Raw genomic sequence first — 72089 nt, 5'->3', positions numbered from 1 at the left:
ACCTCAAGGGGGAGAATGACTTAAAGGACAATCAAATGTATGAAATGACAGTAATTACTTTGTGACCAAAGTGAGTGTAAGAAAAAAGCAATTACATTTTAAATGTAAAATACATTTTAAAAACATCTAAACTATAATCAATTTTTAGGTTCCACAAAGGGGTGAACAATTTGATAAACAGTTTACATGACAGGTTTCATGTGCAATTTGTAGGAAGAAATCTTTCGAGTACTTCTGGTTGGGTTGTTATAAATGGATATATTTTTCAATATGTATTGAGGCTGGATAGTATTTGTAGATGGGGAAGAGGAAGGAAAGACTATGTTATGGGAGGATGATGATATGGACAAAAGCAATGAGCTAGAATACCTCAAAATTCCTTTAGGGAATGATGACTAAACCAAGGCTGGTGCACATGGATGAAAGTCTAAAGATAGGACAGAATTAGCTGTCAGTTGAGTGAAAATTATTAAAACGGAGCAGGACTCTCTGTTCCTTCCACCCCACCCCCCAACGCTGAAGTCTTCTGCCTGCCTTTTGCCTGTAGAAAAACTTTAGCCAAAGAATAAGTTTAATCAGAGAAGTGAGAAAATGCAGAAACAAAGGAAAGCAAACAGGACAAAACAATAATAGTATAGTCATTAAGCCGATTCAAGGACCTTTAGTTCCTCCTCAAGGCCTATAGATCACATTCTGAGCCATATCCTATGAGCTGTCTTGTAGATACTGAAATCCCCACCAGGTGGAAGAAGTTAACTACGTGTTGACCAGACTGTAGCCATGACATAAGCTGCCACAATTCTGAGAAATGGCCTCAAAGAAATGGGAAAAAAACCGACCCTGGCACTGAAGACTAAGTGTACTTAAAATAATCAAGATGACACTGGTCAGACCACTGCAGGACCAATTTCAAGATGACGGTCAGAGCTGACTGTGCTGTTTCTGCATGTAGCCCCCTCCCTCTGCCTGTAAAAGCTCTTGCCCACTGATTGTCGGGGCGGGTATAGTGGGTGGGTCGGCCTTTGGACAGGAGTCCCCTCCCCCCATACCAGGTTGCCGGCCTCTGAAATAAACCAAACTTTCCTTTCCGCCAGCCTTGCCTCGTTATTGGCTTTAGAGCGGCGAGCAGCCAGAACCCCACTGCAGTCAGTCTTTTGGCGTCCAACGTGAGGCTGCTGCGCTCTCGCGACATCTGGCTCCCGGGGTTTTCCGAGAGCAGAGCCGCGGCCATGAAAACTCGCAGGCGTGGCTGTGAGGAGCTGTTGCTCCTGGCTTGTAGTCCCCAAGAGGGGATTTTGGGGGGACGTTCCTAGCAGCTGCCAAAACCATTTGTTTGGGGGAATCCTCCCTGTTTCTCCCCTGCTGGGCACTGGCTGCCGAATTACGCTTATTCCTCAGTGGAACAGAAATATGCATCTGGACGACCTGACGAGCTCCGAGACCGAGTAAGTCCACCGGTGTTGCCCGGGCAAACTTCCCTTTTGAGCACGAAGTGCTATTTGGGCATTTTGCCAGGTGGTTCTGACATTTGTCTGGCTTTGAGGACCGTATGTGAGCACTGAGTGTCATTTGGGCATTTTGTCAGTTGGTTCTGACGTGTGCCTTACATTGAGGGCCATTTCTGTTGGGGAAGTGTTTGTTTGGGACTCCATATCAACAACCATAAAATTAATATCTTTGGGCTTCCCTGGTGGCGCAGTGGTTGAGAGTCCGCCTGCCGATGCAGGGGACACGGGTTCGTGCCCCGGTCCGGGAAGACCCCACATGCCGTGGAGCGGCTGGGCCCGTGAGCCATGGCTGCTGAGCCTGCGGCCGCTCCGCAATGGGAGAGGCCACAACAGTGAGAGGCCCGCGTACCTCAGGGGGGAAAAAAAAAAAAAAAAAAAAAAATTAACATCTTTATGCATTTCAAGCAATCTTTATTCCATCAGTAATGTTCACGTTATTACAAGTTTGGGAATGTATCTTGCATAAAACTTTTATCCTATCTGTGTTACTATATTAACGTGAGTGTTGTTTAAGACATTTTGGTACACATGCATTCTCCCTTTGGTTAGATGATTTCTATATTATCCTAGTGCAGTCTTTCTCAAAGTATCGTCTCCAGACTGACAGCATCAGTGTTATCTGGAAATTTCTTTTAAATGCACAGTTTGAGAACCCCTATATTAACCCTGTCAGGTGACTCTAAGAATTGCCAGAGCAGAATTATTGATTTCTTTACTTTGTATCTCCTTTATGACCTCAGGTGTTATTGTCAAAGGAGTATATGCTAAATAGCTGTAAAGAAGTTTTGTTTTTTTTTTTCATATTTTTGATGATTTTACTTCCCATAAGAGGGAGACACTTAGTCAATCGGAGCATACCTGACTGGCCCATCTGTCCTCTGATCCCCAAACCCCAAGAATCCATGATAGTTTAGTTTTATGGCTTTAGCAGACTCCTAAGCTACAATTAACCAAAAGTATATAATAAATAGATTTTGTATTTTTAAATTTTTATTATAATAAAAGATACGGACATTTGAATAGGCATTTTTGAGAAAAGTTCAGAGATCTCCTTCAGCAGCAGTGATTCCTTTCAGAACAGCCCTGTATGGTTGTTCAGGCTGTGAACTGCACAACTTCTGGGAGTGCCATTCACTTAGCCAGAAGTATAAATGATGCTTCTTGGAATTGCACTATACAGAGGCCCTGATTCCTATGTTTAGGCAGGAACAATGGACTGTAATAAGAAATATGGGTAGTCTAATTTTCTAAAGAAGTGACTAATGTTTATCCTTGATAATCTCTATCTTCATTTCAAATTGGCTGTTTATTTGAGGCTATAGCGAGAGCTTAAATAAGGTGTTTTGTCATAAAAATTTTTAAAACTTGAGTAAATACAGATTCGTTATCATAAAAATGGCTGCCATTTAATTTTGCACAACTAATAGGAGTGTAATTGTTGAATGAACTAATTTAACAAAGGATCATTTAGACATTTTAGAAGAAAACAACTAAAATAATCCTTTCCTTTGGAGTTATTCTGAAATATGTTGTTTTTCAAGTCTTCCTGTTAAAAATTAGGTAACTTCAGAAATTTATGCTAAATAGATGGTTAGTGTTATATTCCTCTGTGTGTGTGTTTATTTGCATAATATATTCCTAATATACACATGTGAAAGCATCAAGTCAGTGTTTCCATGTAGACATTTCTAGGTATGTTCTATATAGTATGGCAAAGCAATACAATTTCTGTCTTCTATAATAACAGTATAATTTCTCCTAAAACTGTATTCTTCATGAACAAATGACACATTGACAGAGTGTACAGGAGTTTATTTATATCAGTCAAATCTGGACTGGAAACACCTTCCACATTTCCTTTGTGATCTTAGTCTAGTCTTCATAACAATTCCAACATTGAGATGGAATCACCTACAGTAGTAGGTTAAGGTAGGGAGGCTTTCAAATATCAAATCTTCCAGTAGAACTAGTGGTTCCAGATGTTTTAGCATCTGTTTGTTGTCTGGGCATAAAGTTTTCACATGAGGACTCAAAATGAAAAGAAAAATCTTATTATGAAGATAAAGATATTTGCTGTGTTTCTAGCTCTGGGTTTGGTCTCAAAGACAAAAGTAAGGGTTAATTTATATTCGTTTACTTATACACTTTTTTTAAATCCCACAAAGGAGTTTTGGAGGTTTACAGAATTGCATACAAGAAACAGAAAAACTACAACTAAATTCCTGCAGCAAAGAAATGTAAACTGGAGGCCAGTGTTACAGGCACTGGGTAGAATGCCATGGTTAATGTTCTTAAGGAGTATTTGGACAATTCTGAGTAACTAAACAAGATTTCCAGGGTTAATATATAGTGCCATAATTGCAGGTTAAACCTAACAGATTTGAGTCCCCCAAATGAAGTGTTTTCAGTATATATAATAAAAGCATGACCATAAAGGCACTAGTGGAATTTCTTGGTTAATTTAGTAGCGGATAGAGTCTCATTGTTATTCCTACTCATTTGGGTTTAGCTTTAATCAGTGATACTCTTGCTACTCAGATCACGTGCATGGTGAGAACAGTGACAGCTCAGGTAGTAAGCAATAGGACTGGCTGGCATTTTATACCTAAACTTGACCATAACAGTGGCTATAAGGCGAAAGGTCACTCAACATACAGTGAAAGGTCATTACTAATAAGTGATTTCTAGTCACTGGAATGGAGATGCTGAGTGTTCCTTAACATTTTGGAAAGTTTCTTTTTAGTAGGTGATAAAGTGTCTCAACTATGGCTAACTTTCGTGATAGGAGAACCAGGTAAAAATTGACTAGCCTCAGGAAGGCTTGAAGTTCTTACTATGTTGTTGAAGTCAGTACATCACTTTCTCTCCTATGTGCAATCACCATTCACCCAAATGCCCAACTTTGGAAAGATGTATTTAGATTTGACATCTCCCTCTGTCTCATCCCATGTATTCAGCAGCCATTTCTATCAATTCTACCCTATAAACGTCTTCCAGTTCCTTCAAAGATAAATTTGTCATTCAGTCTCATTAAACATTAATTTATTAATCATAGTCAACAAAACAAGTTGGAATGTAAACAACTACAATTTACACCCACTGCCATGGCCCCGTTTTTCTGTCTTTCAGAATCCAGTGGGATGATTCATCAATGGCAGATCTCTGGGCACTATGACTAATTAGGTTAGGCAAGCAACATGGGAAGCAGTGAATGTTATATTTTTGTTTTTTGTTTTTTCGTTTGTTTGTTTAGTAGCATGAGTAGAGGATTTGGAGCTTCTATAGAGATATTTGCATAGTATTTACATGAAATTCATTTATACTGTATCATAGGTTCCCTCCAGTTGCTTTCTAAGATAACAAGTGTTTGGATTCCTCTCACCCACTGTACCTCCATCTGCCTTTAAGGCAACTTTAGTGCTTTCTTGAAATCCTATGGACTGCAAGTCAGACAAACTGTTTTATTCCCTAGAATTGTGTGTTTATGGTTCCTCCCTCAGAGCATCCCACTAACTGTAGTGTGGCCCTGAGCAGTGAAATCTGGAACTGTCAGATCTGGAGGTCATTAAAATATGCCGGAAAGCAGAACGGAGGCCTCTCAATTCTTTCCTGGTATCATCTATTTCTGATAATAATGGAAAAAAACTGATCCTACATGAATTCTTCCACAGATGATTTGGTGAAGGACCAAAATTAGGGCTCCTCTCTTGCACCATTTCACTCCTCCAACCCATGCTATTTCTTGCCAAACTAGAAGAAAATTAAGCCCCTAGAAGTTAAATTTCATAAAAACACAAAATAGAACCATGTCTTACATGTTTTCACACATATAACTATGTAAGAAAGGAGGGAGGTGGACAATTACGTGTTCAGAACTGTTCTAGTACCTGGGAAAGTCATAGGTGGAAAGGAACCTGGGCACTATAGACAGGCAAACCAGGCATATTTAATCTACCCCACAAGTCTAAGGCATATCTGAATCACTGTAGTTGAGGACCACTTCACAGGAGACAGGCTACAATATTTTCAGAACTAAATTAGTGAAGATCTATAGGGACCAAGTAAAAATGCATCATAATAAGAATGTAGACCTTTGGAGTCATTGCTGTGATAATTATGATATTCACTTTGTTTGCTTAAGAATTGTGCAATTCACTTTGTTCACTTTGTAAGCTGTAAAATAAAAGTAACAGCTCTACCCAGAAGTGTTTTTAAGGAGGTTGGCTGCTCCTGTTATCAGTGGCATCTATGTTGAGCCCAACAAATATACAGAAGTAATAAATAATATTTAAAGCAAGAATTTTTGACTTTTAAACTCTTCTAATAATTAGGCAAATAGTTCTTTCTTAATTTCTGTGACTTTGTTCTTCTGAGGGCAACAGGAAAGTTCACAGGAAATAAAAGCATGTATTGCATGATGATTGAAGAATACCTACGTAAAATTCTTTTAATTCTGAACTATTTTAAGATTTGGAGGTATTTACAGCAAGTATTCATTACATTAAAACCCAAAATGAAGTATGTAAAAGAGTCTGGTTTATTTTTTCCATACTAATTAAAAGAAGATCTTTGCTTTTAATTTTAGCAGAATACTATTTATTTTCATTATGCGCAATAGATTGCATAACAGAGACTCATAGAAGTTGGGAGGCTAAAAATTTTCAGCCTGATGTTGGCTGATTGTACAAATAAATGGATTTATTATTGCTTAAAAATGGCTCTGCAGTAAAGGAATTGTTTCCAACGCTCGTGTATAAAACTCTGGATAAGAGTCCAGAAAAGATAGTCAGTCTACAACATTTACAGGAAAGAAGCAGACATGAGCTATGGGATGCTATAAATCCTAGTTATTATTTTATTACTCCCCCTCAGTGGTCTCTAGATTTTGAAATATGTTATCCTGACTGAAATTTTGAACACTTTGTGATTATCTTGTTTTCCCTTTAGGATGGGATTTTATGACCTGTCCCTAAATCCCACTTCTGTGGTTCTCTCCAATAAAGTGATTCTTTAGCAGACGTCAGGTTTGGGAGAATGAGAGAAAATAAATATATGAACTTCTCTCCTGGGATTCAAATAGCACATTTTTTTTGTTTGTTTGTGTTTGGATGCTGGGAGGAACAAACCTCTGAGTCCAGATTAATTACTTTTCTCTGTTTTTCTTTTTAACTAATAATTATAGTAAGAATATGCTTGATTCAACTTTTATTCTATTATACTTTTCCCCCATATTTAGTTATTTTTCATTATTCAGTTATCTCCTTAACTTATTCTTATAAGCAATGCTAATAGGAAGAACAGAGGAATTATTTTGGAAACTATATGTGACCACTAAATTTTATAAAAATTGCATATATTTTGTTTTATGGAATACATTTATGTTATGCTTAAGCACTACTATCTTTAAAATCTGAGATGCTGACGAAAGCAAAGGGATTGATGTTCAGTACACAGGACAATCATTTGTTCATTCACCAATTATTTCTGAAGTACTAGTAAACAGTAAAGTATGATCCAATCTAGGGTTAATTAGAAGTATTTAATGTAGATTATATCATAATTTTGCTATATGAACTTAGCATTTCAGATATAGTTTATACTATTTATCAATACCACACATTTAGTCATATCATGAAGTGCTTCTTTAAAAAAAATTTATTTTTTAAATTGAAGTATAGTTGATTTACAATACTGTGTTAGTTTTAGGAGAACACCAAAGTGATTCAGTTTTATATACATTTTTTCAGATTCTTTTCTGTTATAGGTTATTATAAGATGTTGAATATAGTTCCCTGTACTATTCAGTAAATCCTTGTTGCTTATCTATTTTGTATATAATAGTTTGTATCTGTTAATTCCATACTCCTAATTTATGAGTGCTTTTATAAATAAAGCAAGAAAAATATGTATAATTTCTAACCTTTAAAAAAATTCATCTTATTTCATTTGTTTTGTGTCAAATTCTTGTTACTTTCCATACTTCCTGCCCATAGGTTTGAACTTTTTGCGGTTTCTTTCTGAAAGAGAAAGCTACTCAACTGTGAATGATACTCTCCCTACAGATTTAAGTACCTGGAGAGAAGAATATGTTTCCTATCCCAAAGTCATAACTCAAAGAATAACAAAAACAACTCTTCCTTTACAAAAAGTACTAAATCTAAGCAGAAATGTTATCAGATGAGCAATAAGTTATTTCTAGCGAAATCAGTCCTGGCACACTGAAGAGTACAGAGTCTTTGGCCTGCCAAGAATTTCTTTCCAGCCAATGAATCTGTGACAGGAAGTGAGATTTAAGGAAAGTCTTTTCTCACTCTGGAATTTTACCATTAGCCCACAAGGCTGAAGGCTTAACATTTTTCATCTCATTTGAAAAAAAATTACAGTTGTATTATATTGTATAGTTTTTAAGAGCCATTAATACTCTCTTTGTTGATTGGACTAATTAGACAATTACCAAAATATCCTGAGTATTCAAACATCGTAAAATGGCATTAAAACTGCAAGACATAAAGTATTGCCCGATAATATAATAACCATGCAAGAGGAAAAATTCAGAATAGAAAATGAAGTCTGTCACTTGGCTGTCCCCCTGGACTAGGCTGACTTTTTTGAAAAAGATATTTTACAGCTCCCTGAAGAGCTATGAATCCTGAATCTGCCAAAATAGATTAAGCAGTTGGTTCACAAGATAAGAGCTCTACAGGGAAAACATTTAGGGTCCAATTAAGTTTGGATGTCGGCAAAACTAACTGGGAAGAAGTTCTATGATGCCAGTTGATTGGGTAGGATTTACAGTGGCTGAAGATTTCTTGATAAGTGCTAAAATTGCAGGTCATCTCTGAGATGGCTTTATCTCTGAGCTGAGTAGCCATTCAATTGCCCTTTAAGTGTCACAGAGTTATTTTCATGGACTCTTAGAGTCCTACCAGGTCAACTTGCTGTCTTTCTAACAAGTGCTGGAATGCCTTCTAAATATCCCTGACAAAGGCTAACCAGTCTTTGTTTAAACTCTTGCAAGTAATGGGGAGCTCACTACTTCACAAGGCAAGTAATCTTTTTCAATCAGCCTTTTGAAAATTCTGCTTTATACTGAACTTAGTTTACTTATGCCTCTCACCAAACTGGTTGTATCTTAGAGTTCTAATTAAACCTCTTCAGACACAATTTAAGGCAATACATACATATGCACATAGAAACCTTCAATGCACATAGAAACCCTCAAATATTTGAAGACATTCTGGGGTTTGAATTTTGGCTCTGCTGCTTACTAGCTGTGTGAAGTTGGGTAATTTTTAAAAAATTACTCTGACTCTAATTTCCTCACTTCTAAAATAGGTATAATAAGAGTACTTCTTTTATTGAGCCAGTTAGAGGATTAAATGCCTGACACATAGTAAATGCTCAGCTAATGTATGTTCCATCTACATAATCAGTCTGTCACTAGCCGCCTCCTGGTACCTGGTGCTGGAGAAACAAACTTTAGCTAATGGAGTTTTCTTTGTAATGAAGAAGACAACAAAACCTTAAGTATGCAATATCAATAAAGAGTTCCGGGTTCTCTGAGAGAAGACACACAGTGCTGGGGGTAGGGGGGATGATTGACAGGGCAATGGGCAGTTCACATGGGGGTCTAGGAGCAGTTCCTGGCAGAAAGGATGTTTACCGTGAGATTGGGTAGATAGTGAATTGACCAAGTGAAGAAGATGAAATTATGAGAGTCCCAAGTAGATGGAAAAACATGGAAAATAAACTAAGAGGTAAAGAGGAGAATAAAGGTTGTAGAAATTAAGGCTGTTTAGTATGGATTGAGTAGAGTATGTCAAGCTGTGGGTAATAATAATAATAATATTAATAAATCCTAGGATTTAGGGAGGGGCCTTGTAAGCCATGTTAACTACTGGGATAATGAGAAACTATTGAAAGATTTTAAAGAAAGCAGTAACATGGTTGATTTGTAGTAAGGGAATAATGTGAGCATTTTTCAGATGGACCAATCAATTGTGACAGAAATTTTCAAAGTTCACAGTCCCAGTGAGGCCCAACTGGGAGGGGTGCACACCTTGGGACGTTTCAGGGACATCATATATAAACTATTATCGTTTAAAAAAAATCACCTAGCCCTTATATCCCAATTTTTTTAGGACACTCCCAGTTTACACCTGTAGTCGAAGATTAACTATCCTTAGCATCCTCTCCCTGTTTCAGAATTGTCCCAGATTAAATGAAAAAGGCATGGTCATTGTGCATAATACCCATAAACATGGAATCTTAAGTTATCTCCCATTCTTTGAGAGCGCTTGCTCTAGAAAGCCTATGTTTCTAAGCAGGCTTAAACTTAACCTGGTAAGTGTAAGAAGTTGTTGCTGTTTTGAATTTCCTGTTTAAGGGACAGTATAATGGTATAATTATGCTACTCCTTTAATCTCTTCCCAGTAAGTTACTGGGTAGAAGGGAAAAGCTTTCTATGTTCTAGTAACCCTTTATTGGACAATTAGATTTTCTTTCTTCCAAAGAAAGAAACATCTGTTCTATTGTGCCAAAGTTATTTTTCTTTTCATGTTTGATGCTAAGCATTCCACAGTGGAAGTAATCACTGACTTGGGAGATGTGGCTGTACTAGGTAATGACTGGGTTCAGGTGAGTGCAGATGTGGCCGTAGGAGAGAGTGGCCACAGCAAATGCAAGAGATCATTGTTGAAGACCCTAAGCATTGGATAGACATTGGACAGTCTTGGGATAATGATAGTCTTTAGGGTAGAAGGGAAACCAGAGTCCAGTACCAAAGTCTTTAAAAATCAGGAATATTGCCCAAAGTCTTCAAATTGTAGCAGTCAAAAGGGATGGGGGACCGTGGATCAAAGATGTGTACTGAAAAGGAGCAGGGAATTTTACATGAGGATTGAGGAGACATGATCTGGAAATGGAGGCAGAAAGGGAGAAATCCTTAAGCCAGACCTTCAGATATATATAAATATATATATATATATATATATATATATAAAATCTCCCTTTGCAGAGAGGATGGAAAGGAATGTATTGAATGTAGTGAAGATTCCATGTAACACAGGAGAAGAAAAGCTGGAAAGGGAGAAGAATAGTGGAGGTTTGAGTGAATTGAGGAGAAACACACAACACAGTGGAGATAATAATTTGAGATTGGGCAGAGGATCCTGGGTTGCTGCCTTATGTACTGGGCCAGAGTACAAAGATGCTGGCATGCTGTACTTAACACTCTTAAAGATATACCCAATCACATCAAGTCCCTGGGAGACTGGAACTGTAGAAATAGCCCTCAAGTTTTGTAGGGGACAGTGAGGCTTCCTGGCGTAGGGTTGACCTCTGCACAAATTCAAGTCTCTCAGCATGGAGTGACTTCTCCTGTGGAGGTAGTCAGCTATTGTCTGGCTTTAACGGGCTGGGGGATGTCTCAAGAAAACTGTCCAAGGTTCAAGGATACAGGCAAACAGGTCAGTGAGAGTATGCCAGGTTCACAGTGGATGTGAGAGACATGTTTGGGGGCAGTTGAAGGCCATGGTCTCTGAAGTCAAATCTGACTGTGATACTTCTCTTCAAGGGTTCTTGTGATTATTAAATCTGTAAAAACAGAGAATACAGATAAGAGTTCATGACACATAGTGAGTGCTGAATAAATGCTAGCTACTATTGCTCATATGGGAGGACCAGTACCCGCTGTGAGCTTCTTCTCAGATTGGATGTAGCTCAGGGAAATATTCATCCACTTCTCAGGTGTGGCTGTACAGTCTGTGTGAGGCTCCCTGAGGTGGGCGAGAAGCGAGTCAGGAAGCAGTGAGATCTTCCTGAAATGAACAGAAGGGCTAGTAAATGGGGACGCAACATCTTCTTGTCACTAGGGAGTGAATGTGACTTCAAACCCTGTGCTAGTTTCATTATGATTACATTCTGTACATAGAAACAGTGGTAGCATTTCAGATCCATTTCAGCTTTCCCATGACATCCAATGCACAGCATCTCCCCATGGATGGCTTACCCTGGCACTCCATGAGGCAGCTTTTCAATGATCCCTGCTCGTGTGGCACCTCAGGGAACTTCTCTGCCACCCATAGGGCCACAGCTGCACCCTCTTGAAGAAGGTCTGTATCTCAGTCCAGGGGCAACAAGGAAGGCAGGGGGAGGGGTTCTCATAGATGTGTTCCTTCCGGTCTTAGGTAATTTGTTGGAGCCCCAGAGATAATGACTGCTCCCTATATGTGTTATTCCCGTATTCTTCGGATTTTTCTTTATGCCTTAGATAATATTTCTTTTTTTACTATATTATTTATATATATTTAATATATATAATATTATTATTGTATTTCTTTATACTTAATATTTCTTTATACTAAACTTTTCCTTTTCAGATAATAAGCAGTCTCTGTCTCCTGTTTGGACCCTGACTACTGAAAGGGTCCAGCTAAGATGCTTCCACTTCCAGAATCCACAGCTGGATGCATTCCTGCTTCCTCTGTATACCTGTAACACTTTGCTAATAGCTGTCATGCATCTTAAGAGAAATATGGTTATTACTATTATTATTATTACTCTTGTTGTTATTTGTAATGCCTACCTTACCCACTGCATGAAGAGCTTAAGAAATAGACTGTTTCTATTTGTCTTCAATTTTTTCCTCTCCATCCTAACACAGAGCTGCTTTCACAATGATACCCTCAAAGATATATGTCAACACAATAAAGTAGTCCCACCAATGCACATGGTTAAATTGTCAATTGACCATTTGTCAAAATAGTCAAATTGATAACATCCATGAAAACTGAACATACCATTGCTAGTGTTGAGACATAAGTTCAGTACTTAACCATTCTGACTTCATACACACCATATTATACTGGCTCTACACATATCCAAGGCTTAATTCCCTTCACACCTGTTTCCCCACAATGTCTTCTGTTAATAGTACAGAAATCGAGGAACACTTACACATACAAAATCCATTCTATGCTTGATTGAGCACATGAAATGTTCCCAGCTGACTGCTGGAAAATGCCTGGTTGCCCCATGGAGTCATCTGACCCTGACTTCCAAATGGTCAGGAGTTAATTTAATGAAAGCAGAAATTCACCACCTAAACATATGTTTCAACAGACCTGAGAAGGAAGGGGAGTTTGCTGACAAAATAAGGGATACACTTTTTGACTGCTATAGTTTGGATAATGCCAGATTTCCAGAGTTTGCGATTTTGCCTCCAGGAAATTCCCAAGAATTATTTGCAGAGTAAGAATCATGAGCCTGGAAAAATGAACACAAGTGACTCCCTTTTGCATAGGGAACCTCTTAACTTCAAACACAAGACTCTTACGGTGTCTGCCTGTCTTTTCACTACTCAACAGCTTATCAAGGAGTAGAGCTTTGAATACTTCCTCTTCATTTAATCCGTTTTAAGAAAATTGAATATATAATGATTCTTTCCAAGGTACTCGTGATCATATGTAGAAACTATTTGTAGAAACTTTAAAGGTACTTGGAGTTGGGAATAAAGCCCGTTTTTTTTTTTTTACCTTGACTGATCTGCACATATTCACCCTAACCTGTTTTATTGTCGCATGGAACTATCTGCTTTGGTTTAAATTTGGACTGTGTATTTGGTTAACTCCATGCTCACAGATTGCATAAATTGACTCATGCATCTATACAGTAAGGATCTTTCATATTCATGGATCTAAGTTTGAAGAGTCAGCCACCAATTGGCAAAGAGATGCTATAGGTTGATGAATGTCTCTGATATCTGCCCTCTACTTCCATCCTCATTCCCACTACATACTAGTAGATTGTTTAGCTGTCGTGGTTAGGGACTGTGTTGCAATCTACTGTCGTCAGCAACTAGAATGGTGCATGTCACATAACATGTACTCCATTAGCTATGTGTTGGATGGGTTACCTCATCCACTCTTTAGTTATGTATTGTTCTTAACAGCATAGGGCATCTTTCAGGTAACAGAAAGGGAGGGGTCAAACCCTAAAACAACCAATTCAATTATTTGTGCACAATACCTTCACCTTTAATATGAAGATTAACCTCTTTCCTCTTAACCCTTCTGGAAATAACTGTTAAAATGTCAAGTTTTGAATAAGATGGGCTGCACACAAAGTGGGATTTTCCCACTGGGCTAACTAGAAGCCATCTTTGAAGGTATGTAGCTTTTTAAAATGTTCTTTAGAGGAAATACCTTTCTATAGCTCTGACTCTAACTTCTTCCTGCAGGTATCTGCTTAAGAATATTTTCCCCCTGATATATCAGCTCATATTTTCCAAGTTGGACCTCATTAGTTATATCCTGCCTATTTTCCAATTCTCTGTGGTCCTTAAAAGAATTATTATTTTGCCTTAGTTCTGACTGGGGTTTATAACACCTTCCTCTCATATATTATCTGCAGATGTTATTGATATTTGGCTTCTACACACTGTTGGATCATTTGAAAATATATCACATTCTAGAAGACCTCACACCAAACTTTACAGTCCCTCTGGTCCCTCCCCACTTGAAATGATGTCATGTCATTTATAATGTTTGTTTATCCTAAACGCCTTGCCAATTCTAGACTCATGAAGCAAGGATCATACCTAAACACATGTGAACTCTAAATACTTCAATACTGTCAAGACACCAGATCCTCCTTAAATTATAATAATAAAATATCATCTGCTCAGTATCCCTCCCCATGACCCTACTCTGACATCATTAAGTTCTTATCTTTTTACTTGGAAACAAAATTCCTTGCATGAACCCAGATTGCTGACTGTCAGAATTTTTTTTTTCTTTTTTAAGTTGCAGAATAATATACATGGTGGAAGGTTTTTCTTTGTTTCTTTTTTATATATAAGATTGAGGTTGGACTAACTAGCCAGTGAGTTTATGGATTATTGCTTTTGTGCTTTCTGAATACCAGAAATAAAATCGCTTCTATTTTTTGTGTAGTCCTTCAACATATCACCTTCCCAATTCTGGAAGACTTCTCAAAAACAATTGCTGGTGTTCCAGTAACTTCATTAGTTAATCCCTTAACACCCTAGGGTATGTCATCCAGAGCTACAGAAATGATACAATTCAGTAATTTTTTAAAATTTGTTTTTTTTAAAAATAAATTTATATTTTATTTATTTATTTTTGGCTGCATTGGGTCTTCATTGCTGCACGCAGGCTTTGTCTAGTTGCAGAGAGCGGGGGCTACTCTTCGTTGTGGTGCACAGGCTTCTCATTGCGGTGGCTTCTGTTGTTATGGAGCACGGGCTTCAGTAGTTGTGGCATGCGGGCTCAGTAGTTGTGGCTCACAGGCTCTAGAGTGCAGGCTTAGCAGCTGTGGCACACGGGCTTGGTTGCTCTGCGGTATGTGGGATCTTCCCGAACCAGGGATCAAACCCGTGTCCCCTGCACTGGCAAGCGGATTCTTAACCACTGCTGCACCAGGGAAGAACCAATTCAGTAATTTGAGAGGAAATTGGGGTCAGGTTCTTTGTAGCATCTTAGACTTTTTTTTTTTTTTTTGCTTTCTTTACTATTTTTATCAAGTTCTAGTATTCTTCCACTTTATTTTCTACTCCTTTGCATACCAGATTTCTCATACTTTGATTTTTCCCTCAAAAGGATGTGTTTTCTCAGGCTTTCAACACTTTTTGGACTTACGTCTAACACCTCTGTTTCTTCCACTAATTAAGTAAACAGCTTCACTTTTTCAGTCACTAACATGTTATCAGTAAAGAGGATATGTTGATGTGTCAAGTTATCTTGAAAAAATTCTGCCCTTTTGGTCAATAGTATAGCTTAAATTTTCGCTGGATGAGAAATGAAATGGATTCTTTATTTTCAGTATTAGACAATGTAAATATCATGGGATTTCTCAGGTGGTAACCTTTTAAATACTACTCTAAAAGTAATATTTCTTTGCTGGCATACTTTTCAGTCCTTTAAACCCACAACTGTGAATTATGTTCAGCATTCTTTGAATAATAAAAAAAATATACATAATAAAAGCAGCACAGACTTATCTGTTTACTGAATATTTGAACACATTTAAAATATCATACTATTTTAGTGTACACATAAAAAATTATACCTGATATACATATTAGGTATATACCTATAAGCAGGGTCATCTGAAAATGCATACTTTAAAGAAGCTGTGAATCTACCACACACTGAAATGAAAATTTTAAATGAAAGCATTTATTTTAAAAATTTGCTTTGAATCATTCCATTGTCCAATCCCAGTTAAGCTGTAGAAGAAGAACGACTTCTTCTTAGAAACCATTTTTGATTTTAACTAATTCCACTCCTTTGATGTAAAAGAAGCCTAATAGAACTGTTGGAACAACTAAGACAATAACTCATTTTAACACTTGAAAATATGAAGTGTGGATTCCGAACACCTTTATTCAGTGACTTGTGCTAAAATATGTAACATTTAAAACCATGACGTGTCACTTAACAGTGTATAATCAGACTAAAAGCACCCACTCTCTAAGAGATACATAGAATTCTAAACATGGAGAATTTATGGATTTTCATAAACTTTCTATATAACTTTTAAAATTTTAGTTAATACTACTAATTTAAGTTTGGACAGCCTTGTATTGCAATCTTATAATTGTTATCTGTTCTTCCTTCTGTCAGTTGGAGAAACTAGAGTCCATTTTTTTATTGGTTATTATTCCTAATATTTTAAATCTAGGAGTTAAATCATATGCTGTAATAAAAAATATATATGTTTATAGGTTGAAGGTTGTTTGTTTTATGATGTGACTTTTACCTCAGAAAATATGTTTTCATTTTATTAAGAGATTTTGAAGGTATAAAGACTTAAACCAAAGGAATTAGTTTCATCACTAATGGCAATAATTTTGTATGTAAGAATGTTTTTTTAAATTAATATAATAGAGCAGTTTTAAGGAAGGTCATGGTAAAATTGATTGGGAGGTATAGAGTTTCCATAATATGTCCTGTCCACCACACATGCACAACTTCCCTCATTATCAACATCCCACACCAGAGTAGTACATTTGTTATAATCAATGAACCTACAGTGATACATCATAATCACCCAAAGTCCATAGTTTGCATTAGGGTTCTCTCTTAGTGTTGTGTATTCTACGGGTTTTGACAAATGTATAATGACACACTTTCACCATTGTTGTATAAAATAGTTTCACTGCCCCAAAAATCCTCTGTGCTCTGTCTGTTTCTCCTCCTTTCCCTCCTAAATATTGGCAACTTATAACCTTTGTAATGTCCCCATAGTTTTGCCTTTTCCAGAATGTCAAATAGTTGAATCGTACAGTATTTAGCTTTCCAAATTAGCTTCTTTCAATTACCGTATTCATTTAAATGTCTTCCATGTATTTTTATGGCTTGAAAGTTCATTTCTTTTTAGCGCTAAATAATATTCTCTTGTATGAACATACCACAGTTTATTTATCCATTCACCTACCAAGGGACCTCTTGATTGCTTCCAAGTTTAGCAAAGATAAATAAAGCTGCTATAAACATCTGTGTTCAGGTTTTTTGTTTTCAACTCATTTGAGTAAATACAAAGGAGGATGGTTGCTAGATCATATAGTAAGAGTATGCTTAGTTTTATAAGAAACCACCAAACTGTCATCCAAAGTAGCTGTACCATTTTACATTCCCACCAGTAGTAAATGAGAGTTCCTGTTGTTCTGATTCCTCAACAGCATTTGGTGGTGTTAGTTTTTGGATTTGGGCAATTCTAATACATATATAGTGGTATCTCATTATTGTTTTGATTTGCAGTTCCCTAATGACCTATGATGTTGAACATATCTTTATATGCTTACTTCCATCTCTGTATCTTCTGTGGTGAGGTGTCTTTTCAGCACTTCTGTCCATTTTTTAGGTTGTGTTCTTATGGATGCGTTTTTTATTTTAACATCTTTATTGGAGTATAACTGCTTTACAATGTTGTGTTAGTTTCTGCTTTATAACAAAGTGAATCAGCTATATGTATACATATATCTCCATATCCCCTCTCTCTTGCTTCTCCCTCCCACCCTCCCTATCCCCCCACACCTCTAAGTGGTCATAAAGCACTGAGCTGATCTCCCTGTGTGATGCACCTGCTTCCCACTAGCAATCTGTTTTACATTTGGTAGTGTATGTACGTCAGTGCTACTCTCTCACTTCGTCCCAGCTTGACTTTCCCCCTTCCCATGTCCTCAAGTCTATTCTCTACATCTGCATCTTTATTCCTGTCCTGCCCCTAGGTTCTTCAGAACCATTTTTTTTTTTTTTTTAGATTCCATATATATGTGTTAGCATACGGTATTTCTTTTTCTTTTTCTGACTTCACTCTGTATGACAGACTCTAGGTCCATCCACCTAACTACAAATAACTCAATTTCGTTTCTGTTTATGGCTGAGTAATATTCCATTGTGTATATGTGCCACATCTTCTTTATCCATTTATCTGTTGATGGACAATAGGTTGCTTCCATGTCCTGGCTATTGTAAATAGTGCTGCAATGAACATTGTGGTACATGAGTATTTTTGAATTATGGTTTTCTCAGAGTATATGCCCAGTCGTAGGCTGCTGGGTCATATGGTAATTCTTTTTTTTTTTTTAATTTTTCTTTATTTCTTTATTTTTTTACATCTTTATTGGAGTATAATTTCTTCAAAATGGTGTGTTAGTTTCTCCTTTATAACAAAGTGACTCAGTTATACATATACATATGTTCCCATATCTCTTCCCTCTTGCATCTCCCTCCCTTCCACCCTCCCTATCTCACCCCTCTAGGTGGTCACAAATCACCGAGCTGATCTCCCTGTGCTATGTGGCTGCTTCCCACTAGCTATCTATTTTACGTTTGGTAGTGTATATATGACCATGCCACTCTCTCACTTTGTCACAGCTTACCCTTCCCCCTCCCCATATCCTCAAGTCCATTCTCTAGTAGGTCTGTGTCTTTATTCCCATCTTACCCCTAGGTTCTTCATGACATGGTAATTCTTTTTTTAGTTTTTTAAGGAACCTCCATCCTGTTCTCCGTAGTGGCTATATCAATGTACATTCCCACCAACAGTGCAAGAGGGTTCCCTTTTCTCCATCACCCTCTCCAGCATTTATTGTTTGTAGATATTTTGGTAATGGCCATTCTGACCAGTGTGAGGTGATACCTCATTTTAGTTTTGATATGCATTTCTCTAATGATGAGTGATGTTGAACATCTTTTCATGTGTTTTTTGGCAGTCTGTGTATCTTCTTTGGAGAAATGTCTATTTAGGTCTTCTGCCCATGGGTTGGGTTGTTTGTTTTTTTGATATTGAGCTGCATGAGCTGCTTGTATATTTTGGAGATTAATCCTTTGTCAGTTGCTTCATTTGCAATATTTTCACCCATTCTGAGGGTTGTCTTTTTGTCTTGTTTATGGTTTCCTTTGCTGTGCAAAAGCTTTTAAGTTTCATTAGGTCCCATTTGTTTATTTTTATCTCCATTTCTCTAGGAGGTGGTCAAAAAGGATCTTGCTGTGATTTATTTCATTGAGTGTTCTTCCTATGTTTTCCTCGAAGAGTTTTATAGTGTCTGAACTTACATTTAGGTTTTTAATCCATTTGGGGTTTATTTCTGTATATGGTGTTGGGTAGTATTCTAATTTCATTCTTTTACATGTAGCTGTCCAGTTTTCCCAGCACCATTTATTGAAGAGATGGTCTTTTCTCCATTGTGTATTCTTGCTTCCTTTATCAAAGATAAGGTAACCAAATTTGAGTGGGTTTATCTCTGGACTTTCTATCCTGTTACATTGATCTCTATTTATGTTTTTGTGCCAGTACCATACTGTATTGATTACTGTAGCTTTGTTGTATACTCTGAAGTCTGGGAGCTTGATTCCTCCGGCTCCGTTTTTCTTTCTCAAGATTGCTTTGGCTATTTGGGGTCCTTTGTGTTTCCATACAAGTTGTGAAATTTTTTATTTTACTTTTGTGAAAAATGCCATTGGTAGTTTGATAGGGATTTCACTGAATCTGTAGATTGCTTTGGGTAGTATATTCATTTTCACGATGTCGATTCTTCCAATCCAAGAACATGGTGTATCTCTCCATTTGTTTGTATCATTTTTAATTTCTTTCATCAGTGTCTTATAGTTTTCTGCATACAGGTCTTTTGTCTCCTTAGGTAGGATTATTCCTAGGTATTTTATTCTTTTTGTTGCAATGGTAAATGGGAGTGTTTCCTTAATTTCTCTTTCAGATTTTTCATCATTAGTGTATAGGAATGCAAGAGATTTCTTTGTATTAATTTTGTATCCTGCTACTTTACCAAATTCATTGATTAGTGCTAGTAGTTTCTGGTAGCATCTTTACGATTCTCTATGTATAGTATCTTATCATCTGCAAACAGTGACAGCTTTACTTCTTCTTTTCCGATTTGGATTCCTTTTTCTTCTCTGATTGCTCTGACTAAAACTTCCAAAACTACGTTGAATAATAGTAATGAGAGTGAACAGCCTTATCTTGTTTCTGATCTTAGTGAAAATGGTTTTAGTTTTTCACCATTGAGAATGGTGTTGGCTGTGGGTTTGTCATATATGGCGTTTATTATATTGAGGTAAATTCCCTCTATGCCTACTTTCTGGAGGGTTTTTATCATTAAGGGGACTGAATTTTGTCGAAAGCTTTTCATGCATTTATTGAGATGATCATATGGTTTCTATCCTTCAGTTTGTTAATATGGTGTATCACATTGATTGATTTGACTATATTAAAGAATCCTTGCATTGCTGGGATAAACCCCACTTGATCATGGTATATGATCCTTTCTTTTTTTTTTTTTTTTTTTTGCTGTACGCGGGCCTCTCACTGGTGTGGCCTCTCCTGTTGTGGAGCACAGGCTCTGGACGCGCAGGCTCAGCGGCCGTGGCTCACGGGCCCAGCCTCTCCGCGGCACGTGGGATCTTCCCGGACCGGGGCATGAACCCATGTCCCCTGCATCAGCAGGTGGACTCTCAACTACTGCGCCACCAGGGAAGCCCCAGTATATGATCCTTTTAATGTGCTGTTAGATTCTGTTTGCTAGTATTTTGATGAAGATTTTTGCATCTGTATTCATCAGTGATGTTAGCCTGTAGTTTTCTTTTTTTGTGACAACTTTGTCTGGTTTTGGTATCATGGTGATGGTGGTCTCGTAGAATGAGTCTGGGAGTGTTCCTCCCTCTGCTATATTTTGGAAGAGTTTGAGAAGGATAGGTGTTAGCTCTTCTCTAAATGTTTGATAGAATTCAGCTGTGAAGGCATCTGGTCTTGGGCTTTCGTTTGTTGGAAGATTTTTAATCACAGTTTCAGTTTCAGTGCTTGTGATTGGTCTGTTCATATTTTCTATTTCTTCCTGTTTCAGTCTTGGAAGGTTGTGCTTTTCTAAGAATTTGTCCATTTCTCCCAGTTGTCCATTTTATTGGCATATAGTTGCTTGCAGTAATCTCTCATGATCCTTTGTATTTCTGCAGTGTCCATTGTTACTTCTTTTTCATTTCTAATTCTATTGATTTGTGTCTTCTCCATTTTTTTCTTGATGAGTCTCACTAGTGGTTTATCAATTTTGTGTATCTTCTCAAAAAAACAGCTTTTAGTTTTATTGATCTTTGCTATTGTTTTCTGTGTTTCTATTTCATTTATTTCTGCTCTGATCTTTATGATTTTTTTCCTCCTGCTAACTTTGGATTTTGTTTGTTCTTCTTTCTCTGGTTCTTTTAGGTGTAAGTTTAGATTGTTTACTTGAGATTTTTCTTGTTTCTTGAGGTAGGATTGTATTGCTGTAAACTTGCCTCTTAGAACTGCTTTTGCTGCATCCTGTAGGTTTTGGGTTGTCGTGTTTTCATTGTCATTTGTTTCTAGGAATTTTCTGATTTCCTCTTTGATTTCTTCAGTGATCTCTTGGTTTTTAAGTAGTATATTATTTATCCTCCATGTGTTTGTATTTTTTACAGATTTTTTTCCTGTTAATGATATCTAGTCTGATAGCATTGTGTTTGGAAAGATACTTGATATGATTTCAATTTTCTTAAATTTACCAAGGCTTGATTTGTGACCCACGATATGATCTATCCTGGAGAGTGTTCTATGACCACTTGAGAAGAAAGTGTATTCTGTTGTTTTTGGATGGAATGTCCTATAAATATCAATTAAGTCCATCTTGTTTCATGTATCCTTTAAAGCTTGTGTTATTTATTTTTATTTTGGATGATCTGTCCATTGGTGAACGTGGGGTGTTAAAATCCCCTCCTATTATTGTGTTACTGTTGATTTCCCCTTTTATGGCTGTTAGCATTTGCCTTATGTCCTGAGGTGCTCCTGTGTTGGGTGCATAAATATTTACAATTGTTATATCTTCTTCTTGGATTGATCCCTTGATCATTATGTAGTGTCCTTTCTTTTGTAATAGTCTTTATTTTAAAGTCTGTTTTGTCTGATATGAGAATTGCTACTCCAGCTTTCCTTTGATTTCCATTTGCATGGGGTATTTTTTTCCGTCCCCTCACTTTCAGTCTGTACGTATCCCATGTCTGAGGTGGGACTCTTGCAGACAGCATATATATGGGTCTTGTTTTTGTATCCATTCAGCCAGTCTACGTCTTTTGGTGGGAGCATTTAATCCATTTACATTTAAAGTAATTATTGATAGGTATGTTCCTATTACCATTTTCTTAATTGTTTTGGGTTTGTTATTGTAGGTCTTTTCCTTCTCTTGTGTTTCCTGCCTAGAGAAGTTCCTTTAGCAGTTGTTGTAAAGCTTGTTTGGTGGTGCTGAATTCTCTTAGCTTTTGCTTGTCTGTAAAGGTTTTAATATCTCCATTGAATCTGAATGAGATCCTTGGTGGGTAGAGTAATCTTCATTGTAGGGTTTTCCCTTTCGTCACTTTACATATGGCCTGCCACTCCCTTCTGGCTTGCAGAGCTTCTGCTGAAAGATCCGCTGTTAACCTTATGGGGGTTCCCTTGTGTGTTATTTGTTGTATTTCCCTTGCTGCTTTTAATATTTTTTCTTTGTATTTAATTTCTGATAGTTTAACATGTGTCTTGGCATATTTCTCCTTGGGTTTATCCTGTATGGGACTCTTGCGCTTCCTGGACTTGCTTAACTCTTTCCTTTCCCACATTAGGGAAGTTTTCAACTATAATCTCTTCAAATATTTTCTCAGTCCCTTTCTTTTTCTCTTCTTCTTCCGGGACCTCTATAATACGAATGCTGGTGTATTTAATGTTGTCCCAGAGGTCTCTGAGACTATCTTCAATTCTTTTCATTCTTTTTTCTTTATTCTGCTCTGCAGCAGTTATTTCCACTTTTATATCTTCGCTTATCCGTTCTTCTGCCTCAGTTATTCTGCTATTGATTTCTTCTAGAGAATTTTTAATTTCATTTATGGTGTTGTTCATCATTGTTTGTTTTCTATTTATTTCTTCTAGGTCCTTATTAAACGTTTCTTATATTTTCTCCATTCTATTTCCAAGATTTTGGATCATCTTTACTGTCATTACTCTGAATTCTTTTTCAGGGAGACTGCCTCTTTCCTCTTCATTTGTTTGGTCTGGTGGATTTTTACCTTGCTCCTTCATCTCCTGTGTGTTTCTCTGTTTTCTCATTGTGCTTAATTTACTGTTTTTGTGGTCCGCTTTTCGCAGGCTGTAGGTTCGTAGTTCCCATTGTTTTTCGTGTCTGCCCCCAGTGCCTAAATTTGGTTCAGTGGGTTGTGTAGGGTTCCTGGTGGAGGGGACTAGTGCCTGTGTTCTGGTGGATGAGGCTGGATCTTTTCTTTCTGATGTTTTGGGCTGTCTGTGATCTTATTATGAATTTAGGCAGCCTCTCTGCTAATGGGTCGTGTTGTGTTCCTGTCTTGCTAGTTGTTTGTCATAGGGTGTCCAGAACTATAGCTTGCTCGTCGTGGAGTGGTGATGCGTCTTAGTGTTGAGATGGAGACCTCTGGGAGAGCTTTCGCCATTTAATGTGGAGCTGGGAGGTCTTTGTTTGATCATTGTCCTGAATTCGGCTCTCCCACCTCAGAGGCACAGGCCTGACACTCGACCGGAGCACCAAGACCCTGTCAGCCACATGGCTTAGAAGATAAGGGAGAAAGAAAGAAAGAAAGAAAGAGAGAGGAATGGAGGGAGGGAGGAAGGAAGAGAGTTATTAAAATAAAAAAATTATTATTAAAAATAAAAAAAATTGAAAAGTAATTTAAAAAAAGATAGGAAGAAGAGAGCAACCAAATCAAAAAGCAAATCCACCAATTATACCAAGCACTAAAAACTATAGTTCAGACAGAACCTTAGTACAAATGGTAAAAGCAAAGCTATAGAGACAAAATCACACAAAGAAGCATACGCATACACACTCACAAAAAGAGAAAAAGGAAAAAAACATATATTGTTGCTCCCAAATTTTGGGATGATTCATTGTCTATTGAGGTATTATATAGATGCAGGGTACATCAAGTTGATTGGGGAGATTTAATCAGCTGCTCCTGAGGCTGGTTGGAGAGATTTCCCTTTCTCTTCTTTGTTCGCCCAGCTCCTTGGGGTTCAGCTTTGGATTTGGCCCCGCCCCTGCATGTAGGTCACCTGAGGTCATCTCTTTTTCACTCAGATAGTACGGAGTTGAAGGAGCAGCTTATTAGGGGGCTCTGGATCACTCAGGCTGGCGGCAGGGAGGGGTACAGAATGCAGGGCGAGCCTGCAGCGGCATAGACCAAAGTGACGTTGCAACAGCCTGAGGTGCACTGTGTGTTCTCCTGGGGAAGTTGTGCCTGGATCACGGGACCCTGGCAGTGGCAGGCTGCACAGCCTCTCAGGAGGAGAGGTGTGGATAGTGACCTGTGCTTGTACACAAGCTTCTTGGTGGCTGCAGCAGCAGCCTTAGCGTCTCATGCCCGTCTCTGGTGTCTGCGCTGATACCCACGGCTCACGCCCATCTCTGGAACTCCTTTAGGCGGTGCTCTGAATCCCCTCTCCTCGTGCACTCTGAAACAAAGGTCTCTTGCCTTTTAGGCAGGTCCAGACTTTTTCCCGGACTCCCTCCTGGCTAGCTGTGGTGCATTACCCCCCTTTAGGCTGTGTTCACGCAGCCAACCCCAGTCGTCTCTGTGGGATGTGACCTCCGATGAAGCCGGAGCCTCAGGTCCCATCCCCAACATGTCCCGGCCGGCGGGTGAGCAGAGAAGCCTCTGGGACTGGTGAATCCTGGTCTGCATGGATCCGCTGTGTGGGAATCTCTCCACTTTGCCCTCTGCACCCCTGTTGCTGCACTCTCCTCTGTGGCTCCGAAGCTCCCCCCCCCCGCCCCCACGCCACCCCTGTCTCTGCCAGTGAAGCTTCCTGGTTTGTGGAAACTTTTCCTCCTTCTCAGCTACCTCCCCGAGGAGCAGGTCCCATCTCTACTCTTTTGTCTCTGTTTTGTCTTTTTCTTTTGTCGTACCCAGTTACGTGGGGATTTTCTTGCCTTTTGGGAAGTCTGAGGTCTTCTGCCAGCGTTCAGTAGATGTTCTTTAGGAGTTGTTCCACATGTAGACGTAATTTTGATGTATTTTTGGGGAGGAAGGTGATCTCCACGTCTTACTCCTCTGCCATCTTGAAGGTCCCCCTTATTGTTGAGTTTTAAGAGTTCTTTGTATATTGTGGATAACAGTCCTTTATTAGATGTGTCTTTTGCAAATATTTCCTCCCATCTTATAGTTTGTCCTTGTCTCATTCTCTTAATATTGTCTTTCACAGAGCAGAATTCTTTATTTTAATAAGTCCAGCTTATCAACTATGTCTTTCTTGAACTTTGTTTTTGGTGTTGTATCTAAAAAATCTTCACCATACCCAATGTCATCTAGATTTTCTCTTATGTTATCTACTATGAGTTTTATAGTTCTGCATTTTACATTATGATTTAATTTGAGTTAATTTTTGTAAAGGGTATAAGGTCTGTGTCTAGATTCTTTCTTTCTTTCTTTCTTTCTTTTTTTGCATGTTGATGTCCAGTTGTTTAAGCGCCATTTATTGAAAATACAGTCTTCATTTCTCCATTGAATTGCTTTTGTTCCTTTGTCAAGGATGAGTTGACTATATTTATATGGGTTATTTCTGAGTTCTGTACTTTGTTCCATAGGTGGACTTACCTATTCTTTTCCCAATACCACGCTGTCTTATTACTGAAGCTTTATAGTCAGTCTTAAAGTCAGGTAGTGTCAGTCCTCTGATTTTGTTCTTCTCCTTCAATATTGGGTTGCCTATTCTGGGTTTTTCATCTCTCCTTACAAACTTTAGAATTCTCAATTGCCACAAAATAACTTGGTGGAATTCAAACTGGAATTGCATTGAATCTATAGACTGAGTTGGGAAGAACTGATATCTTGACAATCCTGAGTCTCCCAATCCATAAACATGGAATATTTCTCCATTTATTTGGTTCGATTTTGATACCTTTCATCAGAGTTTTGTAGTTCTTCTCAAAAAGCTCTTGTACACATTTTGTTAGATTTATAGCTAGTCATTTAATTTTGGAGATGCCAAAGTAAACGGTGTTGTGTTTTTAATCTCAAATTCCACTTGTTCATTGCTGCTGTATAGTAAAATGATTGACTTTTTTATATTAACCTTTTATCCTGCAACCTTGTTATAATTGCTTATTAGTTCTAGGCATTTCTTTTTGTCAACTCTTTAAGGTTTTATTCATGGATTTGTAAATATGAACAAAAATAATTTATTTCTTCCTTCTCAGTCAATAAATATACCACTTAAGATCATGCCATTTTTCCTTTTTAATCTGTTGATGTGATGGATTGCATTAATTGGTTTTACAGTGTTGAACCAGCCTGTGTACCTGTGATAAATCTCACTTGATTGTTGAGTATGATTCTTTGTATATCTTTTTGGATTCAAGTTGCTCATTTCTTCTGTGGATTTTTGTATATATGTTCATGAAGGATATTAGTCTGTAGTTTTCTTCTAATGTCTATGTCTGGTTTTGTTATTAGGGTAATCCTGGCCTCACAGAATGAGTTAGGTGAGATATCCTCTAATTCTATTTTATGAAAGAGATTTTAGAGAATCAATAGAGTTTCTTCCATAAAAGTTTGGTACAATTCTCTGGTGAATGCATCTAGGCCTGCTGCTTTCTATCTTGGAAGGTTATTATTGATTGAATTATTGATTCAGTTTCTTTAATGGATAAATGTCTCTTTAGATTATTTTTTCTTGTGCGAGTTTAGGGAAATTGTGTCCTTCAAGGAATTGGTCCATTTCTCCTAGGTGATCAAATTTGTGGGCAAAATGTTTTTCATAATATTCCCTTATTCTTTTCATGTCCCTGGCATATGTAGTGATGTCCCTCTTTCATTTCTGGTATTAGTATTTTGTGTCTTCTATTTTTCTTAGCATGACTACAGGCTTATATATTTTATTGATCTTTTCAAAAAATCAGCTTTAAGTTTTTAAAAATTTTATTGATTTTCAGTTTCAATCATTTTAGCTTTAATTTTTATTATTTTTTTCTTCTGCTTCATTTGGACTTAATTATTCTTTTTACCAAATGCTTTATGAGTATTATTATTAATTTTATTTACTATTTTTTAATTTAATCTATTTCATTCATTTTTTGGCGGGCGTTTGCAGGCCTCTCACTGTTGTGGCCTCTCCCGTTGCGGAGCACAGGCTCCGGACGTGCAGGCTCAGCGGCCATGGCTCACGGGCCAGCCGCTCCGCGGAATGTGGAATCTTCCCAGTCCGGGGCACGAACCCGTGTCCCGTGCGTCGGCAGGCAGACTCTCAACCACTGTACCACCAGGGAAGCCCTATTTCATTCTTTATGTATATGTGTGTCTCTATATAAATATAATCACATCTTCTTGATCCTTTTCCTCTCATCCATCAATGGACACTTAGTTTTTTCCATATCTTAGCTATTGTAAATAGTGCTGCATTGAGCAAGGAATATATATATATATGTCATTTCTAGTTGCTTTCATTTTCTTTGGATATATACTCATAGGTGTGTGAGCTGGGAGTTTATATAGCGATTCCCATTAGTGGTTAATTGAGGGCTATTCCCAGGGTATGTGGGAACTGGCTATTCCCAGTTCCCTGGCACCTCTGGCCTGCAGTGCATGTGAGGGCAAAAGGATCTGTACGAATGGAAAGAAGTTTCTCAGGCACAAGTTTGCAGACACTCTAGTCTCACATCAGCCAGAAGACGCTGACTTGGTAGGACCTGAGGAATATGGGGTGTGGGGGAAGTGAGGCACAGCCAACATCTGCTAGAATGTGCAGTAGATGGTGCTTGTTATTAACACAGCGAGCAACCAGGTATGGTTAACAGATATGCACTACTGTATACAAAATAGACAAACAACAAGGACCTACTGTTACAGCACAGGGAACTATACTCAATATCTTGTAATAATCTATAAATGGAAAAGAATCTGAAAAAAGTATATAAAAAATGAATTGCTTTGCTGTACACCTGAAATGTTAGTCAATTATACTTTGATTAAAAAAAAGAAAGAAAAAAGAAAAGTGCAGGAGAGTGTGAAACTGAGAGGATGGAATTGGGCCTCCTGTCCTCTGGCTGAAGACAGGTAATGAGTTCTGTGTCTCTGCCGCAGTGTCAGGCTCCAGCAGAGAGAACCCTGTGCAGAATTCCGAAATGCACAGTGCCGGCCTTTTTGTATAGCAGAGATTCTCCAAACCTACTTCACCACAGGACGAGAGCATTAGATAATTTTTAACAATAGAGCTGGTGGGTGTGTGTCGACCTAGGCGTGCTCCCTGTCCTTGCCACTGGATGGACAGCTTGATCAATCGTGAACAAATGTTCACAGAGAAGTCAAACAAATGAAAAGGATGGGAAAAGCTAATGAGCAATAAAAGATCCTGAAACAGCCTGCAAATAAGTCTGACACTCCTTTTCCCTTTAAATGACAGATCACTTTAAGTGATTGGGAATTTCTCCTTCTCATTAGGATTGTCAATATTTAGGGTTGCACCTTCTTTCTGATCACAGATGCCCACATAATAGCTGTGTCAGTTCAATTGGACAAATATTTTTTCAATCACATGTGATTATCAAAGTGAAGAAATGAAGACTACTTGTCACTTATAATTCTGAGTTTTGATAAGAAGTGGTTTAGAATTTTAACTGGGATGTCCAGTGGACTTAGGGTTTGATTCCTGATCCACCATTAACTTAGTTACTTGCTGTGTAACTTTGGGCAAGTAACTCAGAACTCTCAAAATCACTGTTTTCTCATCTGTAGAATGAGTAAAATGATGGCGATACCCAGCTCATAGATAGACTCATGAGGATTAAAAGAAATAATCCATGTTAAAGATTATTGCCTGTAATATAGTAAGTATTAAGAAATAGATTTAATTATAATGTTTACATAGTTGTGGTTGAAGTGGTGGTAGCCATGGTTGTATTAATCGTGGTACTACAAGTATGCTGGTCCCTTTCACTGCTGAAGGCATTGGAAAGAACATGGATTTTGAAGAGAAACAATCCTGACTTTTAATTCTACCTCTATGCACATTCGAGCATTTGTTAGAAATGTGCTGAGAAATGCTTACAAAACACCAAGAAATATTTGAAACTGAATAAAAACTAAAGGCTCAATAAATATGAACTCCCTTTTCCTCATCTCTCTTCATTCTGGCTTAAGTGCACCCAAAGGTGAGTGATCCGTAGAACTTATAAACGTTTTTTAAATTATTATTTTAAAAAAGTATCAATAACTCTAGCATGAAAATAAAATTAAAAAAATTTCATCTATATTGTAAACCATTTGACCATGTTACTGAGGCAGTCTTTTAAATCTACTGGTAGTTCATTCACCAAAATAATTTTAGCCTCAGGGAATATGAGAACAAATTTGTGCCTCTGCAGAGTATGCCATGACCCAGAGTTAAAAATCTTAATAGGTAAGACAATTTCATGTGAAATAAAAGAGAGGTAGATACATGTAATTTGTAAATGTAGTTCAAGGTAGGCTCAGAAAAATGCCAGGTCTAGAACCATTAACACAAGTGAAACCTGCTATTTTTCTAATCTGTGACTCTTTGGGTGGGAGAGCAGCTTTTGACCCTATATCATCACTTTGCAAAACAATATTTAACCGCTTGTGAAGAAAAGTAGGCAGTGGAAAAACTGTTTTGTTCAGAATCACAGAGGTGGATAATGCATTGTCTGAAAGCAAGGACTTTAATGATTTATTAGGTGATGGAAACCTATATTCATTTGTGCCCAATATACCTCATAATTTTGGTGTGTAATTTATATGCTGTGATAAGAGTTGTCCCTTTACATTCATGATAGAAGTTGCTGCCAATACATAATTATAAGTTGGTGTTATCTGAGAGATATGCTTTATTCTAATACTTTTGTGATACATACTTTTATTGCATAAAATATTCTATTTTCTAAAAAATATGGAATTGTCCATGTTTTCTACTTTTACAGTGTATTTTATAGAAAATATTATTAATATATATTATTTTTACATGGATTATTTCATTTCACAGGATGAGATATTAATTTAAAGCAAACTGTTTAAAAAACAATGATAAGCCTCCATTAAAGATGGATAAACAGGCTAATATGGGCTCTAATTTCTACCATTTTCTTTCTCATTGTACATCCTCTCTTTGGCACTTCAATTTCTCCATCAATAAAATGGGAACATTTTCAGTATTTTCTATAAGAAAACTACCTGTCGCTCTAAAAGGCTAGAATTAAAACTCAGGATTGTTTCTCTCCAAAATCAGTGCTCTTTCACTTGTATTGGGTGGGCCAAAAAGTGCCTTTGGTGTTTTAAGTAAAAATAAAAGACACATTTTTCATTTTCACCAATAACTTTATTGTACAAAGTATTCACTCTTTTGTTCCACTACCTTCTGCCATTTTTCAGGCAACTCCATAATTCCATCTTCCCAAAACTTTTTATCTTTTTGAGCAAAGAACTGTTCCAGGTACCTTTCACAGTCTTCCAGGGAATTGAAATTGTTTCCATGAAGAGAATTTTGTAAAGACCAAAATAAATGGAAATCCGAAGGTGCAATGTCTGGTGAATACAACAGATGAATCAGAACTTCCCAGCCGAGCTGTAACAGTTTTTGCCTGGTCATCGAAGAGACATGTGGTCTTGCATTATCTTGATGGAAGATTATGCGTTTTCTCTTGACTAATTCTGGACACTTTTCATCGAGTGCCACTTTCAGTTGGTCTAATTGGGAGCAGTACTTGTTGGAATTAATCGTTTGGTTTTCCAGAAGGAGCTCATAACAGAGGACTCCCTTCCAATCCCACTATATATACAACATCACCTTCTTTGGATGAAGACCGGCCTTTGGTGTGGTTGGTGGTGATTCATTTCGCTGCCCCACGATCTCTTCCATTCCACATTGTTGTACAGTATCCACTTTTCATCGCCCATCACAACTTGTTTTAAAAACAGAACATTTTCATTACGTTTCAATAGAGAATCTCATGTGGAAATATGGTCAAGAAGGTTTTTTATGCTTAACGTGGAACCCAAACATCAAAGCGATTCACATAACCAAGCTGGTGCAAATAATTTTCAATGCTTGATTCAGATATTTTGAGTATGTTGGCCATCTCCCACGTGGTATAATGTTGATCGTCCTCAATTATTGTTTCGATTTGATAGCTATCAACTTCAAGTGGTCTACCCAACCGTGGAGCATCGTCCAGCAAGAAAACTCCAGCACGAAACTTCGCAAACCACTTTTGACACGTTCGATCAGTCACAACACCTTCTCCGTACACTGCACAAATCTTTTCTTTGTGTTTCAGTTGCGTTTTTACCTTTCTTAAAATAATAAAGCATAAGATGCTGAAAATGTTGCTTTTTTCTTCCATCTTCAATATTAAAATGGCTACACAAAAATTCACCAATTTTGGTAGGTCTTTTTATAAATGCATGCTGATATGACAGTTGTCACATACAATCTAACAAAATTGTTTCAAATGAAGTTAAAGTGCTACTAGAGCCATCTTATGGAAAAAAACGAACAAAGGTTTTGGCCCACCCAATACTAAGTCGTTGAAGGGAATAGTCACTTTTTCAAAGTCTTTCTATGTGTTTTTCACGGGGAAAAAGTCTAAGTGATATTTTCATGTGGAGGATTATCTAGCGTGCTTGTATGTTGATTCTATTTGTCTCCATCTCAGTTAGATATGTGAACACATAAAACCATACCTGTGGAACCTAGATGCCTCACTTCTATGCAATGCAAACTTTGAATCCAGGTAGCCTATTTTCATTTACCAATGATGCATACTTCTGGGCTTTGGCAAGTCACAGTTGCATAGCATGACAAATATTACAACCATTCATCTCTGCTTTACTTCTTTCCAGTAAACTGTAGGTTTGTACTTCTACATTCCCTCTCATGTCCTGACCTTGACATGAGGCATAGCTATGGGATGAGCTTTGTTCAAAAAGTGTGAGTGGAAATGATGCATGTTATTTTGAGCAGAGGCACTTCATTTGCTGGTACACAACTCTCAGCCTCTCCTTTTCTCTTGCCATGGCTATTGTAAACACCTCTGGTGACATGGAGATGTAAGGTTGAGCTGTCATGTGGAGGACATGTATCCTGGTGATTGACCTCAGCCCACAGCAAACTTTGCCTGTATCAGTAATTAACTACCATTGTTTCAAGGTCTAGAGATTTTAGAATTCTTTATTATTACAAGAAAACTCAACCAATCCTGACTAATGGATATGGACATGAAACAGCCTCATCTATTTATCCCAAAAACAGCACTTTGAGTATTGATAGACGGGTACAGCCTCAGCATTCAACCACTGCAATTAAAAAAATGTCATTTTTTATCATTTTGAACATGCTTATATAGTGCCCCTCTTCAGGCAATACTCTGACTACTAGAAATATGAAGGGATATAAACTCATGATTAGATTTTCTCATTTCTAAGTGGAAGGTCAAACCTCATAATCACATTATCAAAGAAGAAATACAAATAATGAATGTCCCACAGGACTTTAGATAGATGAAGGCTATTTTTCAATTGCAGTCTATTTTTCTTACATCATAATAGTTTGTTTCCATGAAGTCCTTAGAATTTTAGAGTGAGATTCTTCAAACACTCAAAGTGCCATTTCACTTCCAACATACAAATAACATTTTCATAAATAAAATGAAGCTCTGTGTATTTGATTGTTACCGTAACATATTAAAATGGTGGTAATTTTTTCACCATACCAAGAAGTTGTATTTGGAATATTCTTCCATAAATTATAGACTCTAGGATATACTTAAAATTTTTCTTGTAAGGCTCTCAGTTCTCAAAGATACAGGCATTTCCCTCTTGAGCAGCTGAAACTGAGGTGCAATGAGTGGCCCTTGACGTTATTAAATGTCAGCAACAGAAACACCAGGGACAAAAATGTAAATAGTAACTTCAAATAAGAGCTGCAAATCAAAAGTCAGAAGGATGGACACTCCAATTTGTGGGTGCCATAGTATAGATAAAGCTAGAGTGCTTTATCATTAAGCTATTTTTTAATATAACTGTATGAAGCCTGCTCGAGGGTTTATTACAATAAAGCCTAATTTATTTCATTATTAATGATTCCTTTCTGACAGTGCTGAATAGGTCAGTTAGATTTTACATGAAATGGAAAAATTCTTAATCCTCGCCAATTTTTTCTGTATGGCTAAGCTTTTTTTTTTCCATGTGGGATAAATATAGTTCGTAACTCTTCATTTCTAATCATGAGCATTTAAAGTACCTTAAAAACTCAACGATTACTCTTTTTCTTTTGTTTTCTAAAGAAATTAATTTGTAAGAAAGGAACATTATTAAATGCTTTCTTTATATTACTGAACATCTTTTTCATTATGAAAATAAAGCATGCTTAATTTAGAACATTTAGAAATTAAAGGAGATTAATTAAGGGAAAGCTAAAAATATTAATAAAAAATAATAGCCAACACAAACTGGGCACTTTTTTCTTATGAAATCACCTGTAATGACACAATTCAGAAAAACAATTGGCATTTCCCTTTAGTCCTATTTTCTAAAGATTGACTTATTTCCTCTATAGATTGTACCCTGAAATCCTTATTTTGAAGACAAATTCATCCATTTAATTATTATTTGAAATCATGATTTTGAAAGGTGTGTAATATTTCATCACTTAGTATATACCTGAAATGGTATGTACATCCATTTCCCTATTCTATCATATTTAGTCTATTATTGTTTCATGCTTATAAATAATTTTATAGTTAACATCTTATATATTTATCTTTGAACACAGTATTAAGAAATCCATAGATAAGATTCTGAAAATTGGAATCAATGAAGTTGAAAAGTCAAAGGATCATGAAATATATTGCCAATTAGCTCTTGAGAAAGATGACAATTTATTCCCCTACTATTCATGAGTTTATTTATGTATTATCTATATATCCATAATGTTCCAGGCACTGAAGATATAATAGAAAATAAGATAGGACTAGTGATGTACCAAAATTTGGTTTTAGGTGATATTCAGTAAATTCTGTTAATTGACTTTGTCCTTGCAATGTTGAATCTGAGAGGATTCTTCAGTGTCATTTCTGCCACTTCTAAACTTTAGTGGGGTCTATGATTGTCACAAATTTTAAAACAGATAAAGTGGACCAATTCTTTGAAAGACACAGTTTCCAAAGCTCACACAAAGATAAAGAGAAAAACTGAAGAGCCATATATCTATTAAAAAATTGAATGAATAATTAATAATCTTCCAAAAAGAAAGTACAAGGCACAGATAGTTTCACAGGTGAATTCTACAAAATGTTTAGAGAGTAAATTATATTGACTCTCTATAGTCTTTTCCAGAAAACATAAACGCAGGGAGCATTTCTTAACTTGCTCCCTGAGGCCAGCACTACTAAATCCAGACAAAGACATTACAAAAATGGAAAACTATAGACCAGTATCTCTCATGAACATACTTGTAAAAATCCTCAACAAAATATTAGCAAATTAATCCAACATTGTGTAAAAATCGTCGTACCTACAATCCGGTACAATTTATTCAAGATATGGAATTGAGACATTTCCTTGGCATTAAAATTTTGGATCCTTTGAAATTTGTTTTACTGTGCACTGAGTTATTGATCTAATTTTTCAAGATTCTAAACACAAATTAATACATTTTTAAGGAGAATTTACATATTTATAGTTTTGGCTTCTGGTTCTAGAAATGTTTAAACTCTTCATTATTTTTTTTTTTTTTTTTTTTTTTTGCGATACACGGGCCTCTCACTGTTGTGGCCTCTCCCGTTGCGGAGCACAGGCTCCGGACGCACAGGCCCAGCGGCCATGGCTCACGGGCCCAGCCGCTCCGCAGCATGTGGGATCTTCCCGGAACAGGGCACGAACCCGTGTCCCCTGCATCGGCAGGCGGACTCTCAACCACTGCGCCACCAGGGAAGCCCGAAACTCTCCATTATTTAATTTAATTTTGTCTTTATGTTCCTTGGGTTTTTTTTTAATCATTTTCTTTTAGGTTTTGGATGTTATCTTGCTGGTTTATTCTTGAATATATTTTGTCATCATTTGCAATAGAATTTTTTCTAAATAATTATTTTCATTTTTTTAAAATGGAATCAAGGAAGGGTGGGTTTCTTATTCACTTTTTATTTACTTGTTATTTATTTATTTATTTATTTATTTTTGGCTGTGTTGGGTCTTTGTTGCTATGTGTCGGCTTTTCACTAGTTGCAGAGAGCAGAGGCCACTCTTCGTTGCGGTGCGCAGGCTTCTCACTGCAGTGGCTTCTCTTGTTGCAGAGCACGGGCTCTAGGTGTGCGGGCTTCAGTAGTTGTGGCTCGCGGGCTCTAGAGTGCAGGCTCAGTAGTTGTGGCGCACAGGCTTAGTTGCTCCGTGACATGTGGGAATCTTCCTGGACCAGGGCTCGAACCCATGTCCCCTGCGTTGGCAGGCAGACTCCCAACCACTGTGCCACCAGGGAAGCCCCTAAATAATTATTGCTGATATACTTTTTAGTTCAGTCATTCAACAGAAGTTTATTGAACATCTGCTATATGTAAAGCAATGGGCATCAAAAATAGAAAAGGCTTTACAGGCACTTCCCCTAATGGAGTTTTAGTCTTTTGGGGGGAAGTGAGAAAAAGCACAAAAACAAACAAATGCAGGAAATACTTATAGGTTGCATTTGTGCTTGAACAGGTAAATAAGGAAAAATAAGAGCAAAGGAGTTTATGGTTCCTCAGCCTGAAGGTGGATGCTTTCAACCAATCAGTGAGTGTATACTAGTCAAAGATTAGTAGGAGCACACCCATAGTGGTGAATAAATTGGGTTTCATTCTTGTTGCAATTGGGGAGAACATGCAAAGTGAGAAACTGGGGGGCATCTCAGTAAGAGGATGTAAGAAAGGGCTTCTTAAAGAATCTGGGCTTTAGTTTGGTGATTCTGATGAAGATTCAAGGAAGTAGGGACTTTCTCTGCATTGGGTGACATCAGGAAACGGGATAATTCTATGATTGGATATGTTGATAAATCTTATCTAGAAAAAAGGCAAACTAGAGTGAGGTTGAAGCCATAATTGTTAAAGAAGTAGCAGTCAGTCATATTAGCCAAGAGCTGGGGAGTGTTCACTGTTTTGTGGGATGTACAGGGAGCTTGTTAATATCTGTGATTAGACATAAAGATGAAAGGATCTTGATTTTAGTAACATGATAGCCTGGTCTGATGTTGCTCTGTGAAATTGTTTCTGTTCAACAAGAGGACACCAAAGCCTAGTGTGAGTGAAACCTGAAATGTGAATGAAATACACATACACACACACCCAATAAATACATGTATCTCATTAGACAATAAAGCAGTCATAACTTCTAAATGAAGAGAGGTATTGACAAAGAACCTTTCAGACACATTATTAGTTAAGAAGCTTTTAGTGGAGGATGGTCAGGCCTTCAGACCCTGAAAACTCCTCCTCAGTACTGATGTATACATAACCCTTTGGCTTATCTTGCTTTCAAAGTGAAAGTTACAATTTATTGATTTCATTTGTTCTCTGAAAGAGAAAAAAAAAGTTACATTGGGGAATTGTGAGAGGCTGTGGTAAAAGAAACTTGACTATCTTCCCAAAGGAAATAGGGGAAGGTTGAGGGATTTTAACAGGAAGGAAAAAAAAAGGCCTTTTAGTTTAGCACGTTCACTCAGCAGTTAGGAGAGTGGGTGGCATGGAACAAAATCAGAAGCAAAGGCAGGCTGGAGGCCAGTCATGATGCACTGTCAGTGTAGACAGAGGTGAGGACTCTGGTAGGTAGAGATCACAGGATGGGGCAGATGGTTAAAAATGGGGAGTGAGAGAGAGGTGAGAATTCATGGTGTTCCCAATTTAACATGAATCTTCTATAGCTTCATTTCAATAAGTGATCATAATGGTAAAGGTTGAAGAGGCTAGTGACAGCTATTATTTGAAGACAAATAATACCCCATTCTGGCTATTTTTCTATGCATGAGCCGTGCTGTCCTCACTTTGTGACCAACAAGTCATTTCCACTCATTTGTACATTGTGGTTTAGAGCAATTACCTGTTGACTCTGCTTCATAGATGAAACCAACGTTGTTCCATTTATAGGCTGAATGTGTGCAGTGCCTTTCTCACTGCAGCAGGAGCATCTTCCAGCCATAATATTTTCCATTGAACAAATAGATTATCATCCAAAACTGATTACAGCCCTGTCCTGATGTTCATACTCATAGGGATGCCTTGCCCTTTATCAGTTCATTGAGTCTCAGTCGCCTGTTCCTTGTTATTTAGTGGCTGCTGCAAAATGGTATAAATAAAAATAAATAAATGTTCTCTCAGATAGCCCCTCTTGACAATTCCTGGAAAAAGTAAAACAACAACCACCACCATTATGACATTCAGAGCCTTTTCTTGAGCACTTGAGTTCCCTGTTTAAGGAGGGTGAATAGGAGCCCTGGTGAATAAGAAAGCAGATTGAAAATCAGGTCCCTGTCCTCAGAGTTTTATGATAGACAGATAACAGGAGAAAGAGTAGCATCTGTAACAGGAATTACGGGAAACTCTGTAAAACTGCCAGTATGTGTGTCCTGGAAAAAAAAATAACCAAAGAAACAAAGTGCCGTTTGTAATTCACCCATGATGATTTGGGACTTTGAAATGTGGCTTCCTGTGTATGATCATTTTTAAGATATTGAATGAAAAGAAGAAGCAGTGTCACAAATCTCAGAGATGAAGGCTCATTTGTCATTTGCGAATGTTGATAATAACATTAAAAATAATAACCAGGTTATTTAACTGATGTGTTAACTGATGTGTTAAGCTCTGTGGAAGGCCCTTTATAGATGTGACGTTATAATTTGCAGGACAATCACTTACGGTTTTATAGAAGATAAAACTGAAATTAAGGGAAGTTAAGTAAATTGTTCAATGTACAGGTCATATACCTGGTAAATGATGTTCCTAATTGATCTGTAGAATTGTGGAACTAGTCCTAATTTATGCCAGTTTATTGGAATTCCAGCAGATGTGGACTAGAATGGTTACTTAATTTAATAAATATTTATTGAGCATGAAATTTATGCTAAGCACTAGTCACTAAGGATTTCTTAAATGAAAAGTATATATGTAACAGGGACTAAAGCAGTTTCAATAAAATTCTGTAAGTAATCGGGGCAACCACAGTTCAGATGAAATCATTTATGAAAAAGCACCAAAGATGTGTCAAACCTGGATCAGAATTTGGAGGAAAGGGCTTTGCTAATTTTTTTGCCCAATATCTATGTTCCTGGTTTCTTTTTTTCAGTGACTTAGTTGGAATAAAGCAGAGTTCATACCACTGAGATGTTGTCTTTAAGAGATAATGGTGTGTGCTGTTTAAAAAATAACAAAAACAAAAACAAACAAAAAAAGAGATAATGATAATGCCAGTAGAAAAAAAAAAACTCCCCACAAATAAGCTGAGCTTATTCAGGGCACAAAGTGTTCCTTTTTTCCCACCTCCAACTTGCTGCAAATAACAATGCTCCCTTATTGCTTTAATAAAACAAAAAATATTATATGAATACAGCATATTCATGTACCAAAATACTACTGAATAGTTTTCCTATGTAAGTTTGGAATTAGATTTCCCCAGCTGCCCATGCAAAAATTCATTGTATGAATGGGTGAGACAGTATTGGAGCCTCTGCTATTCTTTCTATTAACACTACTGGTGCTGAGAACCAGTTTTATGAGATTCAAATATCAGTCTTTCCACATCATTGCTTTCCCCATTTTTGATCACAGAAACCTTAGAAGGCAGCTTTCCCAATCTCAGAGAAGAGCTCACCTCTTCTGATCTGGCACTTTAAAGAGAACGATATATTCCTTCATTTTCTAGTTTATTTCAAGATGTAGCATTTATATTCTAATAGTGAAGGGCTAGAGAGCTCTGATGTGAATACTTTTTCTTCTCTGACATAGTTATCTTTTTATTGCTGGTCTCAATCATCTCTTTTCCTTTCCTGATGTAATAAAAACAAAGCACTACCTGCCCCCAACCCTTCAAAAAATGAGATTTCAATGACTATATTCTCAAAATGTTTCTTTGACACTTACTTCTTTTTCAACTTTAATCAATTTAGGAGTTGCAAAAATTGAAAGCTTTGATTTCTAGAGTGCCATCTTTAGAAGCCAATTTCTGACATTAAATGGAAAGTGTATCCAACATAATGGCTGGCTTAATACAGCCTATTATGTTTATAGAAGTCTCTACTTTTATTTCGGCAGTCGATTCTAGTTCTTTGTGCATGAAATACACACAGCATTAGAAACAAATTTTAAATTCCAAGTTACTACTAATTCTTAAAGTAAAAGTGGTCATTCTATTTTCCCTGCTTTATTCATTCTTTTTTGTAAAAATATAATTTTGAATACACTGACTATTTAGTATATGCTTCACATTACAATTAGATTTGACAACTAGTATCAGAAAGGCAATGTTTTAGAATGTATCATAATCATGTCCATAAGTGAGCACAGTAAGTCAGTGTTTTTGATTTGTTGTTTTCATGGTTTACATTACAGGTTTATCTGAATTTCAGCTTAGGCTTACTTTTGATGATATAATATTTTGTTAATATTGGCTATTTTAATCTGAAATATAAAGTATAAAATTCAATTTGATTCATTACATATTTAGTAAAGATAATATTTGAGCTTCAGAAATGTGTTATAGAAAAAGAAATAAATATTTACTGCCTTATATCCTCATGATCTTGTGGAGACAAAAGATATATACATGTAGTTGTACGTATACAAGTGAATTGGTTAGATGCCATGGATCTCTGACATAAATCATTATTTAGAATCATGGCTCTCTCCCTGGTTCCCAAACTTTAGTAAGTTCACAATCTCAGAATCCCTTGAATGAAAGGAATTCTTAATGAAGACTGAAATCCTGTTGAGGAAGAACCCTACAACAGTGCCTAAACTGTATACTGTAAATCTTCCCTGTAGACTTGCCTCAAAGGGACCTACAGCTATAGTATTAGAGAAAGGAAAATACTAAGGTTTTGGGGGGGATTACTGAACACTAACTCTGAACTAATATGCTAAATCCTCATGAACCAAAAAACAATTGTGATCTGTTAAGAGTGGGAACTTGTGGCATTAGGTAATTAATTGAGTTTTTACTTTGGTCTGTCTCACAGCAGGCCTGATGGATACCAGAACAAACCCCATGATCATTTATGCATTTCTGAAATATGGTTGAAATAGACATACTCAGCAACTGGTAAAGTCTCTATATTGGTTCCCTCTCATGAAATAAGGATCATTATGGTAGGAAATACCAAGTTTAAACACCTAGAATGCCTCCATCTACCAAAATAGTAAGTCAAAATCAATACCACATTCTTGGAAATGTTGCAGAGATGCAGCTGCTATTGCAAATATGGTTTTTTTGGGGAAGCATAACATCATATAAGTACCTGGTATGCAGGTATTTATCTGTCAATTTTTTTTCCTATATATATTTTAGAAGAAATTTGGTTTCACCTGAAAAGGACAACGATATACCATCACAGTCTTAACTCACCAATATTCCATACTCTATCATAATCTAATCTGCAGAAAACTTGATTTCCAAACATTCTACAGGAAATCAGCCTGGTCCACAACATTGATGATATCATGATGATTGTTGATACAATGATATCTGTTGATCAAAAACTAGGAAGTATTCTAGATGCTTTGTAAAGAAATATTGGTTTCAAGGAATAAAATAAAACAACAAAAATTCAGGGTCCTGTCACTTTGGTGAAATTTCTAGAGGTCCAGTGGCCCAGGCTATGTCAAGATGCCCTCTCCAAGGTAAAGGACAAATTATTTTATTTAGCATATCTTATCATTGTAGAAGAAGCACAGTGCCTAATAAGACTCTGAATTTTTGATGGATTGTATACTTTTGTGAGGTATTCTAATCCATATAGAGTTGCCAGTTTTTAGTGGACCTCTGGAAAAAAAAAAAAAAAGGCTCTGAAATAGTTGTTGCCACAAAAGCTACCTTGTCAAATAGACCATAAGACTAAGCATATCAAATGTTACTTCAAGTGTCTGTGGAAGACAGTGATACGTTATGGAGCCTGTAGGATTGCGTAAATGAATCACAAAAAAGCCCTGGGATTTCAGGGAAAAAGCTATTCTGTCTTTTTCAGATATTTATTTGAAAACCAACTGCTGGCTTGCTCCTGGGCCTTAGTGAAGGCTGAATGTCTTCCCAACAAGCTTTCAATGTGCCATGTGACACCAATTGACCACCGTGAACTGAGTTGCCTGAACCATAATTTTGGGCGTGGGCAGTAGCCCTCCATCATCACATGAAACTCTGTAGAAGTTTTTATTTGAGCACATCCTAAAGGCGCAAGTAGTGAGCGAGTGGCTCTGATTCCCGTGGCAGTTGACTGGGGAAGAAAAATTCAGTCTGACTTATAGATAGCTCTGAACAACGTGCTGGCCCTTTTCAAAAGTGGACAGATTCAGCACTACAGCCTTTCAGTAGTAGTGTGGCCCTAAAAAACATCAGTGCAAAGAAATACTCCTGGGGGAAAAAAATTGAATAATACTTTGTTTGTTTCATTTTTCTTTTATCTGAAAAGAGAGTTGATAGTTATAGTTCCAGTCTGTGTCCAAGCCTTCAGAGACAAATGTCTCTCTGAGTCAGAGGGAGAGAGAGAGAGAGAGAGAGAAAATTCTTACTCAGCCTTTTATTCTATTCAGGCCTTCAAAGGTTTGGATAAGGCCACCTATATTAGGAAGGGCCATCTGGTTCATTCAGCCTATTGACTTAAATATTAAAATCACCCAGAAACACCCTCAGAAACATGCCAAGAAATAACGTTCAACCAAATATCTGGGCATGCTGTCAAGTTGACGGTCAGGTTGACACATAAAGTTAACCATCACATTCACTTACCTTAAGCTCTTTATTCCTTCATTTACATCTTCTAGGGTAATTCAGGAATTTTTTACTTTGCTGAGAGTTGTCCATTGTTTCTTCCAGGTATCTAAGAGCCACCCTAGCAGCAAATTTGCCACATTCCCTAGTGTTTTTGTAGGGTGTTAAATTTTGTGTCCTAAAGAAGCACCCCTAAGTCACTTCTTGCTTATTCAGGCTTAAATTCCAGCCTTCCTGATGATGCACCCTAAAATACAACCCCAGGCATAACCCCATAGCTTTTGTTGGTATGTGCCACATAATTCTTATACTTCTCTATTTATATCTTCTCTTTACAGGCTCAGCGTGGAGGGAAGGGGCAGTTTATACTAGGATTTAACCCCTGGTATCAGCCTAGCCTCTAGGATAGAATGTGGGACAGCCCCTGAGGGGACATATGTTGCTTTGGGGAAAAGAGACTTCTGCAGTGTCTCCTAGCACAGTGTAAGTGCTAACCATTACTACAGGAGGGTGGGCCACCTCTGCGTACCCCAAAAGTCCAGGGAGGCAGTCAGGGACAGTCATCCAGGTGGCCTAATCCTAGTTTCCAGGATCCCAGGTTTCCTCTACCACACCCTGACCTTCACATAACAGACCTGCCTTAGCTGAGAATTCAAGAATTTCTGGAGTTCTGCTCACACAATTAAGTCTTCAACCTCCTGTTCATCTGTGTCTGCCCTTTCAGTACAGGTGATAAGAGCCCTTTATATGTACCACTGAGGCTCTCTGGCTCTCACACTTAGCCATTAACAGCTGCTTGTTAACGGCCCCTGGTTTCTCATTATCCTTCTACAGGGAGTGAATACAACTTGGCAAGCACTAGCCAACTCCACTGCATTTGCAGACTTTGCTTTATGTATTTCACATGCCTATATCACTGCACCTGCAACAGCATCCCTGCTCCACTGGGATAATTTCCCAGGTCACCACTGGTGAAGTCTTTCACAGTCAAGTCGCTGCTTTATCCTGCCTATATCCATGCCCCATCCCACCTTTGAGTCAATTCCAAATACCCGTCTTACTGTCTGATTTCTCAGACCACTCTTGGCACCACTTATGTTAGCCCAGATCCTCTGAGAAGCAGACTCCGAGATGAAATTAAACATGTGAGTATTTTATTAGGAAAAATGCTTGTGTGCGGGAAACTGGGAGGGAGCCAGAGAAATATGGGAAAGTTGTCAGACCAGGATGAAATTCTGACCCAGAGTGAAAGAGAGCGGGAGAAAACCTTGGGTGAAAGGGTCCTAGATTGCAGGTGGTCTCAGGAAAGAGAGATGGGCAAAGATATAGAGGAATCTTCAAGCCAAAGACAGCTGTCAGAAGAGCCCTATGTGTGCATTAGTATCTGTGTGTGTCAGTCAGTCATTGGCTGGAAGAAGCCAGTGGGAGGTGTGGCCTTGTTGCAAGCAGTAGTCAAGTACATTAAAAAGATGACATTGCAACACAGTGAGGGTAAGAATGGTCTTATCAAGAAATGATACTGGATAAATTAGATATCTATATAGTAAATAATTTTCACCTCTACCTCACTGCACATGAAATAGTCAATTCCAGATATATCAGACTTCTAAATGTAAAAAATAAAGCAATAAAGCACTTAGAGGAAACTTATTGGTTGGAAGTAGGAAGTATTACAGAAGAAATCACTAACTGAAGGAAAAAAATGTACTAATTTCAAGGTCAGAACTTCTGTTCATGAAACAACACCATTAGCAGAGAAAATAGAAACCACAAAGTGGGAATAGATTTTTATACATATATTTTTAAAGGATTTGTATCCAGATTCTTATTGATTTTATAAGGTTGTATGCAAAAACCTCATAAAATCAATAAGAATATGAAAATAATTTTTAATGAGCAAAAGACTTGAGCAGTTACTTCACAAAAATAAGGTTATCCAGATCAAATGAGCTATATAATATGAGAAGGAAATGGAAATACAAGTTAAAATCACAATGAGGTATCACTACAGATCCACGGAATAATTAAAATTAACCAAAATAACAAGTGTTTGGAACAATTCGAACTTCCATGAGTTACTGGAGCAGGTGTAAATGTGTCAAACCAATTTGGAAACCTATTTGACACTATCTCCTAAAAAGGAAAACATACATGTCATATTAAGCATCTTCCTCTTATAAATGTTGCATATACTTAACAGAGATATGTACCCCTTTTCAACAGAAAAATAATTCAAACATGTTGATTGAAAGCATTTTTCATAGTAGTCAAACTAAACATAACCCAAAGTATACATTACCAACAAATATAAATTGTTTTAGTTTCCTATTCCTGCTGTAACAAATTATCACAAACTCAGTGGCTTAAAACAACCCAAATTTATTATCTTACAGTCCTGGAGATTAGAAGTCTGAAATGGGTCTCACTGGGTTAAAATGAATGTTTGGCAGGGCTGCATTCCTTTCTGAAGACTTCAAGGGACAATCTGTTGTTTTGCCTTTTCCAGCTTTTAGAAGCTTCCCCCATTCCTTAGCTATTAGCCCTGTTCCATCTTCAAAATCAACAATGACCAGTCAAGTATATCTCATATCCCATCCCTTTAACACTGATTCTTCTGCCTCCCTTCTCTGCATTTAAGGACACTTGTGATTATATTAGGGCCCACCTGGCTAATTCAGGACCCTCTCTCTATTACAAAATCCATTGATTAGCAACTTTTACTTCATCTGCAGCCTTAATCCCTATTTGCCATGCAAACTTAACCTATTCACAGCTTCCGGAGGATTAAGACAAAAGTCTTTGGGAGGTCATTGTTCTGCTTACCTTGAGGTGTGTTCATGAATTGGAATACTGTATTGTATTGCTAGGAGCAATAATACAGATGAATTTCATAAGTATAAGGTAGAGTGAAAGAAGCCCCCCCCACAAAAATGTGCACACTCTGCATTTGATTCTGTTCATGTAAGGTTCAAAAAAAATAGACAAAACTACTCCATGGCCCAGAAATCAGAATGGTGTTTACAACTGAGGGAAAGGTAGTGCTTGTAAAGTGCTTGCAATGTTTTATTTCCTATTTTGGGTTCTGGTTCCATATTTGGGTTTAATTCATGAAACTGTATCGTTATCTACTCATTACTTGTGAACTTTTTTTATGCATAATATCCTTCCATAAAGGATTTATTTTTTAAATAATACAAACAGACTTTTGGATAATTTCCCAAGGAAAGACATAGATGCTGTTATCGGAGGAAAGAAAATCTACCCTGGACAGGCAAAACCAGTGTATGAAGTGTTGCATGCAGTGTTTTAAAAAACGTATTAATGTATGTATATAATAGGTTCTATATCAGGATAAATAACAAGTCCAAGCAAAACCAAGCAATATTGATAAGTTTAAAAATAAACAGTGCAAGAAACATTATGAGTGATTTGGGATGAGTTACCAAGGGGTGATTTTCTTGAAGACTTAAAGCTTTTGGATTTTGAGAAACACCTATTAGTTAGGTATATAGATAAGTAGGGGAGATGTTCTGAACAAAGAACAAACAGGGAATTGGCTCACCTTATATGCAGTTTGTATAAGTGACAATCTTTAAGAGAGCAATTTGGCCATAGGTAGCCTTTCTGGGGCTACCATTTGCCCACCTCCCCACTTCATAACTCACACTTTGGTCAAAATGAGATGCATGAAAAGTCCATGCCATGGTTTTATTCAGCACTGTGTTCCATCCTTTAAAGTGTAATGCCTGTGTTCCCAGTTTATATTTTTTAGATATGTCTTGATTATTTACGGAAATAGTGCACTTGTTTAGACTTTTTTTTTCTGAAAAGAAGTATGTTCTCATTAGATCCAGTCTGTACATCAAGCAGAAAGTAGCTAACTACAGCTCCCATTCTAGCATGTTCTTAAAAAGAAATGTTAATCACTAAACTAACTAGGTGTGTGTCTATTGCAGCAAATAGGAAAGAACCTCGAATATTATGAGTTGGAAAAACCTTCAGAATAATTCCAAACACAAACATTCCTACAGCAGAAAATACCCAATAGAGATTTAGTCGGAGTGACAGAGGTGGTGAGTCCGTAATTATAAGAGAAGTTTAGGGGGTATCTATTAAAGGGAGATTCTCTGTAACTTTCTAAGGAGTCTGTGGTATCTGATCAGATGTCTCAGCAAGCAGGGGCCCCATAAAGCTAGGCCTGCTAGGCAGTGACTCTGGGGTGGCGGGTGAGGGGAAGCAACACTTCCTCTGCTTATCATAGCGCAGGACAGGAATGGTGAAGGGTACTCACTCCAGTCAGTGCCTGGTGGGGAGGGGGAGGGTTTCTTTTAGTCTCACACCTAATTCAGCTCAATTAATCAGGAATTAGAAAAAGACTATGATTAGGGAGGTTCAGGGATGGATAGATGGAACACAGAGAATTTTTAGGGCAGTGAAACTTCTGTGTGATAATGTAACAGTGAATGCATGGCATTATACATTTACCCAAACCCATAGAGTATGCAACACCAAAAGTGAACCCTAATGTAAACGATGACTCTGGGTGATGATGACGTATCAATGTCAGTTCATCGGTTGTAACAAATGTACCATCTGGTAGGGGATGTTGATGATGAGGGAGGATATGCATGTGTTGGGGAAGGGGGTATACGAAAACTCTGTACTTAGCTCTCAATTTTTCTGTGAAACTAAAACAGCCCTGAAAATAGTCCAAAAAAAAAAGCCTATGAGGATTTAATAACCCTTCTTCTTGCTGACTGATAGTGCATGCTCTTTGCTCTAGCTTCTTGAGGCTAGGAATTACAGTGGGATACTTCTTTACCATATGGGAACTATCTTTTAAAAGAAATAGTTGTTCTTTTGAATAATTATTGTTTTTTCTATAATACGGTCATTACTTTCTTTGCTTCATTTTTATTTCTTCCCCAGAACATTTTATTCAACATACAGTATTTAACAGTTTTATACTTAAATAGTAAGAACCCAATAGATCCCAAGCAAAACTTTACCTTCTTGCTTTATCATATCATGTTCAAATGTTTACCATTTTGCTCTTTTTTTTCTTTTTTTACTTGTAAGAAACTCCCTTTCCATTAGTTCTTTAATGTTCTTTGAATGGAACATGTGACTTGTATCATACATAAAACTTAATATTAATTATCTAGGAGCAAACTAATACTAGTAATTCTAATGAAAACTACCAGATTAAAGAGAACTATATTCCTTGTAATGACAAAGCAAATGAACAAAATTGAAAAGAGAGAATTAACCACAGGTTTCAGTGATTTCTGAATTTTATCACATTCAGCCTCTTAGAAATCTTTTCACTAATCTTTTAAAAAAGCAGAGAAATTTTATCTGAAGAAAGAAAATCTGAGGAATGACTTAATAAATTCCTTCAAGTCTAAATTGAGTATGCTGATCTTCATCTGTTCTCTAATGATGTTGATAATAGGACGAGAAAGGAAAGAAAAACAGATTTATGTGGCAAAAAGAAGAGATTCACTAAAGACATGAGAAAGAACAGTTTGATAAAATAAATAATTTTTAAATATCCAATCCTACCAGTACCGTAAATCTCTTGAATGTCCCTTCTAGCTCTAAAGAATGATGAGATCAGTCAAAAAGTTTGATCTACCTAGAGTACCATATTGTTGAAAGAATCCAATTTGGTTCATGCTTTGCCTTAAAGTATCAACATTCCACTCTAGACATTTTTAAAAAATACTCTCATCTTTTGGAATTACCCTTATCTTAAGAAAAAAAAAAAGCCTACTTTTTCAGGTTTTATTTGATTAATGAGGCATTTACTTGATAATGACAGATGACTAGAGAGAATAAAGCCATTAACTTGATTTATAATTAATAAATACATTTTAAAAAGCTTCTGTTCTATATATACAATAAGTTCAAGCTGGAGAAATTTTAACATTAACAGTGCTATTTATGAATGCAAAATATTGGTATTGATAATGATGTTAGCATAACACATTAACAATAGCCTTATAGGAGTTTATAATCTAGCATTGTTAGCAAGTTTTAAGAGTCTTTCATTCTTAATCAATTTGGGATTTTATTTTTATTAATCAATGAATCAGTTTTTTATTATGAAAAATAACTGGCCATTGAGATATACAAAAGAAAATCTCATATTAATCATCTACAATGAGTAAATACTGTTTCCTTATCTATAAATTCTAAATCACTGTGACTAAAGGTCTAATTAAAATATTACTTTTAAAATCCATCATTTGAATAAATTTTCCTCTATGTATCAGTCTTCCATAAAACGTATGTCTGTTTGAAATTCACCCTCCTTAAATATTTTGAAAAATTTATACGAACAGCCTGCAGTTTTAATTACGATTTATAGGCTTGAGTTTAAGTTGCATTTTAAACTAATTTGGTTTGTTCTTAAAGTTAATTAACTAATTGGGAGAATTTTTCTTGGTGCAATTGAGATAAAAGAGCAGATGTGGAAATTTATTGGCATCTCTTGGAAGCATCCCAAACTTTGATATTTTCTCTTTTTCCTGCTCACCTAACCTTTGAAACCATGTGTACTTCTTCAGGGTGAGAGACGGCATTCACTTGTGTTTACAGTGGACATTTAGCAAAAGTCAGGATAGACAATTGCTAGTTTATTACCTTTAAACTTTTTATGTTTGAGTTAATACTAATAGTGCCTTCTACATAAATTCTATTGCTGGATGCTAGCATTATACAATTAAAGGGAGTGTATGTGGGTCATATTCTCACTGTAATGACGCAAATTAGTTTTTTTCTTTTGCTCCGACTTCATAGCTCATTCAGTTATCCATTCCTGTTTCCTTCAAGTAGCACAGCCCCTATGAAAGACAGTTTCTGAGTAAAAGCAATGAGTTTGACCATGAGGATGATAACAGTCATGCATTTGACACCTTCTCTGTACAGAATTCAAACTCTGTCACTCTTTCCTTTTTATTTACTCTCATGGTATCTCAGTGAGGTATGGAAGAGCAATTTCTGTGCATGTTCCTCATTACTGAAAAGGTAGTAAGTAAATATTTATTAAATGTTGGTGTTACGATAGTTATCTACAAAGTGCTTTACAGGTATTATTTTATTCAACCCTGATAATAATATATTGTACTATACAGTACTAGTTTCCTTTTTACATCTGAAGCAGCTCGAGCACAGGGAGGATAGGTAATTTGTCCAAGATCCCTTAGGGAATAAATTTACAACAAAAGATTCACATATAAGAAGGCTGAATTCAGAGCACAATAGTTTTAAAGAAAAATATTTGGGCATATGTATTTGCCTAGGTATTACACATAACATTTGACATTCTGCCGTCTTTTATTAAAATGGCATAAGCATTCTTCAGATTTCTGTAGTCTTCATAAGAATAATTTTAATGGATGTTTAATAGTTTATTGTTTACCTGGTTTATACATCTTAAATAATTACATAAATTCCTCTATTATTAAACATTATTAGAACACATGCAATCTTCACTATAAATGTATATAAGGACCTTTATACAAATGGGGCTTTGCTTAGGCTGATTTATGTTCTTAAAATTCTCAGAAGTGGGATAATCAGCATAAAGATACGATTATTTTTATGTATCTTATAATATTTTATATATTTCTCAAAGAGGCAAATAACAATCAAGTGGTTTATATAGTGGGGGGAAAATAAAGACTATGCATTTACTAATGAGGGAGGTATTTCCACTCAAATCACTGGTGCATATGATGTAATTCAATTCAAATAGTTCAGCCACTATTCAGGAACAAATGTGGCTTTAACAGAGAAAGAGCCATATAAATTTCCCTGACCCTCTACAGCCTAAGGATTTATATCAGGGTTGTTTTTTTTTTTTTGGCAGGGGTTGGGGGGTGGGCACTAACAGTATATTCCTAATACTACTAAGACCATTGACAAATTGTTTGAATATTTGTTGTTCAGAAGTCCAGGTGTATAAATTATATGTTAGCATTGGTAATTACAATCATTTCTAGAAAACAATTAACTTTTCTCAATACTAGCATTCGAGAAAGGGATAATGCTAACTATCTTGCAGGTGGACCGTGTTACAGCAGACTTTTTTATATAGGCAATTGTTATGGTTCAGAGGAAGCATTTTGATCTTAGAATGAATAGATATATTTAAATTCTATGGGATCATATAATACTATGTTTGGTCTGTAATGTAAAGCATAATATTTTAGTTATAGAGTGTCTAAGAAGGATATTAAGATGAAAACCCCATTCATTTTGTAGTCACAAAGTACAAACTACTTTCCCAGAAGCACTGGTTTTTATCAGTTAATAATTTTTTTTAAAACTAAGACACAAAGGGATTGTTTTCTCTGTGTGAACTAAAGGATTTCATAAAATAACTATTCCAAGTTTAATTCCAGTGTAAATTAGTGAACCTAAAGCATTTAGCTCATACCTATGAAAATCAGCACTATGGACAGTGCAGTCTTTTGAGGGACTTCACCCTAAAGATGATTAAATGTCACAAAGTGCTCTGAAACTTGGGTTATTTAAGTGCAGAATGGCCATCATAACCAATTCATTAGAGCTTATAGAGAGCAGAAACACAAAAAGTAAGCCAAAATTTAGATAACTGTGACCATTCAAATGAGTTTTACCATTTTTCAGATGCAATGCAAACTCCTGTTCATGTCTCAGTCTCTATTATTTTTCCTACCATATCCAGTATGTGTGGGTCAGTGCCTTAAGGGCCACTAATACTACAGCACAAGTTTGAAAGAGTAGATCACAGTTAGCCTTTGGTTTTGTATTTGTAGCAGAAACAAGCCTACCAGTGGTTTGTTAGTGTGCTTTGATACTCTCGTACTCTTGTTTCATTGACATACACAGGGCTGACATCCAGAGACAGTCTTCTTGGGCATTCATGTGTATCAGGTCTGTCAGCTTGATAGGCCCACTAAATGACTGTGCATTGTTCCTGAAGCAACTACTGTTCGTTCTGTACAGCTTGTTGGAAGATTTATGCATAGTGTTCTGGATGACAGCTTTATTTATTTATTTTTGACAATGATTATAGTTGAATTTAAATGTCTTTCCACTCTCTTCCTCTTCAGCTAACCTTTTTTCTTTTTGTTTTCCCCCCACCTTTTCTCAAAAGATTTAATTCTAATTGCATATATTCAGAAGAAATCTCTATTATTTTTATAACCATAAGGTGAGATTTTCTTTTGCTTGGGAATGGTTCTGTGGTGTGTGTGTGTGTGTATGAGAGAGAGAGATCAATCTTATGACAGAAGCAGGTGGATACAGTGACAAAGACTTTGCTGTGTATTATGAATTCTGCATAAAGTCACTACTGTAAAGTCTATACCAATACATTTTCATTTGCCTTCCAACACTATAAGGAAGACTGTGGCTAATATGTTCATTTTACTCATGCTCAGCATTTTATTATTAATTTTCCTTTTCTCTTTATCTCCCCCATACCTGTTTAGTTTATCCCTTGACATTAAGTCCCTTTGCAAACTTCCGGATAAGTTTTCACATGTTTGGGAACCAAGTTAGCTCAAAATGAATCATGTCCTAATCAATTACAAAAAATATCCTCTAAGGTTTTCCCCCTCATTATATAATGAGTCATTATAATTGTGTAGATGTGTAGGCTCAACACTGCTTATGAGTCTTAAAAGAGAAAAAAATTGACACAATTTCACTCTATATATTATCTGAAGAGTTAACCCAGATTTAGAAGACAGCATATCTCTCTGAATGTATGACTCCACAAGTTGATAGAAACTGCCGAAATATATAGAAGTTTCTACCTCCTAGATTATGTATTATATATTATTATAAAGTAGATTTTATGGAAGTAGATTTGATCAGAAGCAGTATGATATATTTTTGAGGACCATGATTTTAAATCTAAGGCCTGGAGACATACTAAAGTTATAAACACTTCAATTCTCTTATATTTCTTGTGTGGGTTAATAGTATCTGATGTTCGTTTGAGAATTAAATGAGGTAGTACTATGAAGTGCATATCACCTTATCAGATAGATAGTTATTGCTGAGTAAATGGTAATAATAACAATAAAATAATAACTAGAATCAGAATCATTCTCAGATAGTCCAGCCAGAACACTACTATATAGCAGGCTCACTTTGCTGAATCTGGTGGAATCCACTCTTTTGAGATTAAGTATATTTAAGTGAAGCCCAAAGTGAGCAATTGTAAGAAGGACTGAGCAGCAAAGAAATAGAAAACATATCGAAATTCTCTATCACCTCTAATTATATTCAGGGCCATCATATAGCAGAGATCGTTGGTCATTTTGAGGGAAAAAATAACTGAGTTAAAAAAAAAAAACTTACCAAAGAATTCCACAATACAAAGACATAGAAAGGGCACAGTTAAATGTTATTTCCTATGGATTTGATGCTCGAATACTGATTCTACTATCTAAATACATGAGACAATTATTCAACACCTTTAGAGCTCTGACCTAAGAGTTCAGTCTAACATCCCATGAGAGCTGTTTATAAGACTTTATTATAGTGTGATGATGATATAATTTAACCTCTAAGTACATATGTGAGCCAAAAGGCTACATTTTATAGACCCATTATTACAAGCTTGAGGGGAAAAAAGCATAGAATTGTCATCTGAGAATTTGCATTGGTATTGTAAAAATATGAGTGAGCAATGATAGCATATTCATTTTCAATAGAAGAAAATATCACTGAACTTTAGTTTTTGTTCACTAAAGTGAACAGTACATTCCACTGAATCCTTTTGGACCATCAATCCTAGAGATAAAGTAATAATAGACTTGGGAATGCTTATCATTTTAAGAGAAGGTGTGTTCAATTAAGTCTCATTGCTGATGAGTTCATAAATGAGAAGAAGAAAAAAAAAAAGAAGAGAATGAAATGAGCACTTTTTTCAGGGACTGGGAACTTAAAAGACTATTACTAAGCCCCTCAAGGCGATTTCATTAAAGGTAAAGATAGGTTCATGGAACCCGTTTCTACAGACCATTGCCAGGCATTCTTTTTTTTTTTTTTTTAACATCTTTATTGGAGTATAATTGCTTTACAATGGTGTGTTAGTTTCTGCTTTATAACAGAGAATCAGCTACACATACACATATATCCCCATATCTCCTCCCTCTTGTGTCTCCCACCCCATCCTTCCTATCCCACCCTTCTAGGTGGACACAAAGCACCAAGCTGATCTCCCTGTGCTATGTGGCTGCTTCCCACTAGCTGTTTTACATTTGGTAATATATATAAGTCCATGCCACTCTTTCACTTCGTCCCAGCTTACCCTACCCCTTCCCCATGTCCTCAAGTCTATGTCTGCATCTTTATTCCTGTCCTGCCCTTAGGTTCTTCAGAACTGTTTTTTTTCCCTTAGATTCCATATATATGTGTTAGCATACAGAATTTATTTTTCTCTTTCTGACCTACTTCACTCTGTATGACAGTCTCTAGGTCCATCCACCTCACTACACATAACTCGGTTTCAACCTGAGGAAGGACACTTAGGTTGCTTCCATGTCCTGGCTAGTGTAAATAGAGCTGCACTGAACACTGTGGTACATGACTCTTTTTGAATTATGGTTTTCTCAGGGTATATGCCCAGTAGTAGGATTGCTGGGTCATATGGTAATTCTATTTTTAGTTTTTTGAGGAATCTCCATACTGTTCTCCATAGTGGCTGTATCAATTTACATTCCCACCAACAGTGCAAGAGGGTTCCCTTCTCTCCACACCCTCTCCAGTATTTATTGTTTGTAGATTTTTTGATGATGACCATCCTGACTGGTGTGAGGTGATACCTCATTGTAGTTTTGATTTGCATTTCTCTAATGATTAGTGATTTGAGCATCCCTTCATGTGTTCGTTGGCAATCTGTATAACTTCTTTGGAAAAATGTCTATTAAGGTCTTCTGCCCATTTTTGGATTAGGTTGTTTGTTTTATTGATATTGAGCTGCATGAGCTGCTTGTAAATTTTGGAGATAAATCCTTTCTCAGTTGCTTCATTTGCAAATATTTTCTCCCATTGTGAGGGTTGTCTTTTCATCTTACTTATGGTTTCCTTGGCTGTGCAAAAGCTTTTAAGTTTCATTAGGTCCCATTTGTTTATTTATTTTTTTTATTTCCATTTCTCTAGGAGGTGGGTCAAAAAGGATCTTGCTGTGATTTATGTCATAGAGTGTTTTTCCTATGTTTCCCTTTAAGAGTTTTATAGTGTCTGTTCTTAAATTTAGGTCTTTAATCCATTTGGAGTTTATTTTTGTGTGTGGTGTTAGGGAGTGTTCTAATTTCATTCTTTTACTTGTAGCTGTCCAGTTTTCCCAGCACCACTTATTTGAAAAGCTGTCTTTTCTCCATTGTATATTTGTGCCTCCTTTATAAAAATAAGGTGACCATATGTGTATGGGTTTATCTCTGGGCTTTCTATCCTGTTCCATTGATCTATATTTCTGTTTTTGTGCCAGTTCCATACTGTCTTGATTACTGTAGCTTTGTAGTATAGTGTGAAGTCAGGGAGCCTGATTCCTTCAGTTCCAGTTTTCTTTCTCAAGATTGCTTTGGCTCTTCAGGGTCTTTGTGTTGCCATACAAATTGTGAATTTTTTTATTCTAGTTCTGTGAAAAATGCCATTGGTAGTTTGATAGGGACTGCAATGAATTTGTAGATTGCTTTGGGTAGTATAGTCATTTTCACAGTGTTGATTCTTCCACTCCAAGAACATGGTATGTATCTCTCCATCTGTTTGTATCATCTTTAATTTCTTTCATCAGTGTCTTATACTTTTCTGTATACAGGTCTTTTGTCTCCTTAGGTAGGTTTATTCCTAGATATTTTATTCTTTTTGTTTCAGTGGTAAATGGGAGTGTTTCCTTAATTTCTCTTTCAGATTTTTCATCATTAGTGTATAGGAATGCACGAGACTTCTGTGCATTAATTTTGTATCCTTCTCCTTTACCAGATTCATTGATTAGCTCTAGTAGTTTTCTGGTAGCATCTTTAGGATACTCTGTGTAGACTACCATGTAATGTGCAAATAGTAACAATTTTACTTCTTCTTTTCCAATTTGGGTTCCTTTAATTTCTTTTTTCTTCTCTGATTGCTGTGGCTAAAACTCCAAAACTGTGTTGAATAGTAGTGGTGAGGGTGGACAATCTTGTCTTGTTCCTGAACTTAGAGGAAGTGGTTTCAGTTTTTCAACATTGAGAACGATGAGGGCTGAGGGTTTGTCATATATGGCCTTTATTATATTGAGGTAAGTTCCCTCTATGCCTACTTTCTGGAGGGTTTTTATCATAAATGGGTGTTAAATTTTGTCAAAGGCTTTTTCTGAATCTATTGAGATGATCATATGGATTTTATTCTTCAATTTGTTAATATGGTTTATCACATTGTTTGATTTGCATATATTCAAGAATCCTTGCATTCCTGGGATAAACCCCACTTGATCATGGTGTATGATCCTTTTAATGTGCTGTTGGATTCTGTTTGCTGGTATTTTGTTGAGAATTTTTGCATCTATGTTCATCAGTGATATTCACCTGTGATTTTCTTTCTTTGTGACATCTTTGTCTGGTTTTGGTATCAGGGTGATGGTACCCTCATAGAATGAGTTTGGGAGTGTTCCTCCCTCTGCCAAATTATGGAAGAGTTTGAGAAGGATAGGTGTTAGCTCTTGTCTAAATGTTTGATAGAATTCGCCTGTGAAGCCATCTGGTCCTGGGCTTTTGTTTGTTGGAAGATATTTAATCACAGTTTCAATTTCAGTGCTTGTGATTGGTCTGTTTATATTTTCCATTTCTTCCTGATTCAGTCTTGGACGGTTGTGCTTTTCTAAGAATTTGTCCATTTCTTCCAAGTTTTCCATTTTATTGGCATATAATTGCTTGTAGTAATCTCTCATGATCTTTTGTATTTCTGCAATGTTGGTTCTTACTTCTCCTTTTTCATTTCTAATTCTATTGATTTGAGTCTTCTCCCTTTTTTTCTTGATGAGTCTGGCTAATGGTTTATCAGTTTTGTTTATCTTCTCAAAGAACCCACTTTTTAGTTTTATTGATCTTTGCTATCATTTCCTTCATTTCTTTTTCATTTATATATGATCCGATCTTTATGATTTCTTTCCTTCTACTAACTTTGGGGTTTTTTGTTCTTCTTTCTCTAATTGCTTTAGGTGTAAGATTAGTTTGTTTATTTGAGATGTTTCTTGTTTCTTGAGGTAGGATTCTGTTGCTATACTTTCCTCCTAGAACTACTTTTCCTGAATCCCATAGGTTTTGGGTCTTCGTGTTTTCATTGTCATTTGTTTCTAGGTATTTTTAATTTCCTCTTTGATTTCTTCAGTGATCTCTTGGTTATTTAGTAGTATATTGTTTACCCTCCATGTGTTTGTATTTTTTACAGATTCTTTCTTGTAATTGATATCTAGTCTCATATCATTGTGATCAGAAAAGATATTTGATACGCTTTTAATTTTCTTAAATTTACCAAGGCTTGATTTGTGACCCAAGATACGATCTGTCCTGGAGAATGTTCCATGAGCAGTTGAGAAGAAAGTGTATTCTGTTGTTTTTGGATGGAATGTACTATAAATATCAGTTAAGTCCATCTTTTTTAATGTATCAGTTAAAGCTTGTGTTTCCTTTTTTATTTTCATTTTGGATGATCTGACTATTGGTGAAACTGGGGTGTTAAAGTCCCTTACTATTATTGTGTTACTGTCGGTTTCCCCTTTTATGGCTGTTAGCATTTGCCTTATGTATTGAGGTGCTCCTATGTTGGGTGCATAAATATTTACAATTGTTATATCCTCTTCTTGGATTGATCCCTTGATCATTATGAAATGTCCATCTTTGTCTCTTGTAATAGTCCTTATTTTAAAGTCTGTTTTGTCTGATATGAGAATTGCTATGCCAGCTTTGTTTTGATTTCCATTTTCATGGAATATCTTTTTCCATCCCCTCACTTTCATTCTGCATGTGTCCCTAGGTCTGAAGTGGGTCCTTTCTAGACAGCATATATACAGGTCTTGTTTTTGTATCCATTCAACCAGTCTGTGTCTTTTGGTAGGAGCATTTAATCCATTTACATGTAGGGTAATTATCGATATGTATGTTCCTATTACCATTTTCCTAAATTGTTTTGAGCTTGTTATTGTAGGTCTTTACCTTCTCTTGTGTTTCCTGCCTAGAGAAGTTCCTTTGGCGTTTTTTTTTAGAGCTGGTTTGGTGGTGCTGAACTCTCTTAGGTTTTGCTTGTCTGTAAGGGTTTTAATTTCTCCGTTGAATCTGAATGAGATCCTTGCTGGGTAGAGTAATCTTGGTTGTAGGTTTTTCCCTTTTATCACTTTAAATATGTCCTGCCACTCCTTTCTGGCTTGCAGAGTTTCTGCTGCAAGATCCGCTGTTAACCGTATGGGGATTCTCTTGTATGTTATTTGTTGTTTTTCCCTTGCTGCTTTTTATATTTTTTCTTTGTATTTATTTTTTGATAGCTTGATTAATATGCGTCTTGGCGTGTTTCTCCTTGGATTTATCCTGTATGGGACTCTGTACTTCCTGGGCTTGATTGACTATTTCCTTTCCCATATTAGGGAAGTTTTCAACTATAATCTCTTCAAGTATTCTCTCAGTCCCTTTCTTTTTCTCTTCTTCTTCTAGGACCTCTGTAATTCGAATGGTCGTGCATTTAATGTTGCCCCAGAGGTCTGTAAGACTGTCCTCAATTCTTTTCATTCTTTTTTCTTTATCCTGCTCTGCAGTAGTTATTTCCACTATTTTATCTCCCTGGTTACTTATCCATTCTTCTGCCTCAGTTATTCTGCTATTGATTCCTTCTAGAGAATTTTTAATTTCACTTATTGTGTTGTTCATCATTGTTTGTTTGCTCTTTATTTCTTCTAGGTCCTTGTTTAACGGTTCTTGTATTTTCTCCATTCTATTTCCAAGATTTTGGATCATCTTTACTCTCATTACTCTGAATTCTCTTTCAGGTAGACTGCCTGTTTCCTCTTCATTTGTTTGGTCTGGGGGGTTTTTACCTTGCTCCTTCATCTCCTGTGTGTTTCTCTGTCTTCTAATCTTGCTTAACTTACTGTGTTTGGGGTCTTCTTTTCGCAGGCTGCAAGTTCGTAGTTCCCATTGTTTTTGGTGTCTGCCCCCAGTGGATGAAGTTGGTTCAGTGGGTTGTGTAGGCTTCCTGGTGGAGGAGACTTGTGCCTGTGTTCTGGTGGATGAGGCTGCATCTTGTCTTTCTGGTGTTCAGGACCGCATCTGGTGGTGTGTTTTGGTGTGTGTGTGACGTTATTATAATTTTAGGCAGCCCTTCTGCTAATGGGTGGGTTTGTGTTCCTGCCTTGCTAGTTGGTAGGTGTAGGGTGTTCAGCACTGTAGCTTGCTGGTTGTTGAGCAGATCTGGGTTTTAGTGTTGAGATGGAGATCTCTGGGAGAGCATTCGCCGTTTGATATTATGTGGAGCTGCGAGGTCTCTGGTGGTCCAGGGTCCTGAACTCTGCTCTCCCACCCTACAGGCACAGGCCTGACACCCAGCTGGAGCACCGAGGCCCTGTCAGCCACATGGCCAGGTACGTGGGGAGTTTCTTGCCTTTTGGGACGTCTGAGGTCTTCTGCCAGCGTTCAGTAGCTGTTTTGCAGGAGTTGGTCCACTTATAGAAGTATTTTTGATGTGTTTGTGGGGAGGAATGTGATCTTCTCATCTTAGTCCTCCGCAGTCTTGAAGATCTCTCAACCGGACATTCTTATACCCTATTCAGTTCCAACATCGAGTCACACACACACACAGACAGACAAAGCCCACAAAGACTTAACAGGTAGTATCCAAAGAGTTTTCACTTCCTTGCTTTTAGAAATATGTCCTGATAAATGAAGACTTTTGAATAATTCGGTTATGTTATATAGGGCCAGTCTTATATGTCGACCTAGGTATTCACATAAGTTATGGAAGCTTTTCTGTCCATGGATATATCATTTATTAGCTATGTTTTCTGCCTGATGATCCTATTCTTAGGATTTTCCTATGCATGATAGGTTGTAATTTTGTGTTTAGGCGTCCCATGCTCATTTACAAATGTTGCTAATAGGCATAAAATATAAAACTAACTTCACCTAACAACAAAAGTTTGCATGAAATGACATTAGTAGTAAGAGAGTCACTTTCTCTGTTCTGGGAAATATTCGTTGAGAATATTATAAGCTTTTGTATGAGGAGAGATAAAAAGGGTAGGACTGAAGGATTAATTATTATTCAGGGGAATCATTTTGTATAAAAGAAGCCAAACATACAGCAGACTGTTAGAGGGATTGAGTACCTGAAGGAAGAAAATATTGAAATAGATTTACTGTATTTTAATTCTTACTGTGTATTTGAAATAATAAGTTTACTTAAAATGAAAAGTAAAACGGACAAAAAGAAAAGAAAGAAAAATAGAAGATCATGGATTCAAAAGCTCAACAAACCTCAGTTTCTTGAAACTTAAAGAAGACCACAGGACACAACATGATCAAATAACTTACAGCCAGTGGTAAAAAGAAAAACCTAAAAGCAACAAGAGAAAATGTGTACACTATGTACAAAAAACAAAGAAAAAGATGACAGCAGACTTCTCCTTGGAAATAATGCAAATAGGAAAACAGTAGAACAACATCTTTAAAGTACTAAAAACAAATAGTCTAGAATTCTATATCCAGCAAGAATATTTTTTTGGAAATGAAATATAAACTTTCGCATACATAGAAAAGTTGAAAGAATTAATTACCAGCTCTTGCATTACAAGAAATAGTAAAGGAATGCCTTTAGGCAGGAGGAAAATGATACCAGAGGGAAACATAATCCACATAAAGGAATGTAAAGAACCAGAATGGTAAATTCAAAGGTAAATATGAATAATTTTTTTTTCTTATTAAGTAAATGTTTTAAAGAAAAAATTGTTTAAAACAGAAGCAATAATAATGTGCTGTGGAGTTTAAAAATGTGTACAAGTAAAATATAGGGTAAGAATAGAACAAAAGTTAAGTACAGAGAAAAATGTGTGTCTGAAGGGTTCTTTACTATATGTGAAGTAGTATAATATCATTGTGAGTGGACTTTCAGAAGTTAAAGATGCTTACTATGTACCCTATAGCAACTAGTAATATAACACAAAAGGAAGAGTTGTAGCTAATAAGATAACAAAGGAGATTTTAAAATTTACTAAAAATACTTGAGAGAGAGAAAAGAAACCAAAAAAAGAAAAAAAGGAACAAAGGACAGATGGCAAAAATAGAAGTCAAAGAGCAAGATGGAACATTTAACCCAACTATATCAGCAATCACGTTAAATGTAAATAGTCTAAATATCCCAATTAAAGCCAGATATTGAGAGATTGGATTAATTTTTTTAAAGGCCAGACCCAAATAGATTCTGTCTATAAGAAATTCATTTTAAAATTAAAGACAAGAATAGGTTAAAAGGGCAGGATAGAAAAAGATATACTAAGCTCATCCTGTTCCAAAGAAAGTAGAAGTGACTATAGTATCAGATTTCAGAACAAAGAATATTTAAAAAGGGAAAAAAGATGATAATTTGATAGTGATAGAAGTTTTAATTCACCAAGGAGAAATAATAATCCTAAACTTGCATGAACTTGATAATAAAGCTTAAAATCCCATGAAGAAAAAAAAATTATGGAGCACCAATCGGAAACAGATAAATTTGAACTCTTCTTTCAATGATTTGTAGAACGAGCCAACAATAAATCAGTAAGGATATAGAAGACTTGAATAACACTATCAATCAACTCAACCTAACTGACATGCATAGAAGACTTCAACTTACAACATCACAGTACACACTTTTTTCAAGGGCACAAGGAAAATTTATACTGATCAACCATTTTCTGGACCATAACACAAATCTCAAACTTAAGAAGACTCAAGTCATAAAATGTATGTTCTATGACTACAGTACAAATAAATTAGAAATAACATACAGAAAATATTTGGAAAATCCCCAAATAACTAAATAACACATTTCTAAGTAACTCCTAGATCAAAGAAAAAAATCAAAAGCAAATTAGAAATTATTTTAAACTAAGGGAAAATGAAAGCAAAACATAAAATTTGTGGAATGCAGCTACAGAAGTACTTAGAGGGAAATGTATCACCTTAAAAATCCTGTATTAGAAAAAAAGGAAAGGTCTCAAATCAATGACCTCAATTTCCACCTTAAAATTAGAAGAAAAAACAATATGGCAAATGAACCCCCAAAAGACCAGAAGAACAGAAATAATGAAGATCAGAGGAGAAATCAATGAAATGGAAAATAGAAAACAATAGGAAAGATAAATGAAACGAAAAGTTGATTCTCTGAAAAAGTAGAAATTGATGAACCTCTTGCCAGACTAATCAAGACAATAAAGGTGAAAATACAGATTATTAATATTAGGAGTTAGGTGAGATGTCAAAAATTTCTACAGAGATTAAGAGAATAATGAGGAATATTATGAACAGCTTTGCCAATAAACTCCAAAAATTAGGTAAAATAAATTCTTTGAAAGATGTGGACTATTCGCTGAAGGAAAAAGTAGCTAACCTGATTAGCCCTTCTCTTATTATATAAGGAATTGAATTTGTTTTTAAAAGCCTTCCCACAGCAAAATCTCCAGGCCCAGAGCGCATCAGTGGTAAATTCTAATAAACTTATAGGGAAGAAATAATGTCTGTTCTACACAAATTCTTCCAGAAAATTGAGGAGAGAGTCCTTCCCCACTCACTTGATGAGTTCCATATTACTCTGAGACCAAAATGAGACAAAGACATTATAAGAAAAGAAAACTTCAGGCCATTATCCCTAGGGAAAATAGAAAAATTCTTATCATAATTTTAGCAAATAGAATCCAAGAATATATAAAAAATAATACATTATGAATAAGTGTAGTTTATCCCAGAAGTACAAGGTTTATTTAACATTAATCAATATAATTAAGAGACTAAAAAAGATAAAAAAGCATATGAGCCTCTCAAAGGGGGCAGTTTACTGCATTTGATAGAATGCAACATTAATGCCTAATAAAATATCAGCAAACTGGAAATAGACAGGAACTTACTTAACCCAATAAAAGGTACTTTCAAGAAATCTATAGCCAAGAACCTACTTAATGGCCGAAGACTGAATGCCTTACTCGTACCATGAGGATCAAGGTAAAGATTCCTACATTCACCACTTCTTTCAACATTGTAGTAAGTTTCTAGCATGTGCAGTAAGGCAAGAAGAAGAAATTAAAGGTATTAAGATTGGAAAGATTTTTTTCAAAGACATTGTCTGTGTAGAATATCCTGTGTAATCTCTTAGTAAAATAGTACTAGAACTAATTAGTGGGTTTAGAACATATGCAGGATTCAAGACCAATATACAAAACCTAATTGTATTGCTATATACTAGTAATGAACAATTGGAAATTGAATTGAAAAATATTATCACTTGTAAGAGTAGATCTCATGTTAAGAATTCTTATCACAAAAAATGTTTTAAATGACTAATGCACTTCTTGAAATCTATTTGAAAAGGATGTAGGCCTCCCTTTGCATTAAAAAACAAATCTATGCATTCTTTTTCAAGTGGTAGGAATTCGTTTTAAAAATAAAATTCATATTTCATCAAAAACCACTTTGTTAGCATTAAGAATATGAAGTATTTTGATAAAAATTTGGCAAAAGATAAGCAATACCAATACACTGAAAATTACGAAACATTGCTGAAGGAAATTAAAGAAGATATAAGTAAATTGAGCAATATAAGATGTCATTGATTCAAAGGTTCAATATTATTTAGATGTCAATTCCCCCCAAATTGATCTACAAATTCAATGCATTCCCAATAAAAATGCAAATTGACAATCTTATTCTAATATTAAAATGCAAATGCAAAGAACGTAAAGTAGCTCAAGCAACTTTGCAAAAGAGGACACTATCTAACATTAAGAGTTATTCTGTGCTCTAGACATAAAGATTGATAAATAGATCAAGGAAACAGAATTGAATCCAGAAATATAACTACAGATGGATTCAATTTATTTTGGCAAAGGGATACAGCAATTTAGTGGAGTAAGGAGAGTCTTTAAAACAGTCCTGGAAAAATTGGATATGCATATTTAAAAAAAAGGAAAAATTGTTCATCTCTATGTCTCATCACATAAAAATTAAACCACATTAAAAAATCTCTCTCTCAAACTCTAATACTTGCAACCATACTATTATTTCCTCATATTAAATTTTTTTTCTCTTGACTTTGTGTTTATCTTCATCTACTTCCTCCAATTTCTTGCTACCCATTTAATGCAGAATTCCTGAAAGAGTTGTCTATTCTTTCTATCTCCAGTTTTCCTTCTCTGGCTCTTAAATCCACTCTAGTCAGGCTTTCATGCCAATCACTACACTGAAAATGTCCTTGTCAAGATCATCAATGATTTCCACACTGGGCCCAGGAATTGTTTCTCACCCTTCCTTTTCCTTAATAAAATCCAGCAGCATTTGACATAGCCGATCACTTCCTCCTGGATACAGCTTTGTAATTTAGCTTCCAGGACACCATTCTCTGTGTTCCGCCTACCAAACTGTCCATTTCTCCTCAGTCTCCTTAGCTCTTTTTTCCTCTTATTCCCAGCCTCTTGGTGTTGGCGTATCGTAATGATCAGTCCTTTTCCTTGTCCCTCTTTTCCACTGTAAACACTCAAACGTTTGATGAGCCCATCCCTCCCATGCTTCTAAATATCAATCATTTAACAGATGTCAGATGGATAGATACAGCTCACACTGTTCACGTAGTTGCAACTCATATATCCAAAAGGATATGTGACATCTCCTCTTAGATGTTTAATAAGCATCTATGTGTTGACATGTCTAAACCTGCCATCTTGATCTCCCACACATTTGCTCCACGGAGAGCCTTTTGAATCAATTGCCATTAACTACATCTTTTTAGTGATTCAAGCCCAAAATCTCACAGTCATCTTTGACTTTTCTCTTTATTTTACACCACAAACCACCCTTTAGGACACATCAGAATCTGGCCTCTTCTCACTGTTTCCAATGCTAACATGCTAGATGGGCACTTATTTTTTGTTTGATTTAGAGAATTTCTGTATCTCATGTAATAGCAGTCCTTTTTCTAATACCTTTTATCAAAGATTTTTAGCTATCCATCTCTCTACCTATCTATATTTACATATATAATTTTAATAGATTCAAATGTGTCTGTATTTTCCTTTAAGCTTTGCCTTTTGTGGCTTATTCGAGATATATTCCTTAATCTGATTTAATAAAAGATATTTTCCTGTATTTTATTCTTCATACTTTAAATGCTTGCTTTTCATAATTATGTCTCTAAACCATTTAGAACATTTTTCTGTTTGATGTCAAATAAGGATCTACTTTTCCTCAAAAAACACATTTATTGAATTGTCTATTCTTAAAATGCTGTGTTGTAATACTATTGTAATAACTTCTTAGCCAAGGTTCTCTAGAAAGCAAACTCGGCCAGGATTAGGGGCTAACACTTTATTTGCAAAATGCAAGCCTACGTGATGAGGGTGAGGAAAAAATGAAAGTGAGGTAAGAAAAGATGAGAAGCAAGGCCATGTAATGCATTGCCATTCCAGTTAAAAATGGTGCTCCAAATGAACTTCTAAGACACACAGCTTCCTCCAGGCTCCTCTGGCAAAGCTGACCATGGGTTACCTTAGAATTGTCCATAGGAGAGAGGATGGTGAGGAGATATATCTGCCTGTCTACTTCGCCTTTCTTATTGGTCCATTGTTCAATGCTCACAAGCACAGGAAGCTAACTCCTCTGTATATCTGGGTTACATCTCCAACCCCTCAGCCACTTTTCAGGAAGATATATTTCATACTCCACAGGAGAGTGTCTTATCCCAGTTCAAAAAAGGAAAACTTATGGGAAGAAGGTGCCAACTGGCTAATCAGGAGAGAAAGAAGAGAAACATCAAGGGATTCTGAGAATGCAAATAAGATTTATGTCTAATGCAGTAAACACTGAAGGTAGCTTAAATGGTTGGATCTGTTTCTGAGTTCACTGTTTTGTCCCACTAGTCTATATGTCTGTCCCCGGAGTAACATGGAGCTGTTTTAAATACCATAGCTTTACAATAAATTGTATGTCTGGTAACTCATAATTATCCTTACTTTTTTATGGGCCAGTTTTTCACAAACATTTTAACCAATTTGTCCAGTTCTAAAAAGTAAAACTATTCAGTATTCATTGATATTGCATCATACTTATGAATTTGGGAAGAATCATCATATTTTTGATGTAGAATCTTTCCATCCTTGAACATAACATTTTGGGCTTTTTCCATAAACATCTGGAACATTTAGGTTAGATTTATGCTTTAGGGTTTTTTGTTGTGATCGGTGAGGGGGTTTCTTAAATTCCATGTTTAAATTGGTTGTTCTGCTCTATTAGAACATTATTGACTTGTGTAGGTTGATCTTTACCTAGCAAGCTTACTGAACCCTTATTCTGATAGGGCTTTCCATGTGACATTTTTTCAGACTTGATGGTATATTAACTGTTGACTTGGGATTCTCATGCCAATGTAAATATTACAAAGATATTATAATCGCATCCCCCATAGGTGGGGGTTTCAATTCATGTGAAATCATTTTGTATGATTATTTGTTCATTTTTATTTTTGTAAATCCAACGACAGATATGAAGCTTTTGTTACTGCTTCTCTAGGCAAATGGGAGATATTTTCTAACTTGCTTTTCATGGCCAAGTCGAACCTTTGACAATTCAGCTTTATGAAATGCTGAGATACAACTCTTTATCTACTGAAGAGTCCTTAAGGACTTTGTGCCAACACCCCAGTCACCAGCTCCTTCAACCTGTATCTAAATCTTACATACCACCAGACTTTCAAAGCTTCAATTCAGGCTCATTACATTATATTTGAGTTCCCTCTTTGCTTGCTCTTGTCTTTGCCTTTCCTTGTATCTTGGCTTTGTATTTAAAATCAGTGTGTCATAATTTATCCATCATTTCTCTGTGTTTATAGTGGGGAAGGAACCACTCCACTGTTGCCAGAAGTCCTGGCTTATTCATTCAGCCTTCTCCATACATCTTGGTTTCTGGTAATTAAGATTCTCCCCACTTCTAAGACCTACACTGGGGATTGCGTGGCAGAAGATAAATATCACCAACTGCATATTCGCTTTTCTCTCTCTCTCTCTTCTCTGTTCCTCCCTCTTCTTATTCCCTCCTTGTTCTCCCCACTCCCCCTACCAAACCCCTTCCATTCATCCTATTTGTATGCTCTGTCCAAATTTTTCCCTGGGTTTTTACCAATGTCTTTCTTTAATCCTCAAGCCTGGTTTATTCAAGTATGCTCTCTCTCTGAATACAGCAGTAACAGGATGTACAAGCTATAGAAATTACATGGAGAATTAAGGAAAAGATGAAACATGATATGATAAAGGGAAATACTATTTTTTTCCTATATTTAATAACCGATAGAACTATCCAGAAACAATGTTCTTGGTAGATTTATTTTCTCTCTTATTCTATTTTCTACCTTATTCCTACTTTACATTTACTTGGATCAGGCTTTTAAAGAATAGGTGGTTACATTTTGATCAAGCATATTGTAGTATACCATACACTCATATTAATACATGTGGTGTTGTTATAACAGTTATAACCCATATGCTGTCTGTTATTCCAGGGATAGATGAAAACCAACTCCATTCTATGGTATTTCATGAAAAATGCATTCCCTACATGAGTAATAATATCAAAGACTCATGTATCCCAAAGCAGCATTTCTGATTTTTATGGCAGAATCTATTTAAGATTTTTAAATGACTTGACTCTTCTAGAAGAATAGAATATTTGCTCATATGTGAGTGAAACAGGATAGTTTTTGTAGAGGTCCCTTGTCAAATGTAGGGGCTTACTTTGATGTCAGTAACATTTGAGAAGTAGATGAAATCACAGAGCAGAACGTATCATTCAGTGATAGATTAGGAAGCTACCTGTGGCCTAGTGAGTAGAAAAATTTGTTTTCGTGTGCACTGTCAATGTCCTAAGTCACGTTCAGAGAGAACCCTTATTTTTCACCACAGTAACTTAACTCTTACACTTATTTAACATTACCCCACCAAGACCAACATTTTACTTTCGACTTGACCATTAATTTGATAATTCCCAGATATATCAATGGCAGAGTTGCATATATCATCGAGATTTGCTCTCAGATATAATCTGCAAGAAGAGCTTGTGATGAAAAGCAGCATCCTGCTGCCTGTCAATGGGCTGTGTATGTCATATCTGTGTAATCTGTATAGGGCTAGGGCTACAGGATTGGCCTTACACATCCAGAAGTCAGATAGTTCTTGTGACCTTAGCTAAGTTATTTAACTTTCCTGAGCTCATTCCTTCCTCTGTAAAGTGAGGGAGTTAGACTAAATGATCACTAAGATTTCTTCCAGCTATTCCTTTTCTCGAAGGAAACCCCCCCACAATGAAGGCTATGAAGCAAGTCACATGTGATGTGACTTCATTATTCTCTGAAGTTGCAGACATCTCTGCTCAATGAAATAAAGATTAGAAGCATATTCTTCTCTGACTGACCATCCTCCAGAAGTCTACAATAACAATTGTTACATAGTATTTCATAGAAACACAGCAAAGGGAAACCTTCTCAGACATAGCCTGCAGTGGGGTGTAGGACATCATCTCCTCTCTCTGGAATTCTCCAAGGCCTATGATCAACCCCATCCTACCCCTCCTTTTTGATTAAAATGTCCTATTTATATGCTCTCCAAACACCAATCACTTGATCTTAGTATCAATCACACTGCAGTGTAAAAATTTTTTAGATTTGTTTTTATTGTGGTATAATAAATATAACAAAATTTACCATTTTTACATGCACAGTTCAGTGGTATTAAATACATTCAGAATTTTGTGCAACCATCATCACCATCCATCTCCATAACTATTTTCATCTTGTAAAACTGAAACTCTATACTTATTAAGCAATAACTTCCCGTTTCTCCTCCCCCCAACCCTTGACAACCACGATTCTACTTTCTGTCTCTGTGAATTTGACTACCGCAAGTACCTCATGTAAATGAAAACATACAATATTTATCTTTTTATGACTGGTTTATTTCAGCTAGCATAATGTCCTCAAGATTCATCCATGTAGCATACTGCAGAATTTCCTTTCCTTTTAAGGCTGCATAATATTCCACTGTATGTTTATAATGTGTTTTGTTTATCCAGTCATCCATCGATAGATACTTGTGTTGCTTCCGCATTTTAGCTATTGTGAATAATGCCATTATGAACATGAGTGTGCAAATATCTCTTTGAGACCTTGTTTTTAATTATTTTGAATATATACTCATAAACGGAATTGCTGGATCATATGGTAATTTTATGTTTAACTTTTTGAGGAACCACCATCCTGTTTTATACACATCAGCTGTATCATTTTATGGTTCTATGAGCAGTGTGCAAACATTCCAATTTTTCCAAATCCTCACCAACACTTGTTATTTTCTGCTTGTTTATTTGTTTGTTTATTTATTTATTAAATTATAGTTGATTTACAGTATTATATTAGTTTCAGGTGTACAGCATAGTGATTCAATACTTTTATAGATTATAGTCCATTTAAAGTTATTACAAATAATAGCTATATTTCCCTGTACTGTATAATCTATCCTTGTTCCTTACCCATTTTATATATAATAGTTTGTATCTCTTTATCCCATACCTCTAACTTGCCCCTCCCTCCTTCCCTTGCCACACTGGAACCTAGTTTGTTTTCTGCATCTGTGAGTCTGTTTCATTTCATACATTTATTTGTTTTATCTTTTAGATTTCACATATAAGTAATAACTAACAATATTTGTCTTTCTCTATCTGACTTATTTCACTAATCATAATACTCTCTAAGTTCATCCACATTGTTGCAAATGGCAGAATTTCATTTTTTATGGTCGAATAATATTCCACCGTGTATATATTTATATACTGCATCTTCTTTATCCTTTCATCTGTTGATGGACACTTGGGTTGCTTCCATATCTTGGCTGTAATAAATAGTGCTTCTATAAACATTGGGGTGCATGTATCGAATTAGTGTTTTTTCCTATTTTCATATATATATATATATATATATATATATATATATATATATATCCAGGAATGTAATTGCTGCATCATATGGTAGTTCTATATTTAGTTTTTTGAGGAACCTCCATATTGTTTATTTGGATCCTCTCACTTTTCTTTCTGATGAGCCTGACTAAAAGTTTATCAATTTTGTTTATCTTTTAAAAAAGCTAGCTCTTATTTTCATTGACCTTTTCTATTTTTTTCCCTCAATTTTTGAAATTTCCTCTCTGATCTTTATTATTTTCTTCTTTCTGATGACTTTGGGCTTTTTTGTTCTTTTTCTAATTCTTTTGGTTGGTAGGTTAGGTTATTTGTTTGAGGTGTTTTGTGAGGTAGCCTATATCACTACACACTTCCCTCTTAGAACTGCTTTCGTTGCATTCGATAGATTTTGGAAAGATGTTTTACTATTTTCATTTGTCTCAAGGTATTTTCTGATTTCCTGTTTGATTTCTTCATTGACCCATTGGTGTTTTAGTAGCATATTGTTTAGTCTCCACGTGTTTTTGTTCTTCCCATTTTTCTTTCTGCAATTGATTTCTGGTTTCATACTATGGTGGTTGGAAAAAATGCTTGATACAATTTCTATTCTCTTAATTTTGTTAGCACTTGTTTTGTGGCCTAGCATGTGATCTATTCTGGAGAAAGTTCTGTGTGCACTTGAAAAGAATGTGTATTCCGCTGTTTTTGGATGGAATGTTCTGTAGATGTCTATTAAGTCTAACTGGTCTATTGTGTCATTTAAGACCACTGTTGCTTTGTTGATTTTCTGTCTGTGTTATCTCTCCATTGATGTAAGTGGGGTGTTATTTTCTGGGGTTTTTTTTTTTTTTTTTTTTATAGTAGCCATCCTAAGGGATGTTGTAGTTTAGAAAAACTGAAGGCAGAAGTAAAGGTAATTACAAAATATCCAAGTTGTTATGCCAAACTTACGTGAAAATGAGATCAAAATTCCATGCCCTTTCTGCTAGAGTATTTTGTCGTGTTAATTTAATGTTGAGCCAAAACAACAACAACAAAAAATCATTGTTTTGAATTATTTTCTTAGCAGTCAGACTTATGCTTGGAGTAGAAAACACAATACTTATAGTTTCTTGGAGTTAAGAAAGCAGGTTTCTTTTGTTTCCAGTCACGCACTTCATTTTTCTGGGAGAATTCTAAAGTCAAATTTCATCTAAAATATTATTAACTTACCAGTTGGTTTCGAAAAATAAGTTCTTAAGCATGTTCTCTCAACAGAGTGCTGGCCCCTGACCAGGGGTGGTCACTTACTCCAGTTCCTGGTGCCCATGAGCTAAAATGTGTGCTCCAGCTTCTCTGGAGTCTGGGTTTTCATTGTGCCATGTGTCACAAAAATTGGATATTTTATTCTCTAGCAACTCTAGCCATTAAATGAAATTCTGAAAGTATTTTTTTTCTTTTTCTTACATAAGCCCTTGCTTTGCTATTGTTAGTTTTGTCACTCTTTTAGCATTAGTCTTTTCTGGGCTTTCTTCCTACCATCTCAGGAACCAAAGAAAGAGTTTCTGCAGAGCTGAATTTCTCCATGCAGTGGAATGATCCACATGCATTCCCTCTTCCCTTCTAACACTAGATGTAAAATACACAATTATTTTTCTTATTATTTGTCAAAAATGAATCCAACTCAAGAACATCAGATAACATGTTTGTGGAGAAAATGATTAGAATTCAAATGATAGCTTGAATGGTGTAAAAAAATTCAAATTTATGGCCATGTTACATTTAGTGAGCTATATAAATGTGTATCTAGTAGGAATTTGGAAGTAAAAACAATTCAGTGATTCTTCTTTCAATTATAGAGGCCTTCCTATTTCCTTTTTACACTATATAATAAAACCCATTTAGCATAGTTTCTGTTAAAGTGTCTAAAAATATACTGGCTGTTCACTACCTTTTGAACGATTAACTCATCTCTCTTAAATGGGCTTCACATTATAAAGAGGGAGGTATTAATGGCATCAGCTGCTGAAAATAGTCAGAAGTTTCCACCTTTTAATATACTATAAACCATCCTGAACTTTCTACAGTAGCCATAAAAGAAATCAGCCTCAGTCTCTGGAACTGGCCTTTTATCCCAGCATCCAATAAGTACCCATTAATTTAAGGAAGAATGGTTAAAGGGTGTAAATATTTGCCTTCAGCTATACAGCAGAATGAGAGGAGCAAAAAATTCAACAACAAAACGTACTTATCAGAAACCTATGGAAACAGGATTCTTAACAGAAACTATAGCTTTCACATTATAGTCAGGAACAAGAAAAGGATGCCTGTTTTCAACGTAGTTACTATCTATAATACATACAATTATTCAAAGTGTTATAAAGCATGAAAATGAGATTTTTAAATGGTAATGTTAGACATAAAACTGGCATTACTGTGATTGTATACATATAGAAAATTCACTATCAAAGTATTTGCAAAGAGAGTTCCATAAGGTGAGTGGATATGAGATCACTATAAAATAACCAATAGCTCTTTATGTTCCAGAAAATCAATTAGAAATATAATAGTAGTAACAAAATTATAAAATGCATAAGGATAAACATATCAAGAAATGTGCATGATCTTTATTAAAAATGCCTATATAATATGACTACAGGGTATGAAATATCTGAATACATGGGAAGAGAGAAAGTTTATGGAGTTAAAACTAACTCAAAAATTTATATGTAATATCAAGAAAACTAACCAAGAAGATTTTGCAGAAGAAAAACTGTACAGTGATGCTTGCTCTATCAGATATGAAAATGTATCATGAAACTAATAGTAATAGAAGTATGTAATATTTGTACAGAAATGGACGAGTATACAACTGGACCAAAATAGGTAATCCATAA

The sequence above is a fragment of the Globicephala melas genome, chromosome 2 (genome assembly GCF_963455315.2).
Source record: "Globicephala melas chromosome 2, mGloMel1.2, whole genome shotgun sequence".
NCBI lineage: Eukaryota > Metazoa > Chordata > Mammalia > Artiodactyla > Delphinidae > Globicephala > Globicephala melas.
Note: the sequence above shows the minus strand (reverse complement) of the source record.